Source organism: Prunus persica, chromosome G2 (assembly GCF_000346465.2).
Source record: "Prunus persica cultivar Lovell chromosome G2, Prunus_persica_NCBIv2, whole genome shotgun sequence".
Taxonomy (NCBI): Eukaryota; Viridiplantae; Streptophyta; class Magnoliopsida; order Rosales; family Rosaceae; genus Prunus; species Prunus persica.
In genome coordinates, this window is record NC_034010.1 from 1,098,805 (window position 1) to 1,170,893 (window position 72,089).

The following is a 72,089-nucleotide window of genomic DNA, read 5'->3' on the forward strand; positions in this document are numbered from 1 at the left end:
ACGAGGTAATTCCATTATAAATGAGAATGAACGTGAAAGAACAAACCCACAGTACGAACCCCAAATTTGGCAATACTGAAAGTTATACTTGGGTGTTCGGAATAAAAGGGAATATACCTACTTTGTATGACACAATATTTCTGGCAGAAACAAGGAATGTTGGGTTTTCTCCATATTTACAGATTCAATTGTGCCCCCCTTATTACACAATACGGAGACCAACATATTATCTTTAAGGGTTATTAAATGCACAGAGCATATCACCTGAAGTGATTCCCTAAAGATGTATAAATAGCTGGGTTAAAGCTATATAATGTGTCATAAAGTTTAATCCCTTTTAAACAAAATCCGTTGAGCAGATTGACATTGCATAAAGCAAGTCCCTAAAGGACATGTGCTTGAAGCACAAAATTTGTACTCAATATTAATATGCATAAATTACCTCAGTGAGTACATTGATGTGATTGCAACACATTAAAGATTCTGCAGAATTCAAGAAATATTTGTCTCGACTTAAGGATCGAGCATTATACCAACGAGATTATTGCTTATACTAAGAAAGTATTGAAGCATTTTTATGAGGATTATCCGTTGGACACTTTAATGATTTTCCGGAAGTATATTGGACCGGACATCATATTTTCCAGATAAGGCTCAACTCCATCACCATCATTTTGGGATGATGTGAGGTATATTTGATGCTATCTCCGCATAACACCATGTATGGGCATATTCTTCCATATGATCTTACAAATAGCCCAGGTTTTGTTGGAAACGCGGACTCTGAAAATTTCTATGATTTACATAGAGATAGCTCACTGGAAATATATTTACAATATGAATTGTTGGTGGCTACATCATTCACTCACTCCGAAAGATTCTCACTCCAAAGATAGTTATGAAGACATCAGGGGGAGATATTAATCAGGGGGAGCATCTAGAAGTATGCTATACAGATTGTTGTACTTTTTTTTTTTTTTTCTTCCTTCCATCAGTTTTCTACCTCACTAGGTTTTCTCCAAGCAAAGTCTGATGAAACAACTGACATATTATTTGTGGTCTCCAAGGGGGAGTGTTGTAAAGTATAAAGTAGTGGAGCCCACTTACTATTTGGTGCATGAAGTTATTGCACATTCACGGGCATCACATTTCCTTGCCTATAAATTGTGCCTTTGCACCTCTAATGGAGAGTAGATAGAAGAGAAAGAGAGAAACGGAAAGAAAGAAAGAGAAAGGAGGAAAGAGAAGAGGAAAAGGGAAAGGAGGAAAGAGAAGAAGAAAGGGAAAGGAGGAAAGAGAAGAGAAGAAAGAGAAAGGAGGAAAGAAAAGAGAAAAGAGAGTCAGGCAGAGAAGAGGAAGAGAAGGAAGAAATAGGGTGAGTGAGCAGAGAGAAAATTCAGTGAGCCTTACATATTGTAAACTCTAAAGTTGTAGCCCTATTATTTTACATAGTGGAAAAGTTACTACTGCTGCTCTCCGGGGACGTAGGCATAGCCGAACCTCGTTAAATACTGTGTCTCATCTACTTTACGTGCAGCTCAATATTCGCACATATTCCAGGTCATTTTATAACAAAAAGCCTTTTGTCCTTTTTTATCAGCCCCTGGATAGAAATAGGTTAAAGCCCAAGAAATGGCGGCCCATGTCTTTTTTTATTAAAATAAAAAATTCTAGTCTAAAATGGCATCATTTCAACCGAGATTAAAAAAAAACGAAGGCATGCACATACCTCATTTAGGCTTTTCGTCAAACACCTAGAGTGCATCTTAATGTCTATAATGATTTTTCCAGCAAGAGGAGGTGTAGCTCCTTGCGCGTTATTAGGTCAGTCAATAGTTGTTAAACCATTGTAGTGGTGTAGCTTCGCTTGGGTACTTTGACCCGTTGTAAGAGTATTCGGTAAATATTTGTTTGTTAAAAAAAGTTTAGATAATTTTTGTCAATAAAAGGTTATTTATTTATTTATATTTTTTATTATAGGGAAAGATGGAATTCCATTAATACCAAACGAGACAGTTTTAGTTTTGAAAAAAATATAACTAGTGTTTGTGAACCTTATTCCAAAGGTAAGGACGCTATTGTTTCACCTTAGCAGACACGTGTTGAGCTCCCGTACTAGTAGCATACAAAATCAGTACCACTTGTTAATATTCTCGCCTGGATGACTAATTACTATTCGTTACTTGTCCCAGCCTCTATTTTAGTTTTCATTTTCGAAGCTCTGTTTGGCTACGCAGAAAGTGCTGGACTGCGCGAGAGAGAAACAGACAGAAAATTAGGGTTTCTTGACAATGGCTTTTGCTAATCGAATCCGATCGAGCCTTCCTCTCGTAACCAAGATTCTCAAATCGGATTCGCTCTCCGCCGCCCACTGGTCCAGTGCCCAGCGGTCTGTACTTTGCCCTACTTTCGCCAATTCTGAGGTACAGAGATTCTCAAATCACAGAAATGCAAACAACAGATTTTTACGTGTATGATCTAGTTTCCTTACTTTCTTCATTAGAAATTTTAATAATTTTTTATAAAAAAATTTTCGTTTCTGTTTTTGTTTCTAGATGGCGAAAAATGTGCGTTAACTGAGCGAAACTGATAGATTAGAATCGGTGGAAATTTGAAAGGAAGAAGATTTATGATTCACATTATATGAACTTGCTTTTCTTATTCCTCAGTGTCTCTCTTTGTGTTGTGTGTTTTAATATAAGTTTTTAAAATAAAATTTAGGAGGTCTTTATGTCAACTACAGTTGAATTTTCGGAATGCGGATTCATTGTTTCACATTTGGTACTTGCAGTTGTCAAAGAATTTTTCTACGGCACCTGGGAAGAAGGAAGTGAAGGTTAAGGTAATGAAATTCTTTGGCTTAACATTTTCTGGGATTGTATGCCTTACAATTTTCATTTTGAAAGAAAATTAAATCCTTATCAAGTGCAGGAGTGATGTTTATTATTTATTGAGCAGGGCTTGAAGGTGTTATACATTTCTTGGATGTTGTATGATTTGTTATGTACACTTTTTAATACGAATTAGTGTGTCATTTGGTCGGTTTTAACGGTGTTTGGAAAAAGGAAAACAAATATCTAAATTTATGTTTCGAGGTACAGTAAGATTCAATAGAGTTATAATTAGATTTTGTGAAGTGTTAGTAATATAAAACAAGTGATGTATGTGCTTACTGTGTCAGAATTCAATCATATTATTTAGATTATATTGATTTGTTCTGCCATGAATGCCAGGTGCCTCTGGTGTTGTTTGGGGGTTCTGGGAACTATGCCTCTGCTTTGTACATTGCTGCAGTAAAAGCTAATGCCTTGGAGAAGGTTGAGTCTGAGATTCTTGACATTGTTGAGTCTACGAAGAGAAGTCCTACGTTTTCTCAGTTCACAAAGGATTTGTCAGTGCCAGCAGATACTAGAGTGAAGGCAATCAATGAAATTTCTGCTCAAGCTAAATTTTCAGATGTTACGAAGAACTTTTTGGGTATGATTAGTGACTCTTTCTAGTTTTAGATTTATTCTTATGTTTTTGTCATTTTTTTGTCCTGTATTTCTTTGTACTTTCAAGACTTAAGAGCATTGAATCAAGCAAAGGAAAGTCAGATGTGCTCCCTCCCAATAGAAAGTTAAACCAAAAAAATCATAATCCCAAATTAATTTCGTCTTTGGCAGCTCCAAACCCAAATCCTTGTCAGCTCTAAGCCTCAAAAACTCTAAATCGCCACACATTTTACTTTCTTTGTTCATTTGTCTGCAATTTTTTTTCCTATCTGAAAAATTTCAGTGAGGTTTACTAATAAACCAAGAGTAAGAAGGATTTGGTTGGATGCATGAGAAAGAAGCTGAAGGAGAAAAGTACAGATTTGCAGTCAACAATGCAGTGGGTATTTCTAAGTATAAACAGACATAATTGGGTCCTAAAGGGCTTACGCCTCACTTTGCGGGGATTAAAACCTCTTGTGTCACACCTTCATCTTTGAAACATTCATTATTATTTGTTTTGTTATTATTATAAAAGTAGTCACATATTTAACATGTTTGTATGTAATTGAACTTGGGTAAATATAATCTTCTGTATTATATGTGCCCTGTAAATTTGACAGCTATTTTAGCAAAATTGTGTCCTGGGTATGTGCAATGCACTGTTCACACCAAGGCTTTTTGTCTGCATTATATATGAACACTAATTTGAGAGCTATTATCAAGATTTTGACCTGGCTATGCGCTGTTAATATAATGGCTTTAATAACTGTCTTCGCTGAGTTGTTTTATCATGTTTGCAAGTATGTTCATTAAATTAGGTTTTCTTTTCCTTATTGATCTTTCACTCAACTTTGATCTTGCTTTTAATTCTAATTGATATCATGGTTGCTTAATTAAAACTCTCTCTCTCTCTCTCTCTCTCTCTCTCTCTCTCTCTCTCTCTCTCTCTCTCTCTTTCTCTCTCTCTCTATACATGTATATGTGTACATACACACATACTAACCCATATACATTTTTTTTTTGTAGTTCTCTTGTCTCAGAATGGGAGGCTAAAGAACCTTGAAACCATAGCAAAGAGATTTGTGGAGTTGACCATGGCACATAAGGGAGAAGTGAAAGCTATTGTTACATCTGTCATTGTAAGTTGTAGTGCTTTGATGGTAAATCTATTGTTACATCTGTCATTGTAAGTTGTAGTGCTTTGATGGTAAATTTATTTTTCGTAACAAGTTATATTGCTCGAGTTCGTCTGTAATTTCTAATGTGACTGGTCAATGGTCATTAATTTTACTATTGGTTGGAAATGATCAACATCTATATTATATACTGCCATTTAGTATGATATTTAAAAGAAGAAAGTATCACTGGAATAGTTTTGATTTGATGCAACTTTTTGGGCAAAAGTACAATATATGTAGAAGTTTTGTACTCACGAGAATAAAAAGATTGCTTGCAACTATGCTGGGTTTTTGTATTTGAAATGTTGGACTTGGCATAGTGGTTGCAATGCAAGAAGTACTCATACTTCATAGTATCTGTTTTACATAAACTTGTCGTAATGGTATTATGATTTGCTATGCTTTTTATCTACAGAAACGGAAATTGTTTCTGAGTTTTATTCCAAGGGACATAACTGACATTAGTCTTTTTAGTACTTTTAAGCTGTTCTCTTATTACACAATACTTTATTGTGTTTTCTTTGAAATGATTTTTGATTGTTGAAACGTGTAGCAGAATTTGGTATGAAACACTTGAACGAAATTAGCATGGTCATTAGTGTCCCTAATGACTTTGGGCTCTAGTCTATGGTTATTTTGTTCTAGTTTTTTCTAGTATAATGTGGGCTGCCTGTTTTGAAGCGATATGTGTAAACAAAATGATTAATACCCAGTTTGCTAAATAGGGTGCTCAACTCACCTTTATGCTGGCTTGTTCCTTGGACCTTTTGGGGCTCCATAGTTAGGTTTACTTGACTCTCTTTTGTTTTGGTTTTGTTTAGCTTCTCTTTGACTTTTAGGGGTTAGGTTCATGTTCGCTCCCCAGCTAGGGGTCTCCTTTTTTCATATAAAAAAATTCCCTTGTTCCGTGGAGGTTCCATTTCAGAAACTTATGCTGTTTTTGCTTGACTTACTTTTGTGCTGATTTTGTGCTTGTTTGGGAAACAAATAGTTGTAAATCTCGTGGAAAAACTTACTTTGTCATTAATTAGACTTCTTATTATTGGGGTGGTGTTATGAGACGTTTGAGTTTGTGTGCGTGTGTGTGTTTTTTTTAATTTTTAATTTTTTTTTTGAAAAAAAAACTGTGTTTTGAAGTATCTGAGGAATTGGTGTTGTATCTAATGCTGTCTTATTGTTGGGGTATCATGAGATGTTGTATGGGTTTGATTTGTGTTTTGTTTATGTACTGCGTTTTGAAGTATCATTTGTGATGACATTGATTATGCCCTGCTACAATTCAGTTGGAAATATAACTTGATACAAGATGGTAGAATTTTCATGGAAGACTTCATATAAGTTGTTCTTTTCCGTAAAATTTTCATCGAAAGGAAATTAAGTTGACTAACCAGTACCAAACTATGCATTGTATATTTTTTATGCCATATTCTGTCTAATTGTTATTCTATGACCAGCCCCTTCCCGCTGTGGAGGAGAAAGAATTGAAGGAGACACTGCAGGAGTTAATTGGACAGGGAAAGAAGGTCATACTTGAGCAGAAGGTATGTAGTGGTCTTTTCACTGCCCTTCAATGCACCAATTGTTTTATAATAGATGGAAATTTGATTCTGTTTTACATGCCAGATTGATCCTAGTATTCTGGGTGGGCTTGTGGTAGAGTTTGATAAGAAGGTGTTTGACATGTCCATTAAGACTAGGGCACGCCAGATGGAGAGGTATTTGCGGGAACCCGCAAACTTTGACAGCCTCTAAATGGTGTTCACGGACTGATACTGCGGTCTTCCCCATTTTTCATGTATCTGTTATTGTCAAAGTTCTAAGAAGGTAAAAAAAAGTTGTTTAATTTTGGTGCTTGAACCCTTTCTAAAAAGATGGAAAGCAACTTGATCTGGATGCCATCTATTTGCAAATAAAAGCTTGTTTTCCGCATTGTTCTGGGCAAGAGACTCGCTAGTTTCATGTTCTTTATCTTCCTGTTTTGTCGCGTTTTTGCCTTTGAAGTCGAAGCTTGTTAAGTTCTGTTATATTGCTGCAAAAATATTTATATATAGAGCTGTTCATTGGCTGTGTTTTGCAAACGTTCCTTAGTTAGTAATGGGGTGATTGGTGTCATCACACTCATTTCAATCGAGGATTATTGAAGTATGAATTGTCCAAAACTAAGATCGGTATGAATTAAGTATGGGTTAATTTGTATAATTGCTAACCAAAATCCCCACATCTTAACCTGTCACAATCATATTTGGAATCCCCTTCGACAATGTGAACTGATCCTCCAACTGTGGCGGAGCTTCAGCCTTCTTTTTGCCTCAAAATTTTCATGGGGAGCTTTTGGCTGGAAGATTGGATTGATGAAATGTCTATTCACTTCAATATGGCTAAATCAAGTGCATAAGCAGAATTTGAAGCCATGAGTCATGGTACGAGACATTATTTTCTCAAGGTTTTGTTCAAAGAATTGGGATCCAATGAACGTAACGCTTTACTTAGATAACACAGTTGCCATCAACATTTACTCACAATCAAGGTTCAGACATAATTCTCACGAAACAAAACATATTGAAGTGGGCAGACATTTCATTGATATGAGTTAATGTACTTCGTTTGACAAAGAGAGTGTCAAGCAAGAGTTTTAATTTAACTAAATTCGCCGTCAATTGTGTAATTATAAAATATAATTAAGTTTCGATTATGGAATTTGAGTAAATTATGTAATTAGTCAATGACTAATTAGATGCTTTTTCTTTTCCAGAGTGTAATCCAGTATTTTCTTGTGTAAATAGCTTTATGATTCATAATCCCAAAAAAAAAAAAAAAAAAAAAAAAAAAAGTTGCAATTCTTGCATTCTAACATGTGATGTGCCTTTTCCTTCTCTACTAGAATTTGGATGAACTTTTTGTCTCATTGGTTTTTGTTCTCATGCCTCCCTCCACTTTTCCCCCATAAAAAAAGTATAATGATAGAAACTCCACAATCTATGTGCAAGCAGAGGTATAAAGGGTCAAACCAGATCAATCTCTCCACCTTTTTCTTTGGTCATGAGTTTTCTGAGCATTGCTTTTTCACCCCATGGTTTGTTGAGGCAGTGTGAGGAAATTTGGTCTTCTTCTGCACCTAGCCAGATTTTAAGACACAGATTCTTTTAATGATACATTCACTTTTGTAAGGTTTGTAATACAAGGTGTGAGATTGAATGAATTCAGGTCATGGGTTGGTGTTTCTTGTCTTTGTAACCAAGCAGTCATGTTGCTTCGGACAGCCTCAAAAGCATGAGATATAGATTCTATCCTGGGACAGCTGTCCAAGGACACACGGCTTTTTACGAACACTTGAGTAGCTTGAGAGTTTTGCACTCACTTTTCCCCCAGAAAAAAATGTGAGTGTCGTTTTTGGTTAACAAACATAAGTAACTGAATATTTCATTGGAATTATCTGGAATAATTGAATGACTCCCTTGTAATCCTGATTTGCCATTTGGCTTTGAAAATGACTGGGAAGTCACAGCTCTTAGCATGCAGGGACAGGAAAATTAGGTGACACAACATACAGGATAGCGAAATTTCGGGTTTATCTAAACGCATGCATACTCCAAGTTAAAAAGAAATCGCAAATTTTCTTTTCTTTTCTTTTCCTTTTTTATGATTAATGCATAAAGATGGATTAGTGGAAGCCATTTTATATATGATTATGAGAAATCTGAAGTTTGGGTAAGTTTAGACTACACAATCATACAAAGAGTCGTCTTGATGGATAGTCTAGATTAGTAATGGTGAAACACTGATTATATCGAGACAGTCTGGTAAGAGAACATATACCTTATGCACCGGAAATACTCTCTTCTCAAACTTAAGTACAAACATGATTAAACATAAGATTGAGGAATAACTCAATTATGAAATGTTCTCAAAGCAAGTTAAGATATACTTGCTAGAACTGCTTGACAAGAGAACATGTAAATAAAAGAAAATGCTAGCGATATAATTACTAGGATAAATTTCTTTCCAATTAGTGAACAATATATATAATATATAAGATGCCTTTCTTTTATTTTGTTTCTGGTTATTCTTATTACCCTTTGATCTTCTTCCCTTATAATAATAGAAAATACTTGAAGCAATCAATTAACAATACTGATGGGATGTTCAGTCGAAATTCTTAACAGTGATGAAAAGAGAAATAAAGGAAGAGCAGTTATAACTTTTATCTGGTGAAACTATATCTAGTCTATATATCATGATGCCTATAATTGGTTGTTTCTTCTTTTAGTTAACAAATGAACAAGTCTTGCAAAAGCAAACTTTATTTGTATTTTATTTGTATTTTTATTTGGGTTCGTTTGAGTTGATTTGATCTGATGATTTCTTGTGATTGGCTTTTAAGCTGAGTACAGGGTTCTGTGCAGAGCAGGTAAGAAACTATTAATTCTCATTCACTTTGAGTCGGGCCATGGCAACGACTAAGGCATTTATTTTATTGCATGCCATGCCCATGCCAGTAGTGGGGAGTGGGAGGATATATGTTTAAGGAATATTGCTAGCTGCGCAATCTTAACTTCTAATATGAGATTGAGAATGCAATTTTGACCAAGGAGACCAACTGTAATTGATCCCAAAGTGAGAGAGTTTGCTTGAGAAGCATGCTTTTCATAATTGAGTTATCCCCAACAAGTTTCATGCAACCACTTAAACAATCCATAACACACAAAACAAACTAATTAAGTACAAACATGTGGCAAAAGTGCATGCCACACTTTGCCCAGAGTGTACAAAGAGTACTCTTGTACTCTCTCTCTTTCTCTAGCCATATACTTCAAATTCACGTGTATGTTGATAGGGGGGAGGGTTTGGTCTTCTTGTCTTTGACTCTTTCTTGTCTTTTTCGATGCATTTTTCTTCACTCACAAGGTAATTATATATCATCTTTTGTATATGAGACAGCTACATTTTTGCTTCCACTTCACATAATAATCTCTCTCTCTCTCTCTCTCTCTCTCTCTCTCTCTCTCTCTCTCTCTCTCTCTCTCTCTCTCTCTCTCATATGGGAATTAATGGAGCCATGGAGGTCCCCCTCCAATCCGTTTCCCACTCCACCCATCGACCAACAAACACAATCTCTCTCTCTCTCTCTAACTTTTATATTCATTCATATTTTAAGCAAACCCCACAACCATCACCATCATCATCACCATTACCACCCCATGAAGCCTTCTCATCATCTTATATAGCTTTCTTTTAGATCTCCATCCTTGAAATTAACCACTTAAATCAGAAACCCCTCAGAAACTGGTCTAGCAATTATAATGCGAAAGCCAGAGTCTATGGGAAAAGAGGAGGGAGCAAACAATATTAACAAGAAGAAGAAGATGATACTGAGCAAGCTTAGGAAGGGGTTGTGGTCGCCTGAGGAAGATGAGAAGCTGATGAGGTACATGTTGACTAATGGACAAGGCTGTTGGAGTGACATTGCTAGAAATGCTGGTCTCCAAAGGTGTGGAAAGAGTTGCCGTCTTCGATGGATTAACTACTTGAGGCCTGACCTCAAGCGTGGTGCATTTTCACCCCAAGAGGAAGAACTTATCGTCCATTTCCATTCAATTCTTGGCAACAGGTACCGTCTCTCTCTCTCTCATAATTTTTTAACGCATAAACATATATAGCACCATTTCGAAATGACCCTAGAATATTATTGAGTCCTGTTGCTTTTCTTCCCCTTAGTACTATTTTCTTTCCTATCCATTATCAGCCTAGTCATCATCATGATCAGGATCAATTTCTATGCTGTCATTTACAGAGATTATTCGAAGGAAATTTACATATGAACTATTTCCTAACATATATATGGCAATGCTAACTTAAAAGATAGTATGAGTGTATGGACGACTTGAAAAAAATCAACTTAACCAACGATAGGTTTACAGTTTGGCAAGCTTTTCCCAACATATATATTTATGTAATTTTTTTGGGGTGAGATTAAACAATTCCCCATATACATAAATACATTTCAAATATAAAATTATTTTACGCAATATATGATCCCCATATATGCAGATAGGTAGTTTGTCAGCAAGCTTTTCCACATGCATATGCGCTCCTCATTTGATGTGGGAAGTGAAGTTCAACAAAGTTGATGATGAAATTAACATTACCCCATTATATTGGATATAAATTAACTTATATGACATTGTGACATACTTGTCACTGACATACACAGACACATCCTAATTAACATCTACATATTGCCCCCATTGTTTATTATGAAACTGTTGAAGCCTGAAGTGCAAACTGAAAAACAAAAACTGCCATGGGGGTTCAAACACCTGGGCTTGAGTGTTCAAATCCTCAATGCTTCTTTTTTTGCCGGTTCGCACTATGCAGACCTAAATTTAAGGAAGTCTAGCATAAATGTTGATGGTATATCACATCTAAGAATGAAAGTCTAGCGCAAGAATTTATAAGATATTGGGCCTCTTCACCCATTGTCAATTGATTTTCGGTCGCATTCTAATATAATATCCAAAAACCTCTTGATCTTAAATTAATGCATGTTGAAACCTTGACATCAAACTTGAATTAGTGTTTTTAGTTTGTAGCTTGTTTGAGAGCTCAATTGACATTTACGCATTAGCATAATTTAAGCAACTAATTAAACATTGCCATGCATCTGTTTTACCAACTAATTATATACGTCTTAATGTTTTTTCTCATTATCAATTTAGGTGGTCACAGATTGCTGCACGTCTGCCAGGACGAACGGACAATGAAATAAAAAACTTTTGGAATTCTGCATTAAAGAAAAGGTTGAAAAAGAACAATATTTCGACGTCCTTATCATCACCAAACGATAGTGATTCATCAGAGCCTAGAGATGTCAACATTACTGGAGGGACGACGTTTATGCCCATGCATGACCATGACATGATGACCATGACCATGTACAACATGGATTCATCTTCCTCATCATCTGCATCCATGCAAGCCATGTTCGTCAACAGCAACACATTATTCGATCCCTTCTCCATGCTTGACCACCGCTATGACATGGCCCATGCAGATGCTACATTGAACGTTAATCCCACATGCTTAGCAAACTTACCAAATATTGGAGACCAGGGGTATTATGGGGATTGTGGAAACTTAGGGGCTGGCCATAAAATGGGGTTAGAAGGTGACCTTTGTGTTCCTGCACTTGAGAGTAGAAGCGTGGAGAGTAATGTGAATGGTCAAGTAGCTGAGAATATAAGCAAGACTATTAACAACCACTTCCATAATAATTGCTTCAATAACACGACGGAAATGATCGGGTTTAAAGTAGATGAGGACATGCTTGGGTTTGGAAATAATGGTCATGGAGAAAACTTGAGAATGGGAGAATGGGATTTTGAGGGTTTCATGCAAGATATATCCTCCTTTCTCTCTTAGTTCAAGCCATTTTGCAAAGCAAATTTTGGCATACACCATTTCCTTCTTTACCAAATTCAAACTACCCTCTTTTTGGTACATGCATGGAATAATATATCTCATCGTTCGTGTAGAGATCAGAAGTGTCAATAGTGATGTAGAAAATAGAATAAGACATGAGGAATATTTGTAATTTGTTAATTGTTTTGTACACAAAAGAATAAAAATGTGGTGGAAGTTGTTAGTGGAATATGTGAAGATGTAAACAGACGTTAATAACGAGCAAAGTAGATTCAATATATTCAATGTTCTCTCTCTCTCTCTCTCTCTCTCTCTCTCTCTCTCTCTCTCTCTCTCTCTCTCTCTCTCTCTCTCTCTCTCACATTCATATTTTTCTTTTGATGATATCTCTCACATGCACATTTATTTCATATAAGTTCACACTTACCTTCCCTTTGGATGGAGAAATGGGATTTTAAAGAGGCTAGCACCACCAGGCATTAGATTAAATCCGACGGATGTAACTCGACCTTACTAGTCCTCAAAATATTGTCCTCAAGTCAAGAGAGCAATATTGTTTGAATGAATACCTAAAAAATGTCAAATAAAGTAGGGCAAATATTCAGATATGCTTTTCAACGATCCAAACTGCTAATTTTCAATTCTTCATTGATCATCCTTACCAAAAAAAAATAAATCATGCAATTGAAAATCATTAAGGCATCTAATTGGGACCAACAAAATGTATGAACACGGTGCTTCAAGTAAAAACTATAATAACAACCATCTAATTGAGTGATTAAATGGTTTCATATTCAAGTGATTTTTTTGCAGAGATTATCTTATCTAAAAATTAGACTGTTCAGATTATTGTAATATAATGCGTAGTGATGCCTATAAGAGTGTTCCTTAAATAAGCTTATTTGAAGAATCCTTAAACTGAAACTCTATATATATGACACAATATTTTATGACACCATATTTATGGCACAAGTTATTACTCAACCTGTTAGATTAAAGTATAATAAATGGTTAAGATTAAACAAATTAAAATTTTATTATTTAAATAAGTATTTATTGAAAATAAATTTTAATTGAGTTTTATATTTCATTAATTTCTCCGCATTTAATTATATTTTCGTTTCAAACCCAACCTTGAAAACTTTTCATGTACATATACTTGAAGCCACGAAAAACATACAAATGGAACATTCTGTTACCCAAATGAAAAGAAATGTCAAGCAAAAAAGCTAAAAAACAGAACGTAAAAAGGTGAGAACGTCGCCTGAGAGATTCGAACTCTCGCGGGGAAACCCCATGTACTTAGCAGGCACACGCCTTAACCACTCGGCCAAAGCGACTACTTGTTCGTTATTGGCACTTTTTCTCTATTACTATGCATACCATTTATTTAAACCTGTCACAATGATCAACAAGAAGACAAAATAAATTCGAAACCAACACACACCCACCACCCAAAAAAAACTAATTGTTAATTTTTCTTTGTTAAAAAAAATCATTTGGAACAATTCCAGAAATTTTTTTTTTTTGGGAGCAAATGGCAGCATTGCTCTATGCTAAAACGATGCCGTTTTTAATTAAAGAACAATAAAACTCCCTATTCATTCTTGATTCCCTTTCACCAAGTGCAATGAGTTCTTCATAGGAACCCTAAAATTTAAATGCCTTCCTCCTCCCAGTAGAGAGACCTCTAATTGTTGGGCAAAGCCCTTGGATTTTTAATAAAAATTTCAACGCGCTTCTAATAAAAGTACTTTTAATAAAAGCGTTTTGACCAGAAATGTTTTCTATAGATGCTATTCCTAATATGCATATCTTCCAGTGCTACCTTCTTTTTTGAGAAAAGAGCTGTAGTATTATTGATGAAAGGAATAGGTAATAAGTACCAAAAAAATTAGGCTATGTCGTCAGAGATTAGGCGAGTTTCTCTACACATACGAACTCGGTCGTCGGACTAACTGAGTAGCCTTATCCTCTCAACCACAAAAACAGAGTCAAGACCTGTTAATGGATCATACCATCACTGTGAGCCGCCTATCACAGAATTCCACATGGCTATTTCATGGCTGGGTTACCCTTATGCCAACCCGATCAGATCTGATGCCTCAGGCGTCGATGATAAGCTTCCCAGCTAAAGTCAAACGAGACTAAGTGTGAATCAATGCTCGGGCCTTCGAACACCGATCTGACCATTATGGTGCCATGAATGACCAGAGGCACATTAATGATCAACAAGACTAATCAGACCCTTGTAAAGTCAAATCACTCCACCCATTTGATAGGCCAAGCATCTCCTTACCCTTTGATCCCCGAATGAGTAGGTTGGTGATGGAGAGGGATCATTTAATATACCTCCCATCCAAAACTAGATGTCGCTTTATTACACAACCCTTGCCAGATAAGTATGGTGATCAGAACATGTTATTTAATGTGATCCAGGCCCACCAGGGGAAAGGAAGATAAATATCTCCCCCTCTAGATATCTATCTCTCTTTCTCCCCTCTATAAATACCCTTCACCTACATCATGACAGAGGTAATAAATATTCTCACCTTGAAAACCCTACATCCATTCTCTCCACCTTACAACTATTTCTGACTTAACTATCGAAGGGAGTTCAACTGGAATCAACCCCAGTTCGCTCCTATTCTGATAGGTGTTCAAAGCGTGCAAGTCTTCTACAAAAAGCATTTCAACCCGAAAGGCTGGACCCAAGTGCAGACTATACAATACACGAGAAAGATACGCGGTTTACAAGAACCTTACCATAGATAGAGTAACCCCTCAACGCTTTGAGCAGAAATGTTTTCTATAGAAGCTGTTCCTAACGTGCGTATCTTCCAGTGCTACTTTAACACTGATATTGCTTATTATTGGAAAACAAGCCCAATAAGGAAACTGGCCATAAAGAAATTGTTTGCTAGACCTTAAGTTCAAGCCCATGAGGTGTTTAACTTGTCGGCTGAATCATGAGACTCAAGCCCACCGACTGTGCTTCCAAGTTTCCCACGAATGATAAATATGACCAATAATTTGATGTTCATATCTCTGAAAATAAAAATAAAAATCATAATGTTCTCAATAAGGAAAGAATGCAACGAATCTTAAAATTAACTGATTATATCCTACTACTCAACTATTTATTGAATTACTAATTTACTCAAATATAAAATGACCAAAAAAGATATATTAAATTGTGAAACAAATATAATTTTAATAAGTACTCACCATATTCAACTCTAATCAAATGTAGAGAAGTTTTCATAGCTTTGTGCCCACGGCGAACAACGCAACAAGCAAGATAAATGCCGAGCGAATTTCACGACGATTTGGTGTCAGCTCAGATGAACTTCCTGGTGGGTTATGTCCTTGCGGAAAGGGTGCATTTTGGTTTTTGAATTTCTTACTGTGAATAGCTTTGGTTCTTCGTTTTTCCATAACTAGAATAGACGGCTTTCATTTTCATATTAAATGCTTTATATTACTTAATATTTTCTCTTCTCGTCCATGTTATTTTTTGTTTGTTTTTGTTTTGTGTGTGTGTGTGGGTATTATTCATCTCTGAGTTGTGCGAACATCATCATTCTTGCTGTTATTGTGCCCCACATTTCGATGTAGACTGTAGTGTGTGGTAAATATTAACACTTAAATCTGCGTTTTGCAATTTTGATGAACTTTTCAAAGTGTTCAACGATACATTGTGTTGTTGAATTATTTGGTGAAATAAATCTATTCAGAGTCTGGTCAATCAAGGCTTCTCTGAATTAATTTTACCCAAAAAAAGGAAAAGAACCCATAAAACTTTCATAAGATAATAGAACATATTTGGAGGGCAGCAAGTTCTTTTGAAAATAAGAAATAAATAAAAAAAATCATAAGGATTTACAAGAATCAAGCTTTGAATTGAAGGAGTTGACAAATCTATTCCCACAACAACATATGAAGTTAAAGATTTTGATGCAAACCCAAAATATGTAAAGAGGGCACAAATTCATGTAAAAAGAAAACCTGGTTTAGGATTGGTATTAAGGTGTTGTGTGATTAGGGTGTACCATGTGTATTTTTGGTAGTTAAATAGGATGAACTTAGTTAATTTTACATTTTGATTTAAATATTAGGGTGTACTCAACTAATTTTAGGGTTCAGCAGCACTCTAAGGAAAACATGGTTTGTATGTGAAAACAATAACAAGGATACCAAACGTGTTGAGAATATTATCCTATATCGGAAATAAAAACCTTGACTTAGTAATGTAAATGATCTTAGGTCTCTCTACCCATTATCAATTGATTTCGAGTGGATGCTATGCTAGACGAGGTAAAACCCTAAAAACTTTGAATTTTAGTGCAAACGAAAGGCAAGACAGAGAGCATGGAATTGCATATATATATATATATATATATATATATATACAGTCCCCTTCTATTGAGGGATCCCTCAAATAATTTTATTTGAGGGACGCCCTTTAGGGTACCCTACAATTTTTTTCCCAATGATCCAAACCATCTATTTTTTAGGTTTTCATTCATAGATCATCCTTACAAAAAATTAGATAAATCGGAAACCGTTTCGACATCCAATTGTGTCTTACAAAATCAATGAACACGGTGCTTCAAGAAAATGCTAAAATTAGATATATATATATATATATATATATATATATATATATATATACACACACACGACAGAAACCATGGCTCTTCATGGCTCGGGTGTTACAATTAAGATCCTCACCACCCCAATATTGTTCAATAAATCTCAAATAGAGAACGATTAATTCTAAGATATTTGGCCTTCACATTGATCCTCCAATGATGCAAATGCTCTTCGGCCGCTTATATATGTTTTGAATTATATCACATTGAAGCTAGTCTGTTGACCAAACAACCTACTACTATTTTTCACTATATACTGATGATTTTTTCCCTTAAAAGATAACTGTGTACGCATAGCAACAGATAGATTGATGTATTACCTGCATTTCATGGATGATGGATGTAAAAGCTTTTCATCTTTATTGCTTATAATTATATTTGTATATATGTGAGATCTGGTTTGTGAGCAAATGATGATCATGATGGTAGCGAGGGAGTTGAATTCATAATGTCTTGGTCTGCAAAAGCAAAAGCAAAAGCTATTCCTCATATTGGATTAATATATGTCACCTCACTTTAATTCTATAATCATCACTACCATACATGGCCAACCTTCTATCTCAATCCATCTCGTCTATCTTTAAAAGAAAGCAATATGTCTATCCAATTTAATTAACTTGTATTTATTGTGCTCTCTCTCTCTCTCTCTCTCTCTCTCTCTCTCTCTCTCTCTCTCTTCCTTTTAAATTAATTTTTTAATTTGAAAATCATCATGCATGTGAATAATTTAAGTGATAAAAAAGGAAATCAGTAGAGGATCATATTTTGCATCAGATAATATTAAAATTTGTTGAACTCAGAATACATAAAACTTGGATTTTAAACTTCAATGCATTAATTAACCACCTTCAAATGTATAAACTGGTTCCTTTTTGCTTTTCTTTTCTTGATGGTCCGGGAGAGGTAAGAAAGTTAAAGATCTCTTATAGGATATAGAGAAGAGAAATACCACTAAACAAAAAGATAAATGATAATTAGATTAGTGGAAGGAGTGAAGGAAACAGACAGTCAAAAGTGCTGTAGAAGTTCTGACTGGGCTCTAACACTCGAGAGGAAACTATAGGCGCTCGAGCGGCAGAGTGGTACTTCTAGCCCAGACCTAGGCGCTCAAGTGACAAAACTTAAACTCGAGCGGACGCAGGCGTTCGAACGACATGAGCGGCATAGAGCAGGAGGAGCGAATCCAAAGCGTATCTGTGGCGAATCCGGACAAATTTTCCCTTAGTTTTGGGGTCCTTTAAGTTTTCTATTCCTTCTATAATTATACTAAAGCCTTATGACATATAAATAGGCACTTTAGCGCTAGGTTATTATAATGTGAGAAAGCTGAGGCATCAAATTGGAAAAAGAGAGCTATGGTTTTTGAGAGATCGAAGGGGGTTTTAGGGTTTAGGGTTTTTCATTGTAACCAAATGGGTTCTTTCATACTAGTGAATTTCTCAGGGGTCACTAAGAGGACATTGGCATAACATTGAACCTCTATAAATTCTTGAGTTCTTTGCGTGCGTGTTTACTTTTTGGTTTGTGTGTACTTTATCTTTGCGTGACTTGTGTGTGATAGTTGCGTAGTCGATCAACGACAAGGTCTTGGAGTGTTTTTACACAACACAAAGAAAAATGAAAACGAAAAGCACTCTCGAGATGTTTAAAAAAATAAAGGCAACTTTGAAAACTAGTTTTCAATTTTTATAAAATAAAAAACGAAATTTATTACCAAATAAGTTTTCATTTTTCAGTGTTTTTTTTTTCTTAAAAAAAAAGTAAAAATAAAATAGTTATGAAACGGGTTGTAAGGTATTTGATAATCAGCTGTTAGATTTGGATATATATATATATATATATATATATGTATATCTAGAAGGGAGTGAAGTAGCACTGGGTGCTGCCTTTAACATTAGCATAATATTTATTTATTGTCAGCCTTTTAGTGGAAAGGATATACAGGAAATGCTAAAGCGTGCTTACTTTGCTATAATTCCTGAGACGTAAAAGGAGAGACAATTCGGTGTAAAGCAAATACTAAAGGACCAGATCAAGAGACCCTCTCCCGTAATTCTCGGATTAAATTTCAAAGTGTATGGAATTTGGCTCCACTGAGCATCATGGCAGATTTATTAGCGTGGCTTAGACCTAATAATTATATGGCTTTTCATCATCCAGCAGATTTCTTACCTAGGGCATTGACTTTAAAAAAAAAAGCAAAAAAAAAAAAGAATCCCTTTTAAAGGTTATATTTTACATTCTGAAACATTTTAGAGGGTGGCCCACTTGCATAGGCTATTATCAAAAAATGTCGGGGTGTTATTAGTCATATAAGGCTAGAGGAATTTCAGTATAAAAGCCACAAGTTTAAACAAGTCAAATATAAATCGTAATGCTTAAAATTATTAATACAACTACAATTTTTAAACTCTCTCAAATAGAAACTACATGTAGAGAGTATACTATAAACAAATATTGAACTCACAAAGAGTTGAATATAACCTAAAGAAATTGTAAACACACACACACAAGTGAGTAAACGCCGCTGAACCACCTCATTTGTCTCCAAATCCACCAACGAAACCAATGCATTGCTAGTTCATTGTCACCAAAGATTCCAAGGACAACAAAACCACAAGAGCCGCCAATGAAATTATCTGCGCACCCAAGCGAAAAATCCAACAAAAAAACTAGTAAACAACCCCAAAAGAGAAGGGAGGACATGGAGGAGAGGGAAGGAGAGGAGGGGAGAAAGGGGATGGCCGGAGAGGGGCGAGGAAGGAGGCCACCAAGGCCCCGTGCTAGCAGGGGTGGGGGGGGCGCGGCGGCGGCCGGCGTGGTGGGGGCTGGAGCGAAGTTCTTGAGACTTATATATCATATTTTGTTTTGTTAAGTTTCGGATTTGATATTTTTACATTCGATCATTAGTGGCACACATGTACAACCAATTCCATATAGTTCATTCAAGTCAAGCACGTGAATATCATGTACTGGGTAGACACCCAATAGTGGTGGAACCCCTCACTTATATATCGTGTTTTATTTTTTCAAGTTTTTATTATTATATATTTTTACATTCTTAGAATTTTGGTACAAGAGATTAAGAGATATTGTCAAACTTATATGTGGAAATAAATCATTCAAATAGTTTTTTTTTCTTTTTTTTTTGCCAAAGTTAGGAAGGGTGAGGGGTGTTTTTTCATTTATACACTACTAATGTGTAATAGGGGTTAGAGACCACATGCCCGCAAGGCTCTTTTTCATTAAACTAGACCCACTACAAATCATTCAAATAGTTAAGTAGTGTAATTATGTGTGACAAACTGTATAGGAAAGCAAGGTTCAATAGCTAGAAAATCAAATGTGAATTATTTGATATAACTTTATACAAGTTTGTAATAAAACTTGTATGATTATTCTTTGTGATCAATGGTTTCAATCTTTCCTACTAAGCGAAGCATTCTTTGACTCATAGCCTCATATCATCACAACCTAAAGCCAACTATAGCCAAGCCAACCCCACAACACAACAGAAAACAAAAGCAACTTCTCTTTATCCAGTTTAAAACCCCTCCAAAAACCCCATTCCCATGTCAGAGTTACAATTCTGTCACTCACTCACTCACTCACTCTCTCACTCTCTCTCTCTCTCTCTCTCTCTCTCTCTCTCTCTCTCTCTCTCTCTCTCTCTCATGGAGCATGATCAAGACCAAGAAGCTCTATTTCATTCATACCCTTTTGCATATTACGTGCAAAGCCCATCAACTGTCTCCCATGCCAACAGTGCTGATATCCGGAACACCATCCCCGAATCTGAATTCCAATCCCCAACCCGAGCTGAACCAACAAACCCGACCCTTCACGAAGAGGCCTCCCGCTTCACTCTCTCACACTACTCCTCCTCCCGCGGATCCAGCCACTCATTCTTGCACCAGAAGAAGATCTCATACGACGCACGTAGCAACGGAACGGGCACCGAAAATGGAGTAAACCGTTTGATTATTGTGGACGGTGGTGGCAAGGGCGATGATGGTGGTGATGAAGATGATGATGAGGAATATTACTATGGTGTGAGAAAAACATCAAGGTGGTGGAAGACGTATTGTTCATATCGTAATTCAGATTCGTGTGTATGGATTTGTATGCAAATAAGTTGGAGGGCTATGTTGAGCTTGTGCGTTGCATTGCTTGTGTTTTACATTGCTACAAAGCCCCCTCCACCCAAAGTGTCAATTAAGGTACGTTCAAATATTGATCCATCTCTCCAAAAGTACTCTGTTTTATTTTTCAAATTTTGTATGTTGCATTTCACGCTTATAAGTGCTCGTTTGGGAGTGATTCTGAATATGTCAGAACCACTTGTGGGAAAAAGCACCTCTCACACCATAAAATCACTTAAAGTGATTATTTGGAGAAATAATTCTCCATAAAAGTGATATTTGCCTATCCAAAATCACTCATAAACGAGCTCTAACCATCATAAATTTTTTTTCCCTAGAAATTAGAATTTAGGAAGCATTAAACATATATATTCTAGCACTCTTATTTTGTTATTACAAAAGACTATGTCTAGTAGCATGTGACATACGATGAGTGAGGTGTGGCCCAAAAGAATATAATAATGGATTAAAGTAGTATGATAAACGACCCCAATAATATTCTAACAAATATGATTTTCTTTTTTGGGATTATGCCAATGACCATTTGAGTTGGTTGGAATTTGTCTCCATTTTATTGTAAGAGGTGTAATTTGTTTAATCAATGAGGGAATGAGATATTCGAATTCGGTATATGTTTCAACATTAGAAAAAGGAATACTATTAGACTAGTAACTAGTTAGTGTATTAGAAGAGTTTATAAGTTTAAATCTCATAAATAAATTTAGGGTTTTATACTTATTTTGTAAATCAATACCCTTGTGTTCGATAACTGAAAAGTTGTATCATTGGTTGGATTGAAAAAAAAAAAAGAAAAGGCCTGTAAAGTATTGGAAACAGGCCATAAGAAATTCATATATGCTTGACCTTGGGATTGAGTTGAGATGTGTTAACCCAATAAAGAAGAAGCAACTTAAAGTTCATGCGTCGAGTGACTCAAAGCACAAGACCAATATAAACTCATATCACCTAAAATGGCCCACAGACTGAGCTTCTAGTTGGCCCAAACTTCTCCCTTTAACATTGTTATGCCACCTAGTAATATAATGGAAGGAATCGTGAAAATTTTGTAATGCCTAAGCCGCAAGGACAAAAGCCCACAAAACAAAAAGAAAACCAACCAACAAAGTATAAAGTTTACACAATAATGTTTCTAACTTCAGTTTCTAGGTAGTTCCTACTCTACTATTGCGTGATATATGATGTTCAAAACTGCATGCAGATGGCAGGAATTGGCGAATTTGGACTAGGGGAAGGAGTGGATGGCTCGGGTGTCACCACTAAGATCCTCACCTGCAATTGTTCCATAAATCTAATAATAGACAACAAATCGAAGCTCTTTGGCCTTCACATTCATCCTCCAACAATCCAAATGCGCTTCGGCCGCTTACCTTTTGCTTTATCACATGTAAGGATCAATATGGATGAAGTCACTTCTTAATTTAGTGCCAAAGTTTTAGCTGAATTCCCTTTATTTTTATGTGCTAAGAGTAAATTAGCTATAGTCCTTGAATTATTACTTGATTTTTAGATTGTATAGTTCTCAAACATTTAATAATGGTGTGTCACTTTGGCTCTTCCGTCAATGTTTATTAGTTTTTCTGTCTTTTTTAGAGCAAAATGTCTACTCACACCGTACACCCTTCACTTCTCTTCTTATATTTCATCAAAAATTAAAGTTGCAACTTCAATTCAAGATGAAAAAGAGCATGGCAACTTGAACTTGAGATGAAATAGAAGAAGAAATGAAAGGTGAGCGGTTACGTGAGTAGACATTTTTACCTTTAATTTGACAGAAAAGGAAACGGATTAAATTTTAGAGAAAAACCAAAGTGATACACAATTAAAAGCTGGAGCACAGTTGAAGGATTGCAGCTACAATTTACTCAAGTCCATCGTCATTGATTAAATTTTGCAGGGACCAAAGCTATATGCTGCTGAGAGTGGGTCATCAAAATTCAAGTTATATGCTGGAACAAGGAATAAGCCAATGTATGGTGCCGGAAGAAGCATGGAGGACATGCTAGAGTCAGGGAAGGGTTTGCCATTGGTCCTTCGAGTGAGTTTGCACTCAAGTTTTCATGTCGTTTGGAACCTTATTAAGCCTAAATTCCACCACCAAGCTGAATGCTTGCTTGTCCTTCATAGGGCATATGATAAAAAGCATCGCACTCAGACATACAATAGCACCTGCATAATGACTTAGTCTATCAATTATGTACACCCCTCTCTACAAGAAAATCTGAGAATTAAATTTTTTTTTTCTGAAACCAAAAAGGAAAAAGAAAGAGAGAGAGACCGAAAAATCTCAGCCAGAAAAGGAAAAGGGACTCAGATGTTGTTGACAAGCCAGTCCTCTTGAAACTTTACATGTGATGTCGTAAGAAATCTACATATAAATGTATAATCTCAAAAGCTCTCAAAGTTATTTTCAGTGGATATGTTTTCTCTTTTACTCCGTCTGACATGTTATATTATTGTATAAATAATTAAAATCGATCACATAGAATTATGTTTTAATATGCGATTATGATGGACAGTATATATCATATTACTACTCAGCACAAAAACATTATACTATATTTTCAGTTATATATTTGTTGATTCCAAATTTGTATATATTTTTTGTCTTTCAAAACTATGAAACAAGAACTAAGAAAAGAGTGTTTGAACAATCGATCGGGGTAAGAGCAGTTCCAGCAATAGGGGCTGGGGGGTGTTTAGGCTCGAAAACCGTTTTCAGCAGCAAGGGTTCACTACTACAAAAAAGCAAAAAGACGACGGTAAATCACCGTCGTGTATTTGGTTTTTCAATGGTCGTGGAATCCACCGTCATCTTTTCCCTCATAAACCACGACGCTAAATAACCGTCGTTGTTAAACTATACAACGTCATCAAAAAATACAAAACGACGTCTTTGTACTGCAAAAAGATCTAAAAAAAGCAATCGAGGATGATAATAGACGACCAATTCTCTAAAAAGACCGTCGTTAAAAAGGGAAAATATGACACATATTAAGAGAACAAGGCCGCAAGATAGACATACAACGACGACAATAAAAATACGCCGACGTTAAATATAATTTTCACGACAATAAAAAATATGACGTCTTTAAATACATTAGAAGACGACGTTATTGATACCTACTACGTCGCACATATAAACACAACCGTCGTACAATTAATTTTCCACTTCGATTTTTCGATAAAAGATGACGTGGAAATAGTTGTCAGTGTCATTATTTACGACGTATGTGTTTCTATAGTAGACGTTGAAAAACTAAACAACGTCAGTTACAAATATATGAGAGTCGTATTAAAAAATTTATACGTCCTATTTTCAGAAACAAACAACGACGATAAATATTAGACGTTGTTAAATACAACAACGTCGGAAAACAATAAAAACAGACGTGTTTAGTCTGCTAAAGTTCTAGAAAATAGTCGAGGATGAGAATAGACGACCAACTCAAAAAAATCACCGTCGTTAAAAAAGAAAAATATGACACATATTAAAAGAACAAGGCCGCAAGATATACATACAACGACGACAACTAAAATACTACGCCGTTAAATACAATTTACACGACAAGAAAAAATATGACGTCTTTAAATACATGAGAAGACGACGTTATTGAAATCTACAACGTCTCTTATTTACAAAAAACCGTCGTGAAATAAATTTTCCACTTCGATTTTTCTAAAAAAGATGACGTGGAAATAGTTGTCAGTGTCATTATTTACGACGTATACATTTATATAGTCGACGTTGTATTTATATGTATTCATTACTCACGACGCACTTAATAATATAGACGACGTTGAACGTCTAAACAACGTCGGTTCCAAATAAATGAGAGCCGTATTACAGAACATATAGACGGCGTAGATTATGATGGGAGCCGTATTACAAATAACGTCGTTTAATTGTTATTAGACGGCGGTTATAATGAATTTCCGTCGGAATTAATTTCGTTCCTCTTCGTTTATAAAAGAACTTGCGACGTGGAAAATGTATGATGACGTCGTATTTTTTAACGTTCAGATTATATATCTCGTTTTTTAGACGTCGGTATTATGGGATTGGAGTCGTGTTATTTTGAATTACATGGCGGTTCTTTATCCTTCACCGACGTGATATCCTGAATAATTGCTTCACAATAGCGTCGTGGTTCTTCATTGTTACGTTGCTTTAAGACGTCGGTAAATATGCTGAATAACTGATTCACAATAACGTCGTGTTTTATTTGAACGTAGAAAGTGAAGAAATCACATTACAATATATTACAAAATTAATGTCATACACTGCCAATTACATAAGCATCATTCAATCCATATATCTTCACACCCATCTCGAATATTTTGACCGCCTAACTCACTTACCAGTTCATCAAATGTGTCAACATTTGGCATCCCTCTAGTAAATGGCTCACACTCAATTATCACATCACCTAATACTTCATCACCAATAACATCATTATATTCTCTACTAGGCATTGATAACACTACCGACCAACCACGATGCATCGGGTCGTCAACAAAAAATATTTGTTTGACTTGAGAAGCCAAAACAAATTGGTCATTCCTATGTCCAATTTTACTCAAATCTACAAGGGTAAATCCAAGTTCGTCGACTACAAGACCAGAACTATCTATCCAATCACACCTAAAGACTGGGATTGTAAACTTTTGGTAGTCAAGGTCCCAAATTTCTTGAATGACACCATAGAAACCCATATTTGAGAGAATTGGGTTTTTATCCTTGGCACTAGCAACTTGCATGGTATGTGCAAGTAAATAAACTCCACTATTTTGAGTTGTCCGCACATCATCTTGTGCCTTGATATTGAATTTAATACCTTTAATAAGATAGCTCCTATATAATGGCACTGACATGTTTGGACCAGCTGCTAGCCACCTTAAATTTTCTGATACGCCATGATTGTCTTCCTCAAGTTCACTTTGAACCTGCAAATTAATCATATCTTAATTCATCCTAACATATAAATAAGAAGAAAATTAAAAGAGAAATACGTTATTCAACAACATATACCTTGAAGCGTAGCCATTGAATGAAAGTGCTATTGTGCTTATCCTGCAGCCACTTTGTTCTCTTTCTAAATTTTGGATAAGCAGTCTTGATGTGGATCATATGTTGCCTACATGACACGAAAAATTCAAGCATTACGGTCCCAAATATATAAGATAAACATAAGAAATAATTTTAAATGGAAACTTAAAGAATAAAACTCATACGTACTCGATATAAGGTAGGACTTCCTCCGTATTCTCCAAGACATATAGATGTGCTTGATTCAACAGGTCCTGATCAACTACGCTCACTGTGCAACCTGATAATGGCTTTGAAACTCCCATCTTTTGGCTTGAAGGCACTCCAACTGTACTAACATCAGATAAATGCTGAGTACAAAACTCTACCGCTTCTTCAGCTATATACCGCTCAGCAATGCAACCTTCGGGACGAGTACGATTCTGAACATACCCCTTCAGCACTTTCATATATCTTTCAAACGGATACATCCACCTAAAATATACTGGCCCACATAGACGAACTTCTCTGACAAGATGTACTACTAGATGAACCATGATATCAAAGAATGAAGGGGGAAAGTACTTCTCAAGCAAACACAGAGTAACTACTACATCTTCTTCCAACTTATCTAGCTTGGAAACATCAACAGTCTTTGCACATATAGCATTGAAGAAGAAGCACAAACGAGTTATTGCATACCTTGCAGGCTTCTCCAAAACAGAACGAATTGCCACAGGGAGCAATTGTTGCATTAAGGTATGACAATCATGTGATTTAAGGCCAAGAAGTCTTGAATCTTGTACAGATACAAGATTTTTAATATTTGAAGAATAACCTTCAGGGACCTTCATACCATAGAAAGAATTGCAAACCTCTCTCTTCTCTGCTCTTGACAAATTCCAAGGCCCAGGAGGCAAACGAGTACGTCTTTCTCCATACTCGGGTTGCAAATCAGTTTTGACCCCCATGTTCAATAAATCTAATCGAGCACCAATCCCATCTTTATTTTTTCCAGGGATCTCCAGCAATGTACCAATGATACTATCGCAAACATTCTTCTCAATGTGCATAACATCTAGGGCATGCCTCACAAGAAGGTATTTCCAATACTCGAGATCAAAGAATATTGATTTCTTCTTCCAACAAACTCTGTCACCATTTTCAACCATATGCAGCACTTCTTCTCCGGTTAATGGCTCTGGAGGTATGCCATATTCAGGTTTCCCATTAAAAGCTGCACGTTGCCTCCTATATGGATGATTGATTGGTAACCATTTTCTATGCCCAATGTAACAAATTTTGTGGCCATTTTTCAACCTGTGACTAGGTGTATCATCGCCGCATATTGGACAAGCTTTATATCCTTTAACAACACAACCAGATAAGTTTCCATAGGCGGGGAAATCATTAATTGTCCACATTAATGCAGCTCTGAGTGTAAAGTATTCTCCATTATGTGCATCATACACTCCTCTAATCCCAACCCACAAGGATTTTAAATCATCAATCAAAGGCTCCAAGTAGACGTCTATATCATTTCCGGGTTGTTTAGGACCGGAAATCAATAAGGTTAACATCATGAACTTTCGTTTCATGCACAGCCATGGAGGGAGATTATATGTAACTAAGATAACCGGCCAACAACTATATCTGCTACTTAGAGAACTGTGGGGATTGAATCCATCAGATGAAAGAGCCAATCTCAAGTTTCTCGGCTCATTACCAAACTCAGGCCATTTATCATCAAGAAGTTTCCAAGACGGGGAATCCGCCGGATGAGACATCTGACCGTCAATTGATTTTCTAGCAACATGCCACCAAGTCAAACTCTTAGCTGTCTCATGTGATTGAAACATCCTTTTAAACCTTGGAATTGGGGGAAAATACCACACCACCTTCGCTGGCACACCCTCTTTCAAGATTGCATTTTTGCCTTCCTTCCACCTTGAGATACCACAAGTAGGACAATTAGTTGAATCCTCATACTCCTTGCTATACAAGATGCAATCATTGGGGCATGCGTGCATTTTCTCATAACTCAGCCCCAATGCACACAAAGTCTTTTTAGCCTCATACATGGAGGTTGGTATTGTATTTCCTTCTCGAAGCAAATCGCCTTGAAGTATCAATAATTCTGTAAAACAGACATCACTCATCCCATGTTTTGCCTTCAAATTATACAACTTCACTAATGCCGATAACTTCGTGTACTTTCTACAACCAGGGTACACTGGTTGATCTCCATCCCCAATCACATTGGCAAACTCATACGGATCCGAACCAAAATCACCAAAATCATTATCATCCATATCAATTTCTTCAGACACAAAACTGTACCTACTATGGCCATCATCTTCTTCAACATTTCTGCTAGCATTAGTAGTTGCTTCCCAAGGTTCTCCGTGAAATGTCCAATTCTTATAGCTTTGGTCAATTCCATTAAAGTATAAGTGATCCCTTATAATTCCAACCCCAAACAACTTCAAATTAACACATTTAACACATGGACAACGGATATGTGTTGTAGTTAGAAGATTTTCTACAGCAAAGTTCAAAAATGCTTCCACCCCAAACTCATATGCCTTCGATCTTCTATCCGAGTGCATCCATGACTTATCCATCTCCGACACTATAACCTATTATCTATAATAAAGTGAAAATACAGGCAATGACCATCACTATAGCAGATTATACAATGATCTAATCGCAAGTAATAAACAACAGAGACGACGGGTTTTAATCAAAAACAGACGTATTTGGCATATATAGACGATGGATTTTCAACAGACGTCGTCTATTATAAGTAATACAAACGACGGTTTATGAAAAAATCGTCGTGTATAAGTAATACAACGACGGTAGTTTAAAAACACCGTCGTGTAATCGTCGTCGTACGCCTTAAAATTCGTCGTGTCTCAGTTTATTTTCAAGAACACAAAACCCATTAAGAACACAACATATATATGAAACCAAGCAAGAAACCAACATATACATGAAACCAAGCATGAAAACAATAAATCCATTCCCAATTCAACATAACATAGGGTGATTAAAAGATACGACAAAATTAAATCCATTCCCAATTCAACATAACAGATAATGTAATCCATGAACCCATTAAACAGAAAATCCATGAACCCATACCTATAAGCATTGGTGCACTTTGCACCTTCTCCAGAGCGGAAAATGACAAGATCAAATAAAGGTGTCCTTTTGCTGGAAATCATTTGGAAGTTGGTGATGTGTCTTTTTGTGTTGATTTCCAGCAAAAGTACACATTTATTTGATCTTGTCATGAACCCATTAAACAGAAAATCCATGAACCCATACCTATAAGCACATTATTAACAGATCGCAAAGCATATACCTAAAACCCTTTAACAAAACAACCTAATATCATTCAATGAATTTACAAGGGGAAGATAGGGTTTGTACTTACAGGTTGGACGAGCTCACAGATTCGACGAGCCTGGAGAGTGCAACTTTTAATTAGAGCAGAAGTGAGAGAGCGAAATGTTATGTCGCGTGAAATCTGAAATTTTAGGTTTCAGGGATCGAAGTATAAGACTAAGAGCCAAATCTAAAAAAATTTAGGTCGCGCGAAAATTTTTAGAGCGCGCGCGTTATAAAACGTCGAAAGAAAAACCAAGGCGAAAGTTCTACAAGTACCGACGTAAATTTAATATTCCACGACGGAAACTTCATTTTTCGGATTAAGAACGTAAGGCCGTTCATTTTTCGGATTAATTTTAAATTTATTTTGAATTTTTTATATAACGACGACTGAAAAACCACGTCGGTGTTAAGAAATTAAAGACGTTGTAAATTATATAAACCGACTTACATATTAAAATAACGTCGTTTAAAGCGTAAACCATGTCGTATGTTTTACTGTACGACGTAAAATATGTATTCCACGACCCAACCACCGTCGTTAAAAATTAATACACTAAACCCATAAAATTAAATTATACAATTTAAAAAATTAAGTTTATAAAAGGTTTTATGGTTTTAAAGCCTAACATATAACATAGACTACCCAAAAATTATACTTTAAAAATAAACCCCAATAAATAACAACACTAATCTCTAAACCCTAGACTCTAAACCCTAAACCATAAAACTAGAAGTGATTTTATGACTCATCAAAACAATTTTGTTTTGGATGGTCATTTTAAATTTTTGTTATTCAAAATGAATTTTTTCAAGGTTTATGTGGAAGAAAATATATCAATGACTTCATAGGAGTTGACTTTTCAATTTTCTGATTTATTTTATATTTATTTTGAATATTTTGATATAAAAATAATAAAATATTCTTACCATACAACAAACCACGTCGGTGTTAAATAAATTGTAGACGTTGTAAATTGTAATAGACTACTAAGTCGTTAAAATGACGTCGTTAAAATGAGAAACCACGTCGGTGTTAAGAAATTAAAAACGTTGTAAATTATATAAACCGACTTACATATTAAAATGACGTCGTTTAAAGCGTAAACCATGTCGTATATTTTACTGTACGACGTAAAATATGTATTCCACGACCCAACCACCGTCGTTAAAAATTAATACCCTAAACCCATAAAATTAAATTATACAATTTAAAAAATTAAGTTTATAAAAGGTTTTATGGTTTTAAAGCCTAACATACACCCTAGACTACCCAAAAATTATACTTTAAAAATAAACCCCAATAAATAACAACCCTAATCTCTAAACCCTAGACTCTAAACCCTAAACCATAAAACTAGAAGTGATTTTATGACTCATCAAAACAATTTTGTTTTGGATGGTCATTTTAAATTTTTGTTATTCAAAATGAATTTTTTCAAGGTTTATGTGGAAGAAAATATATCAATGACTTCATAGGAGTTGACTTTTCAATTTTCTGATTTATTTTATATTTATTTTGAATATTTTGATATAAAAATAATAAAATATTCTTACCATACAACAAACCACGTCGGTGTTAAATAAATTGTAGACGTTGTAAATTGTAATAGACTACTAAGTCGTTAAAATGAGAAACCATGGCGGCTATTTAACTATACGACGTAAAATATATATTTTACGACTTAACCGCAGTCGTTACATAAACGTCGTCGATTATACCCTGAACCCTTAAGAAATTGAAGATATTGTAAACCATTAACGACTCAATTGTTCAAAGAACGTCGTCTAACTATTTTTTTACGTCGTATTTGTTTAAAACACGCAACAACAAAATACGACGGTTATTGACTTTATTAGGTCGTTGGAAAAGTATTACACGTCGGTTAAGCAATTTGTATGTTTGTTTTTTTTTTAATTTAAGAAAACCTCAACAAATTTTTACATTACATATTATAGAGAAAATTGGTACATTATACATAAATATCAAGTGTTCAATAATTGCCCTGTTTAATAATTTGGAAAACAAACTCTGCCCATTCATTCCGGACTTCATCAATGGCTTCTTGGGGGTATGAAGCTTCCTGGTTTCCCTTGGCATACTGCATAAACAATGACTATTAGGGTTTATAAATAAAAAGAAATTCAATCACAGACGACGATATTTTTCATAACCGACGTAGTATATCCATTCAACGACGTTAATTTTACACGACCGTCGTTGATAATACAAAAAACGACGTGAAATGTATGAAGGTAATTTCTTCTTACCTTATTCTCAAACCCCAAGGAAGGATCCATGATGATGTCCCTCATGAAGCGCATTACATAATACCCGCATTCGACATTGCTGGGTTGCTTTGGTGTGCCTGAGAGAGTTTTCCAAATTACATTTTTACGTCCTGCTCGGGCTATGTGGGTATTATATATTTTTAAAGCACTGTTCACGATGTTTTTGGCCTCTTCATCGACCACACGATTTCCTGGCAGAGGATCCAGAAAATAGACGGTTTCTCTCTTTGCTCTTACAATCAGCAAAATCCAATGACGGCTGCACAAAATTAATATAAAAACGACGGTTATTTACAAAAACGACGTATTATAGTATTTCACACGACGAAGTAAAGTAGCTAACGACGACATTATATATTTATCACGACGATAAATAAATACTGACGTGGTTAGTAGTTTCAAACGACTAAATAAAATAAAACACCGACGTGGTTAGTTTATAAGCTGTCATTTATTGAAAATCATAAAAACAAAATCCTAAGGAGACTAACCCTGGATTGTAAGGCATCATGAAAATCTGTTCACCGTCTGTCTTCTGAAGTCGAGCTGCTACCAGTCGTGATCTGGCAGTTATTGTGCCAGAGTTGGCACTAACTGTAGCAGGGTCGATAAAGCCAACCATACTGCACATATTGGCTTTTTTCAAAACATCGTGTAAGTACCTAAACAAATAAAATAATATAAACAAGTCAGCACACAAAACACGACGGTTATGTATAAAAACAACGACGTATTATAATATTTCAAACGACGTACTGAAATAGATGAGGACGTTATAATATATTTATCACGACGGTTGTTAGTTAAGACGACGTGGTTAGTTAGTTAAGACGACGCAATATATAAACCAACGAGTTATTATTTTAGAAGTACAAACCTCATATATACAGCCAATACAGTAGCTCCAATTTCTTCCATGCCTGCAAATTGTGTAATATCTTCAGGCAGGAGGAAGGTATCGCGCTCACCACCAAACACCTCCTTATCAATTGTAAATTGGACTGTCTTATCCTCAGGCAGGAGTGTCGTTTCCACAAAACGACAAAGGGTTTTTAAAGAAGATGGCGCCTCCATTTTTGAATAAGCACCAACTTCAATAACCTGTTTAAAGAAATAAAAAAAATGACGTGGTAATTCAATAAAGACGACGGTTTAAGGAATAAAACGTCGTTTTAAAAGTATTTAAACGACGGTGAAAAAATTGTCGTGGTAATTTAATAAAGACGACGGTTTTATGAATAAAGAGTCGTCTGAAACCATTTAAACGACGGTGAAAAAACCGTCGTTTAAATATTTTATTACGTCTTAAAAAAATTCCGCCGTCTAAGTTGTAAACAAACGACGGATTAAATAAAAATATCGACGTCTGAAATTTTGAAAAACAAATAAAAAAGTTATGTTAACATACCTTGTCGTCATGCTTTTCTTCATCTTCTTTCTCCTTTTCTTCTTCCTTCTCTTCATCTCTTTTTTCTTCTTCCTTCTCTTCATATCTTTTTTCTTCTTCCTTCTCTTCATCTCTCTTTTCTTCTTCCTTCTCTTCATCTGGCTGATGTTTCCCCATTTTGGCAGTATCATCCTCCAAATGTAGGGATCTCACATCACCTCCAGAGCAGCTAGCTTTGTCAGACATTGGATTTTTGGGGCTGTGGCTATATCTTGGTTTAAGCATGCTTGGATCAAAATTGGGAATTAATTGGGAAAGCTGACTCAGGAAATGCTCCCTCTCAGCCTCTACCAATTGTTTTGTCCTAGCCTCCATCCTTAAGGCCTCTTCCCTTGCCTTAGCCTCCATCTTTTTAGTCTCTTCTTGAAGGAGAACTCTTAAACTCTCCTTCAAACGGTCGTCAAAGCTCACCCTCTGTGGTTTGGGCAAATTGAAATATTGCCTTGGGGAAACACCAGCACCAACTCCCCTCACCCTGCCTGGATGCTCGGGGCCCAAAGCCATGGTCAGCACATCATTGCTGCCATCTACTCTGACTTTGCCTTCCGAGACTTGTTTCTGCAATTCATCCTAAAACAAAGATAAACAAAAAAACACACGACGGTTATTTATGTACAAACGACGTATTATATAATTTCACACGACGCAATAACATATAAAACGACGTTATTATAACTTATCACGACGGTAGTTATACCGACGTGGTTATTTATTTAAAACGACGAAATGAATAAACAACCGACGTCTTATGCTATAATTAAAGAAAACAGAGTAGTGATTCCTATTTAGACCGTTAACGACGTTTTTACAAAAGTTTCGACGTGGTAATATCATTCACACGACGCGAGAATGAACCACCGACGTCGTATGCTATAATAACAGAAAACAGAGTAGTGATTCCTATTTAGACCGTTAACGACGTTTTTAAAAACTTTTCGACGTGGTAATATCATTCACACGACGAAAAATATAACATACGACGTAATAAGAATAATTCACAGTTTAATAAAAATTTAAAACAGAGTGAGTAGGCTTACAATTAATTTTGCCTTCTCTGCCACCTTTGGATCAGGGATGTTACCATGTTTGTCCTGTCTAGCTCTCTTCCATAAGGTAGATCGATCAATTTCTACCCCAGGCATGGTTTCCTCCAATTGATCCTCCAATCCAGCATATCCTTTTCGAGACAATCGATGATTGTACTCGAGTTTCTCCCTAATCTGTGAATGTTGAGAATGCACAGACTGAAAATCTTTGGATAGCCTTGAAGCTACAAAGGCATCCCATTGTGCTTTCTCTATGAATTTATATGTTTCAGGGGGTTGGCTTAATTTCTCCCTGTCATTGGTGTATGGAAGGATATAATGCCTCGTTAGTGTAGACTTGAAATCCTTCCATTTTTTGGCAGCAGAAGATAAAACAGAGGTCTTGCCCCCTTGGCCTACGACAAAAGCCATGTCAACTGCTTCCCAAATCTGCTCCTTTATATCCTTTGGGATTTGGGACCATTTCTTGTCCACAAGTGGGATCCTGGAGCGTGCCAAGACACCAATATACGACTGCATCTCAATATGTGCTTGGCCAACACCTTTCCCCCTTTTATTGTACTCAACAATTGGCCTCAGTTTCTGAAGCTTTCTCTTCACAACACGAGGCATTGTGCTCATACCTCGACCAGTCTTTGAATCATCAGAGATTGTTGTCTGGCTGGTTGGTTCTGTCTCAGCAGATGATGAAGCAAACTTCATCTTCTTCGAAGACTTCATCTCCTTCGAAGACTTGTCTTGGGGAGCTACCACTCCAAGCTTCTTGGAGCCAGAATCCTTAGTTTGTTGTTGAGAAACCATTTTAACAGACAAAACTGCAAGTGAAAATATTTCAGGAAAACATTAAGAACACAAACGACGGTATTAAAAAAATACGACGTATGATATGATTTTAGACGACGCAATGAAATAATCTCAGACGTAATAAATGTTTAAAACCATTATTTATATAACGTCGTGGTAAATATGTTCACACGACGTCAATAGTAATACACCGTCGTGGTAAAACTATTATTTATATAACGTCGTGGTATTTATGTTCATACGACGTCAATAGTAATACACCGTCGTGGTATTAACATTCACACGACGTAAAACAATAAGATATTTTTCGTCTATATTAGATACCAACCCTAGTTTCTTTTTCTTTATATTTTATCAAATAAGGGAAAAACAAAAACCATTGTTCAGAGAAATCAAACCTGCAATTAAACAAGCATATAAAAAAAGACTATTATATTAAAAACAACTTTGTCAATTTTCAGACGACGCTAGAACAACTGACGAACCGTCGTGGTCTACCGTCGTCTTATTTAGTTGAGGTAGTTGTCTTCAAAGTTGGAAACTTTCCCTCTTTGTCTGTATATTTTATCAAACTTGGAAAGAAGTAAAATGATTTTGGCCAGAAAAAAGGTAAAAAGATTTTTCAAACAAAAAACGTATGAGCATGCAAAACAGTAACCAAAATAGTGAAAATGAAAGCTTACCTTTTGCGTGCAATGAAAGCAAGAGGAAGATGATCGATGTTTAAATTCAGAGACGACGAAGAAGACGAGAGGAAGACGATGAGAAACTCTGACAATGCTCTGACAAGGAAAAAAGACGAAAAGGTTTCTCTGGGAGATTGAGATTTTTAATCGGGTTTGGAAACAGTGCATGTGTAAGTCGAAAAGTTGCTTACATATAAAACCATTTCAAAAAAAAAATACGGCGGTGACATTTAACTACGTCGTTTTTAACTAACACGACGCAATATTTTTAGTTCGACGTGGACTCATTTCATTTAACGTCGTTATATTTAATATAACCGACGTGGATTTTAATTTTTAAATTATGAATAGAATTTTTTTTCCCTTGAACTTTCAGTTTATTTTTCAATTACAGTGCGTTATAAATAGAGTTTTTTTTCCGGAGGAAATTTAAAATGAAGGAAATTAATGTTCTGGAATTTAAATAAAATAAGAATATAAAAACAACGACTGTTTTTGTATTACTGTCGTCGTTTTTCGTCGTCTTAAGTAAGACTAAGACGACGTAATATATTTGTTTAGGGACGTTGATTTTTGTTTTAAACGTCGTTAGGTATAATATAACCGTCGTTGGAAATTGTTTCTCTGATTGCAAATTTGCAACGACGTTAGGTATAATATTTGTAGATAAACAAACGCACACACATCATCAACTTCCAAAAAATTGTCTCTCTGATTTCAAATCTGTGTCATCTGTTAAGATTATGATGTGGAACAGAGTTCCATCTGGTAAGATTTCGTAACCCTTGGGATCTCAGAAAAATCTGATTATGTCGGCGGTTTTTTATATAAACCGTCGTGGTTATTTCAATTCTTGTCATTAAGTATATCTACCGACGTAGGATAAGAAAATCAAAGAAAAAAATTGTTAACAAAAATTCTTATTAAGACGACGGTTTAAATTAAAGGTACGACGTATAAAATGCATAAATACGACGTTAGATTTTATAGTACGATTTAAAGAGAACGTCGTAGAACTATACAATAATGACGTCGATATATTTATATTTGTCGTCGTTGTAAATTAATTTAATACGGCGATATTTTGTATTTTACAGCCGTGGATTTGTTTGTAATTAGACAGCGTCTTATACGAAAACCTCGTCGTGTTATTTTATAAGTAAAAACGGCGGCTTTTATTGAAATCGTCGTCTTTACTTTCTACGTCGGTCGATTCATAACTTCTGCCGTTCTTTGTTCGCTTTGATTTTACACTGCGGAAATCTGTTTCAAATAGACGTCGGTTGTTTAATTAAGTACGTCGTTGTTTTTGAACAGCCATTTGAATCTCCCTTGTTAGTTGTCTAAGGTGGTATTAAACGACGGTGTTTTTAGAACCGTCGTCGTTTTAAAAACCACGACGGTTTTCACTGAGACCGTCGTTGTTTTCTGGTCGTCTTTTTCACTTTTTGTAGTAGTGGTTGGTCCGGGAAGGAGGTAGGGCCCACGAAACCAGGCCAGTCCTTAGGCAAGATGAGCCCGAGTTCAAGCCCGGTTGGCTGACGTCAGCAACAACCAAAATTTTTAAAAAATCTACAAAAAATTTCAGATTTAAAAAAAATAAATACTTAGTCATAGTTTTCACTTCCCACACCAAATTCTATACAAATTTCTCTTCTCATATCTCATGTGAATAGTTGTTGCTATAGCAATAGGTGAAAATACCACAATCTTTTGCAAAGACAACTACTATTTACTTGAATAGTAGCTGCCCTAACTTTTATCATAGCAAAGTACAAACTGGTGGAAGTGCTCTAAAGAAGAATTGGTGGCAGAGATCATTGGAATGCGACTATATTCAGCAAATGTGGCATGTATAGATCATAAAGCCTGTTTTAGTGTACGATCCGACAGCCATGCACTAAAGTCATTCGGAGTTAGAGCATGATGATGTAACGGAAGTGCATGCCTTGTTTTCAACATGTGACATGTGACATTTAATTTTCCATTTGCAATGACTGACAGCCACAACATCCCACCTTTCAATTACATAATGAAATATATATTTAATGTTAATATAATCAGCATTAATATTATAATGCCTAAATGGAGGCTGGAGTAGGTGATTAGTCAATTAGTTTGGTCAATCACATGAATAAAAAAAGTGGTGAAATAATATTTGGTTATATTTGTGGTTGTGATAAAAGGCATTAGTCATCTTTTTTTACTTTTTTGGTGATTAAAAAGGCTTTTAGTTGCATTTTTTGCCTTTTTTTTAGTGACTAAAGCCTTTAGTAAACCTCACAACAGTCACCTAATATCACCAAATAATAATAATTGTTGCCACTTTTTTTTTTGTAATGTCAACACATTAATTAGGTTTTGTGTTGATAATTAGCCCGTGTTCTAATGGGTGCATACGATGCCACATACCTTTGAGTTTACTCTTTTTAAGGACAATTACCTTCTCTTTTTTAATCAAATAACAACTTCATCAGATAACTTTTATTGATACAACTATATATCAACAAGACGTCCAAATCACTAACCTGCGAGGGCAACAAAACTAACACAAGTAAATTATGTAAGGACAATTACTTGATTAGCAACTCTTGGTTTAATTAATTATCTATTTGAAGTTGTTTCAATCTCCAATAACTTATATATATAATAACATATTGTAATCATAGCTTGTTAATCAGTTGTAAAATTACAAGTGTCCCTCCCTATTAGTGTTTGATAAATCGGAGCCATGTTCGCTAATTGGGTTGTCCCACCCTATAGTGGCCATCCCTACAACGATAATTAAATTGATAAGTTGTATTGGTTATAATAATTAATATGATGTTTTATACAAAAAGTCCTCTGATATAAAAATTATCATATAATTGGATGGTGACATCTTCATGGGGGTTTTTTTTTTTTTTTCTCTAATGTTTTGGGTAACATTTTTACCCAATTATAATTTCGAAAGTGGACCATACGTATAGTACATTTGTTTTTTGTGGTAGTTAGGTATTTAGTAAGTTTGTCACAAACCTATAGATAAAACAGAACAATTAATACGATTCCCATCCATAACACTAGCTAGTGTGCTTTTAGGTGCAACGCAGAAGTAATGGGCAGGTTCTTATTATATAAGCAAACCAATTTAGAGAATATTATGTTACTCTAATAATGTGTCGACACTCCATTCTCATTGATTTGGAGTCTAATTGCGCTTCTATAATTTATTATGTTACCCTACAAGATCAACTAACTCATGATGGCATGTTTGAATATTGGAGAAAATAAAATTGAAATTTCTCATGTTACGATAATAAATTTGTTAGGTTTTGTTTAGCTAATATTTTTAGCTTTTTATGATAAACATGTAATTTCATATGTATGATTAAGTTTAAAGAATTTAGACTAGTTCAAGTTAGTGCAAAGTTGACTACTGTGGCTGAGATCAACTTCATAATTGGCCAATGCAATTAAATTGAGCTTCGTGAAGATAACATATTTATGTATGCAATGCATGCATTATAGTGTTCTCCTGTATGCATCATTAGTTGTCATGTATGTAATTCCTCTTAGTTTATCTTTTGAAATCAAGACTTGGGTATTTGCTAGAAAGTTGAAGTACATTGAAGAGTTTATGAGGCTACAAAACCAAGATAATTTGTGCATTCATTTATAATGGACACCATTAGGAAATCAGCATCTGCATCATAATATTTTTCTAGATGACCAGTCACATAGGCCAAATATTTCCAACACGAGATTTTTAATCAAGGCGAGTGATTTTGGTTATTATAAGTCCAATCATTGGCTACCAAGTGTCCCTTTGACCTGCCAAAAAGGCTGGGGTTGGTCTAGATTCACCAACTCACTACATTTTTCACATGGGTTTTTAGATAGTGTTTCCTTCTTTTTGGCCGAGACAGCTGATGAAAGGAACTTTTGGTCATTCTTCTTTTTTGAGTGGGGGGCGTGCCACCACCAAGTAACGAATTTGGCTTGGATGGAATGTGAGTGTATGTTGTGTCCGAGATCTAAATTTAATCAAACGATTGTTCGGCTGAGCAAGGAACCTCGTCACGGCCTAGGTTCTTTCACTACCTTGGGGTCAAGGCTTTATGTGAGCAACCAAATGATGTGGAGTGGGTGGAGATGAAGATTGAAGGTGAAACATAACAAAACGAAGTACAAGTGCGTAAAGTAAAGGTGCTTAAACTTAAATATAATTTAAAGATAAATGCGTACAGTAAAGCGCATAAAATAAATAACATAAAGATGAGAATTAAAGTACGATAAAATAGATTAAAGCGATAATAAACAAGAACGAAATAAGAACAATAAGAACAGTAAACTAAATTAAACTTGAATTTAAACTTAATGAAAATTGAATAATAATGAAAAACAAAGCGTTTGAAATAAACTTGAATTTAAATGACAAGGTAATGTAAATTGCAAGAATTTAAACTTACACTAAGGAAAGGAAGAACTTGCTACACTAGGTGCTTGACAAGTAAAATCCTAAGTCTAAGAAAAGAAAAGTGCAAGACGAAAAATAGGTTGTGTGACTGATGATGTGTGTCTTCTGCCTTTGTTTGGTGAAGTTTATACAGGGCGTCCGTTGGCCCATGGATTGGCCATTTAATGGCCAAATGTCAACTCTTTTAAAATTCTTTTCTTTCGAGGCCCCCTAAAATCCGTGGATCACGTCGACAGAGATATTATGGTTGCTTGATTTTCTCTCGTTTTGGAAAATTCTAAATCGTCATTAACCTTCTTGATTTCTTTCCTTGTGAGGCCTTCGTCACGTGCACACTAACCTTTGAAAATCTTGGGCTCGAATCCGTGGCTTGGACTTGGACCTCCGAGATTTCATCTTGACATCTGGTGGAACCTCATGCCCTTTGAGTTTTAAGAATTCTAGAGCTGGCTGACCATCAGCCAAGGTGAATGGTATGGGAACTCCAAATATTTGGATGTTGCGCTTGGCCCTACATTGGACTATCTTTGAGTTCTCAAATATTCGAATATTGGGAACTCGGCGGACATACCTCCTGCCGAACTTCAACTCCCTCAGCGAAAATACCTCCCGCTGAACTTCAACTCCCTCTACCCAACTTTGCTTGCCCAAGTGTTGCGAGGAGGGCGCCAAGTGCGCAAAGAGAAAATCCGCCTCGACCCAGCTTTTTGCAAGAGGAGTGCCGACCAAGGTATTTAAGGAGTACTCTACCCAACTTTTTGAGAAGTGCCCGGCCACTTTTGCAAAATGAAGCGCTTGACCAATTTTGTAAGGATAAGCCCGACCACTTTTGCAAGGATACGCTGGGCCACTTTTGCAAGGATACGCTGGGCCACTTTTGCAAGAGGAAGCACCCGGCTATATTTTTGAAAAGGCACCAAGGCCTTTGAAGAAAACACCCCGGCCGCATTTTTGAGAAGGCACCATGGCCTTTAAAGAAAACACATCGGCCACCTTTTTGAGAAAGCACCTTGGCTGCTAGGAATTCTCGGATAAGAATTTCGCCGCTAGAAATTCTTCGGCCGCTAGGAATTCTCTACCACTAGGAATTGTGCCACTAGGAATTCTCGACTACTAGGAATTCCCCCTTGGTGGATTGGGTGAATTTTGACCACCCCCAAACAGAGGGGGGGGGGAGAGAGAGAGAGAGAGAGAGAGAGAGAGAGAGAGAGAGAGAGAGAGAGAGAGAGAGAGAGAGAGAGAGAGAATTCTAGTGAGAGATTGTGCATAAATTAGTTTTTGCTTTTTGGGAGAAGATCGTTCATGGGTTCTTGAATTCATTTTGGGGCTTTTGTTGAAAGTTCATTTCTCAAATTTTTGTTTAGTGATATGAAGTTTTTATCTTTCATAACTTTCATTGCACCATTTTGGAAACTTGGTTTTCTCTTTGGTTTATCTGAGAGTATTCATGGCATGGAAATGAGTTTTCAAGATTTCACTTTTGAAAGCTACTTCTTTTTTAGAAAATCCCACCATAGCTTTGCACATCAAAGTTTTAATCTCTCATCTCTTTCATTTGCACCATTTTGAAAAATTTGGTTTCCTCTTTGGTTTGTGTAAGAGTGTTATAGCTTCTAGAAATGTGGTTTTCAAATAACTTTTGAAATCTGCTTCTATTTTTGAAATCTACTTCTCCCATTGAAATTTTTTTAGAGTAAGTTTAGTATGCATTCTCTACTTGGTGAAGTCTAGGTTTTTCATTGTGAGATTTTAAAAGTTGTAGTCTCTACTTGTCGGTGTTAAAAGTTGTAGTTTTGTGCATTGAGGTTTCTTGATTTTTTCTGGCTTGTGGCTTTATGTTGAAATTTATTTGGCCATGTGTGACAATGAGTGGAGGTACACCTTGTACACTTGATGTTGCCAGTGGAGTCCTCCGTGTTTGGATTATCCCCTTGTGGTTACATGTGCTTTCGCATTTGTATTAACCCTATGTGGTTATTTGTATTTGTATATTGGTTTTTGTGGTTGACGGCCTTTAGGCCCAAATAGTGAATACAATCTACCGCCTTTCTCTAAATTAAAAATTTTAAAAAATTTTAAAAAAACTTTGAAGGCTAGGCAATAGTCATTTTTTCCATTAAAAAAATTAATCACTTTAAGTTAATAACTTTAAATTTCGAAATCATCATGACTATTGACCACATTACCACAATTAAGCATAAATTTCAACAATACAATCAAAGACACCAACATGACATCTAAGGTACCAATCCCAAGAGGGCAAAAACTTAACAACCCTAACAAAAAAAATAATTAGGTGATTTGCAACAAATTCTGTCAAATACGATGTAGAACTAAATTTAGAGAATAAGAGCAGTGTTAGATAGCTGGTTTTAGGAGAATGATTTGATTGAGAACATAGCCCAAAAGATATGATGGGAAACTTCAGTTTTAGCATAGCTCAAAAGAAATCACCATAAGAGGCTTCTTATTCAAAATGCCCTAGTGGACTTATGTTAGTTCGAAAATTGTATTGGCATTTTTTAGACTCTAGCATAGGTTGGGAATTAGTGTGTGACAGTGTTTACTGGAAGTTTTGGCAAAGCACATTCAATCCTGGTTTTTCGAAGCATGACTTGATCGATATGAGAAACTTGATTTCAGGTAAATCATGACATAATCATGCATTCACAATAGGATTCCTAGTTGAAGTTATTTTCAATGTCATTGTGATTTAAGTTAAAATATTAGCGTTTCCTGTAGTGATGCACACAATGCTCATCTCCTAATTAACTTTTTTTAAGAGATATTGTTTCTCCACAAAAGAGTGGCTGTTTGGTGTCATCACTTAGAGTCCATATTGAATCAAAACTAATAGTCATAATTGAATAATATCTGTGGTCCTGTTTTGACGTCTTTAACTTGAGCCCATATTGGATTAAAACTAGAGAGTCATAATTGAAGAGAGTTTGTGGACTCTTATGTCACTGTCGGACTAGGGAGAATTAGTTTGGAACAAAAAGAAGTGTGCCTCTCTTTTTGACAAATAGAGCTTTCGTCATATTGGTTTTTGAGCATATTGAATTTTCAAGAAAAAGCTGATGTGCATATTGTTCAGATAAGTCATCAAGTGTTCGTTGTTTTACTTGGTGATTTATCAAATCCTTTCATCATTCATATTGCATTCATATGAATGTCGGTGAATCATACGGTTGAGGGCACCAAGACCGTTGTAGCGTTTATCCTCCGGTGATCTTGAAGCAATCGCGACTAGTATTGCGTTCAACATAAGGAGTGTCGAAGATCATCCCATGATAGAAGTTAAGTTACAAAGAAGTTAGTAAACTTTATCTAGATTGCGTCTAGGAGAAGTGTATGAGTACTTCTTGTAATCTTCATTCTATAGTGGATTTGTTTTGGATTGAGAAGTCCCGTGAATTTTCCCCAGAGGTGGAGTTTTACTGCGTAAAATAAATATCTGCATGTTCCATTACTTTAAGCTCTGCACATTTCAGGATTGATAAGCCATATCAATCCTGCTTCGAAAGTCTATTTTTATTTATTGTTAATAATCTCGAACTAGTGTATTCATCCCCCTCTAGACATTTTTAGTCATTCTACAGCTAATTTCAACTTATTCACTAACCAATTTTAAATAATAATATAAAAAAAAGGCCAGAAGAGAGGAGGAGAAGGAGGGGAGGTGATGTTTCTTCCTTCTCCCCCGCTATGGAGTTTTTCTTTGGAATTCACAAAGGGAAGAGGCCTTTATTTTTCATTTCAAATATCTTTTGATTACATTCAAACAAATCAAACTCTTAACCTATTCAATCCAATATTGAATCATGATCAGTTTGGATAACTTTAGTGTATTGGATTGAATCTCTAAATTCAACAAACGACAAAGTTGGATTAGATTTCTAAATTTTAAAACCGACATGATTAAATTGGATATTTAAATTCAAATTCAAATCCCACCTAATCTAGTTTGTTTTAGTTTCATGCTCTTCTATTTTTTATTTTTTATATTTGTTTATTTTTGTTTTTTGAGGACCTTTCCTATTGAGAGGGGCGATAGCATACTAAATTCACACACACTACACGGATGCTAGAATTCGAACCCATGACCTTATCTGAGAGAGTAAATACTCCATACCACTACACTAGTGGGTCCTTTGCATGCTCTTCTATTCTTAAAGGCATTAGAAAGTGCATAAATTATGAATAACTTAAGCCATTTGACATAATTATGCTTAGTATGTTCTAGAAACAAATTTTTTAGCATTTAATTTTTATTTTATATTTTCATCAATTAGAATGTGTAATTGGACTAGATTTGAAGCGTTTCATTTTCATTTCAATGATTGAAAAATTGATCATCCAATGAACTGGATCAAAATTGTTCTTAAAAATGGACAATTCAACTCAAAATCTTTTTAAACACTATTACAAAACTTCCATCTTCCAATATAATGAGAAGCCGCCCATGCTGACCTCCGGCGGTGGTTAGCATCAATGGACAAAGGGGTTTTGCTTTTCCAAAATCTTGTCCTTTACCTGGAAGCTATATATATGTATATGCGGGAACATAAATCGTGCTAAAACATGTAGTAGGAAGTTAGATAATGTGAGTGAGTGGGTTTAATCTTTTCAATGTACTGGAAATGGCAACATTGTGTCTTCCACGCGAAAGTTGAATGCACTCTTGTTAGTTTAATCAAGTCTAGTGTGGTGGTATCGTGGCTTCCACACGAAAGTGGACTGCTTTTCTAAATTTTATGATTACATTGTGGCTCACTTTCGTGCCAATATGTTTCTGGCTTAGGTCTAAAAGTATGGAAAACCCCGTTTTTGTCTAAATACACTTGGAAATTAATAAGTTATTATTTATTTTTGAAATATATATTTTTTAATATAAATGATAGTTTAAACTAAAAGCACTTCTGAGATGTTTTACAATTTCTGAATGAACCTTTAACCCACTGAAGAGAACAAAAAATACAAATTTAATTCACACGCACACAGAAGAGAGCAGCTAGAAAAAATATGTGGACATGTGGCAATGTTTATATAATAACTTATCTTTGCAGTTGCATGCAAAACATATATGTGTTGGGTCCCTCCATTAATTTCACTCCAATCTTAGTTGGTGGTCCTAGAAATAAAGTATTTTGTCACTATGTAAAGTAGCTAGAAAGCAGGCTTCTGAGATAAAATTAACAAACACATCATGGGATGGGATGTCTCTGTCTGTCTGTCTCTCTCTCTCTCTCTCTCTCCCTCCCCCTCCCTCCCTGTGTAAACAAGTCGAGTACTAATTCTCTGTGAACACCACTTCTGGTCATTTTGGTGAGTTTTATAAATGTTAAGACGAATGATGACGACCATCAAGCAGTCTTTCAAATATATATATATATATATATATATATATATATATGTAGTCATAGGTTATTAGGTTTAACAAATTGGTCTACGCACATTGTTTCCCTAAGACAGTATACTTAATGGAAATTGTTTGTTTTTGTTGTGAAGATATCTGGTACGTCATTGGCTATTACATAAATAATTAAAATCAATTAAACTGCAGATGTAATTAAACAAGTTATAGTGTGGGCAGTGAGCCCGCCGTCTTTGTATTTAACAAATAGCCGATACAGGATCTGCTAGTACAATGATTTGGAGTAATTGCTCCCTCAGGAATGGTCATGAGTTCGAACCCTCACATCTGTGTAATTAGTGGTGAAGCTAGGATTGTTACTCTATGAGGTCATAGTGTTAAAGTTCCGATTTTCTTTTTAAGATGAAACAATGCAAAAAAAAATAAATTAAAAATTAAAAATTAAAAACACACCAAACTTATTCCAATTAACAAAAACATCATTCAATAAATCAAGTTCATATATGTATTATGTAAATCATAAATTTCATCAAAATAATAACACCAACCCAAATAATAGATAAACTCACCCAAAAATAACCCAAATAATAAATTACCTTGAATATTACAAAAAGAAAGGAGTACAACGAGTGTTAAATCATCGACCTTAAGGTCCTTTTCAATTCAAAGACCACTATGAGGAGTGATATCTTTATGCTATTGATGTATACTTTCAGTATTTATAGGTATACACAACAGAATTAAAAAAAATATTTAAAAAATCCTAACAAATATCTTCCTTTTTTTAAATTTGTGTCGGTGCTTCTTTCTTCTCCCTCTCAGTCTTCTTCTTCTTCCTCCCTCTCTTTCTTTTCTCCTCCCTCTCAACCACTACTTCTTCTTCTTTCCCCTCTCTCTTCTCTTTCTTCTTCCTCCCCCTTTTTCTCTCTCTTTCTTCTTCCTCCCTATTTATTCTCCATAGCAGCTTGCATCTTCTTCTCCATGGGGTCGTCTCTCATAGCTGGCAAAAAAACCAAGGACCTCCAAGCCATTTCTAGGACTGCCATGGCGTCCACCACTGCGTGTAGTGTGTGTGAATTTAGTATATTATTGCTCATTTCAATAGGAAATGTCCTTTAAAAAAAAAAAAAAAAAACCTAATCAATATATTTCTAAATGCCATTTATTGGGTAAATATGAATTTTTCATTTGTAATGTTAACAACCTATACACCAGATTCAAGTGTCGTGTCGGGGTCTACCTAAAAAAAGTTTACAATGTTGACAAGTCAGCTCATTTTTCGAATTGGATAGTTGAACTTTTCTAAATGCCCATATTACCTCTAATAATGTTGCGTATATACGGATATATGACACGGGATACGTGGATACGGAAAATATCGAAAAATAAAACACGAACATGGCATTAAAAGTAATATTTATGTTCATACTTCAATTTCATAAAATCATGTGTAGTGAAATTTAAGCTTTCCAAGCCTTTCAAATGTAGCTTATTAATTTATATAAATTATTGTTAATTTATAGCACGTTAATTACATATATAATTTTAAATAATTTAAATAGCAAATAGATTGTTGGGTTTAGGGGTGGGCTTGGTCTGGGTTGGTTTGGTTTTGGGCTCAACCCGAACACTAAACCATAAGTCTCAGTTTGGCTATTTTAAAAACCGAAACCAAACCATAATTGATGAAAACCGACCACTTCGGTTAACCGGACTTGGTGGGTTGGTTTGGTTAGGTTTGGGTTTTTTTAGCTTTCTGAGAGAGAGAGAGAGAGAGAGAGAGAGAGAGAGAGAGAGAGAGAGAGAGAGAGAGAGAGAGATAAAAGCGATGGAGAGAGGGAGAGATGGAGAGGAGAAGAAGAAGAAGAAGAAGAAGAAGAAGAAGAAGAAGAAGAAGAAGAAGAAGAAGAAGAAGAAGAAGAAGAAGAAGAAGAGAAAAAGGGGAGAGAGAGAGAAGAACAAGAAGAAGAAGGAAAAACAAAAGGAGGGAGATGGGGAGAGGGAGTGAAGACAGAAGTAAGAAGAAGGAGAAAAAAAAATAGAGAGAGAGGGACTAATGGAGACAAGACAAATGGAGAGATGGAGAGAGAAGAAAAAGAAAAGATTGAAACTATGTACTATATATATCTTTAAAAAATATTATATATAATATTTTTTTAATACCATTGGTTTTGGTTTGGTTAAACCGTGGTTTTGAATATTGCAAACTGTACACCGAACTATATATTTCGGTTTAGTTTGGGTTCAAACTGATGACCAAAAAAAACATTAAAAAAAAAACCGAACCAACCGAAACCATCGATTTAATTTGGGCTGTTTGACCGAATTACCCGTTTGAATGCCTAGCCCTAATTGGGTTCAGGTACACAGGCCCAAGTGAGATTTTTTTCCCATCCAATTAGTAAAACTCACCGTTCCACTAAAAGGATGGATATCATCTTTGCTAGGGCATCATCTGCACATCATCTTCCTTTGCAACTCCAACACCGCATCATTTGGGTATAAGATAATAGAGTTCTAAAATATTTTAAAACATGCTTAGATTTCAAAACATAACGATTAGTGCCTCCTGCCGTGTTTGGACTATAAGATGTTAGTGTCTTGACCGTGTCCAATGTGTGTCCAAGACATGTTAGTGTCGTGTCGTGTTGGAGTGTGCGAGTGTCCAACACTCCAACACTTGAGATTGGTGTCGTGTCTGTGCTACATAGCCAATAATATTCCTTGGTAAATTCCTTAAGTTTATTAATAGTAATAATTTAAATCAATATATTTAATGGATAGACTAATAAACATATTTCTAAATGCCAATTTTTTTGTATGTATTGATTTTTTTCTTCTTTTTAGGATACATTTGTTTCATGGAAAAGAGGTGATTTCCCATGGTACGTGTTTACCTATTATAAAAGTACAGTCCTGATCTCTTGGACCCCTGTAGTCCAAGAGATTTATGGTCACCCACCGTTGGATGTAAATTCAACGGTTGACTTGAATCGGGTAATAATCATTTATGTCATATTGCATTTATATATATCATTTTGAACCATTGGATTAATATCCAACGGTGGGTGACCACAATCTCTTGGACTCCTGTGGTCCAAGAGATCGGGACTGTATAAAAGTAAACATTCTTTTTAATGAATTTTTTCTTGTTGTAGGTGGGTTATGAAAACAATACAAAGTTCAAAGTTCATAATTCAAATTTTGAATAGTAAAAGATGCAATAATTTAGGATTTTCATTTTTTTGCCACATATATTTCAAGGGGCAAAACGGGCAATAAAAAAATAAGGTACAAATGCTAATGGGTCTAGATCAACAAAAGAAAAGATCTGGGTTAAACCTAATAAAAACCAAATTTGTTGGACTTGGATCTAAAAAGAAAAAAAAAGTACATTGATTAACCTAGTTGATGAATTAGCCAATCATATATGCATGGCTCATAATGTGTAGCCGGTTTTAAAAAGTAGGTCACGACTCAGGAGGAAATGAAATCCAGGCATGGGGGATATTGGGAATCCTACGTAGCCCCCATTTGGGAAAAAAAAGGTTTTATTGTTACCAGCACTTCATTTTGCATCACAAAGTTGGACAAATCATATATAGAAAAATCCATAAATACTTTATAACTTACGTTCCATGGTGGACTGTCCACCTTTCAGAATATTCGTGAGCCCCCCTCTAAATTTATGCAAATCCTTGGCCAAATTCTAAAGCTGTCATTCAAGTCAATATTCAATCTAAAGCTTTTTCCTTGTTTGTCGCTCTCTCTCTCTCTCTCACTCTCTGAGTCTGTGAGTCTGCGTGTGTGCGTGTGTGGGTTAAGCAATATACCCATTTTTTTATTAATTTGGGAGAGATAAGAGAAGTGAGGGAAGAGTACTTATAAAGCGTAGGCAGGGCTCTGTGTACAAGTGTGCAAAAGGAAGTTGGTGAAAAGAGCTTGATTTGCAATTGCTATCTCTCTCTCTCTCTCTCAATCTCTCAGAGCACAAAGAACAATAAGCGCAAAGGTATGCAAGTTTCTTGCCTTTCAGTCTACTATACTCTTACTTTATTTGGTATATTTCTTGCTTTCAACATCTTCTTCTTCTGTGCATGCATGCTTCTCATACCTGTTTTTTTTTAATATATACATTACATGAAAATCCATCGATATCGTAACTTTTTTTTCTCCGTAATTCTTAAGTACATATTGAATGCATTGCGTCAAACTTTAACAAAAAATAAAATTGATACACTGTTATTACTTGATGATTCAAATGCATTTCGTCAAATATGTGTAATAAATCTTTTTTTTTTTTTTTGACGAAACTTATACAAAAGCCGCGCAACAATTTAACCCAAAGTTTTATTGAAGTGGATTTGGATGCTCCTCGTGCTCTCCCATAGTGGGCCTTCCACAATGGGCTTCCTGCGTGTCGATTTTTTGTGGGCCACTAATACACAAGTGCTCCCCACACTATTGGAACCTACGAATCCCGTACTGGACGGTCAAGTACGGAATTATTTGGTTCATGTCACTGTCGTCAATGGTAATTAAAAATGTTTGTAGGCCCTCTCTCCAGTCTCCTCAGGGTGACAGAGTTGTCAATTAGTTCTCGTGACCTCTAAGGATGAGCCACGTGTCTCCAACTAAATCCCCAATCACAATGCTGCGTGCTATTTTTATTCTATTTTTTCTTGCTTATGCAGATCCCACTACTCGCATGCGAGACCAAATCCACCATTCTATATACAGTATTTTTTCTTGAAAGAATATGTATGGTATACTATTGTGATAATTTGCTTAAATGACAATTCTGAAAATTTTAAATAAATATGTATAAATACTTCTTTATTAGTCTCTCCTCACGAACTTCTACGCTTGTTAGAGGCTTTTTTTAAAAATTTAACTGCCTTTTATATGCATTTTGCTTTAATCAACTTTTAATTGGTACCTTATGCATTATATTTCCTTTCAGCTGGTGTCTAATTGGTAAAAGTTTAGATAAGTGTGATGCAATTGGGAATAAAAATTACTAAAAGCTTTGGGTTTAAAGGATAATGATGACTGATAAAAATATGTTACTACACTTATAAAGCTAAGTGCGATTCTCGAAAAAAATAAAACTAAGGATAAAAGGTTTGTAGTTCAGATGATTAAGATTATTTATCTTTGCATCTTAAGTCTTAGGTTCGATTCTCCCCTCTTTCAATATTGCTTATATTTTTTTAAAAAGTACTTATGAGCTAACCAATAGATTCAATGAATGGTCATATGAACTAGTTAATGAAGTTTGGGGTTTACAACTCTGGTGGTAGAGCTATGAAGGATGCAAGTTTTGTGGGTAACTGTAACCCTCTTCTAATGATCATGTGATCATTTTGAATCCTGTTTTTTCATGTCTTCCCAAAGATCCATCTAAACCTCTCCTTAATTCGTTTCACTCCTTTTTATGAACATGGTTTTTTTTTTTTGCCTTTCTATTTTGTCGATGTATTGGTTATTATATAAAGTTAGTTCTTCTATTCTCGAGACATTTGATGATTGTAAGACACGTACACTGAATGCACTGTCTAATTCACCTAAACTTTGTTTGATTCTGACTTGTATTAAGAGTACCTCACTTGGACTGACGGAATTTTAATACTAGATATAATATCAACTAGTATTTGGTTTAATGGTAGTTTTTTTTCTTAGTTTGAGGAGATTTTAGATTCGATTAACATAAATTAATGAGGAAATATACGAGAAAGAAATGAAAACTCATAAAATGGGAGTGTCCTAAAATATAAGATAATTGTTCATCCACTTGTTCATCCACTTCTTAATAGGTTTTTTTTAGTCCTTTTAATACAAGCAAATTAAAGAAGGAGAGATTAACCATTAAGTGACAGTCTCTCGCATATCTTAAAAGTTCAAGCTTTTAGAAATAGGACAAAAATCAAACCCACCACCTAGTCCATAGCCCTCCATTAAGAATTAAACCAGTCCCATTTAAAAGACAGGTCGAATCTTCTTTTTCAAGCAAGCTTCGCACAGACATGGACATAAGGATCACACTCTCTCTCTCTCTCTCTCTCTCTCTCTCTCTCTCTCTCTCTCTCTCTCTCTCTCTCTCTAATCTTTTTGTGTGATTTATTTTGACTGATAAATAAGAATTAAGTTTTGTTTGCACTCGATATTAGAAGACACCTGCCGTAATGGTCGTGGTGCTATCAGGGGATTGAAAACCCAAGGGAGGTATATATGCAGTATCCAAGTTTGGTCACACCTACCTTGTCCCTTCCCTCTTCTACATTGTGTTTAGCCATTGTACTCCTTCCTTAGCTTACAGGTTTATTTATACTAATTTTTGTCCTTGCCTAATACCATTTAGCCAAATGGCAAATGGAAACACTTTTAGTCCAAAGCTTCACCCATTTATATGTTGATTACATGCCAATTTTTTATTATATATATACACACATATAATGCTTTGATGTAGGTAGGAAAATATCAGGACCTATATTATGCTGCGGTTATTGCAGTCCTAAGGAGAATATAAAATCGCATATTAGGCTTTTTAAGCATTCCAAGACATTTGGAATGTTACTTGCCAACTTATCAATTTTTGTCTAGATTGGAAGGTTTAAATTCACAGTCTGGTAAAATTACATACTAAATTTAAGTTGTCAATTTGATTTAAATTATAGAACATACTAAACTGTTTGATAAGAGAAAATTTTCTTTTTAATACGAGTTTGAAAAAATTCTTATTTAATGGAAATTTGGTACAAGCATACACAAATGGGAAAAAAAAAATCCATTTAAAAAAATAAAATAAAATATAACAATGGTCCTTAAATTAAAATCCGATTTTACTTTCCGTTCCTCACATAGCAATGGTCTAACATAGTTAGTTAGTAAGAGAGCACACAATTCATACAACGTGTCTTGCCCACGCATTCCAAGCAAAGTTTAGCAGGTCATTTGCACCAACTTTGAATTTCTCACAAAAAATTTTGTACTTTTTTTTAAAGCAAAAAACAAATCATGTTAAAGGCTTGTATTGATTGATGAGTCTACAAAACATCATAACTGAGGAAGGTTCTATTATCACCGACCCCAAGTCATGCAACTATAAATCTCCCTTCAACTTGTAGTGTCTTTGTGTCACCCTCCTGGCGTTAATTCTCAGGCGCTAGCATTTTAGCTTCTTCAACATCTGAGCGACTCCTGAGGTATCGCCATTGTTATAACTTGAACTCAAATTTATTTGACAGTTCATTTTACATCGAAGGGTATATTCTTCTCCCCCACTCCTTTTTTTTTCTCCTGTGTTGAACTGAGCACTTCATTTGGTATATGAGTTAAATTGAGCTTAGTTTGTGAGAGCTGCATTTTTAAAGTGACATCAAAAGCTCAGTTGAATTGACCACATCAGAAACATTTTGAACTTGCAGTATCAACACAAAAGCATGGCTGAGGAGCAAGATTTGCATGAATCAGTGAGCAAGTGGAAGTTACCTGTTGGTGTTTTCTTCAAAGATGCAAGGTACAGTTTCAAGTCTACAATGTTTAATTAGTGCTTTGCTCTCTCTCTAATTTACTGCTCTGTGGGCAGCCTTCGCTGTCTCAAATTAAGGTTGATAGGGCCTTCCCTTCTCATTGCTTATTAGCATATGGTTTCTTTGAATTAATTCATTGCAGGCGGGTTTTCAAGTGGGATATTCTTGGTAAGGAGATACTAGAGATTGCATTCCCTGCTGCTCTGGCTGTAGCTGCTGATCCTGTCGCTTCTTTGATTGACACGGCATTCATAGGTCACATAGGTACATACGCTTCCTTTTGCTTTCTTGATGTTTTGAAGCACTTAAATTTGGAGGATTCAATTTTTAGGACAGTTTTGTTCATATTTATGTCTGCATGTTCACAATAAGTTACAATTGTATGGTGTTTGGAAATATTCACTAGATAGTGTGACATCGAAATATACGGTTATGAACTCACATTAGGAGTGATATTTGTTTCAAGTGGAGTGACTTAAAAACATGAATTTGGGGTTGTATAGGTCCTGTGGAACTTGCAGCAGCAGGAGTATCTATTGCCCTGTTCAATCAAGCTTCAAGAATTACTATATTCCCTTTGGTCAGTATTACAACTTCCTTTGTTGCTGAGGAAGATACTGTTGCAAAAATGAACATCAAATCAGAAAAAGGTAAGCAATTGCAAAAGGCAGACATGCTTGATGACTTGGAAAAAGGGGCTGCTAAACCAAATGGTACAGCTAAAGAAAATGGTAAGCATCTGGAAAAGTTTTCAACTGAAAACAGTAAGATGGAAGAGGCTTCTGCTGAGGATGATGAGCATGTGGCGGTGGGAAAAGGTGCACTTGAAGCGAAAGGTGAGAGCTCAGACAACGGATTACCTGAAAGCAGTGAAGCAAACAAAGCCTTAGCGGAAAATGTTAAGCTTGAGAAGGCAGAGAAGGGTGCTGCTAAAAACAGTGATCCACTAGAAAATGGTACTCTTTCCTCACTCATTCTCTAGCTCTCTGACAGATAAGCAAATTGAAACACAGAGATCTAAACATCTTGAATAATATTATCATTGTGATATTTAGTAATTGTGATTTTTTGATTAGGTTCGAGAACAACGGTTGACAAGCACCCTTCTGATCTTATGAGCACCAATAAGAAGGCAAAAATCAAGAAACAGAAGCGACATATTGCTTCAGCATCGACAGCACTCATCTTTGGAGCAATACTTGGCCTTTTGCAAGCCATATTTCTCATGTTTACAGCCAAAGTTCTCCTGGGCGTCATGGGTGTGAAATCAGTAAGTGATTTATATTTCTTTTATTAAGTGCTTTAATAATAAACAAATGAAGATGTATACAATTTGAAGATATGGAAACAAATCAATGAGAAAGAAAACTAAAGAATTAAAACATTTACCTTAACCCAAAAGGCAGGCTTAATCAACTGACCTTAATAACATTTTTTTTACTTCAAAGATCATTATGGAATGAGGGAAATAATTACAGCTCTTCTCATGGAGCAGGATTCCCCTATGCTAGCCCCAGCACATAAGTACTTGAGAATAAGATCAATTGGTGCACCTGCAGTTCTTCTCACATTGGCCATGCAAGGGATCTTCCGAGGTTTTAAGGATACCAAAACTCCTTTATATGTCATTGGTAGGCCAAAAAACATACTGTATATAAGTAAAAACCTGTAGTAATTGCCAATTCTTCTTACTACTTAATCGGGTTTATTTGTTTCATTTTTTCGTATCCAGTTGCGGGATATGCAGTTAACATTGCCTTGGATCCACTTCTCATCTTTGTCTGTGGCTTGGGCATCAGAGGTGCAGCTATTGCACATGTTCTTTCACAGTGAGTAGTGTGACCCTTGTCATGGTATTATTTTTATTGTTTCATATTTACGGCCGCTATTGAAGTACTGTTTGTACTTTAATATCTTATTTGATGCATCTTTGCTAAGATTAAATTTTTTTATTCGTTTTAGGTACTTGATGGCACTGGTACTCTTCATAATCTTAACAACAAAAATTGATCTCTTACCTCCAAGTATTAAAGATTTGCAGTTTGGTCGGTTTCTGAGGAATGGTAATGAGCTCAATTCTTATATCACTATTGTTCTTACATACATACATATATAATTCTTACTTGGTTGGCTTCTGTTTAATTTTTATTTTTTTATGCTTGGTTACAGGTACTCTGTTGTTGGCTAGGGTGGTTGCCGTGACATTCTGTGTGACCTTGGCAGCATCGCTGGCAGCACGGGAAGGTCCAACTCCTATGGCTGCATTTCAGACTTGCCTGCAGGTTTGGTTGACATCATCTCTTCTTGCTGATGGCTTGGCTGTTGCAGGGCAGGTATTTCTTTTTTCTTTTTCCCTATTTAAACATTTATCATCTCGAGTGACTTACAGCTATTTTAGTAGCAAGTAAGTAAGCTTCGTACTCAAACAATCTTTGTGTCATTGTCCCCTGCTCTTTAGGCTATTCTAGCATGTGCATTTGCTGAGAAAGACTACAAGAAGGCCACAGCTACCGCAACCAGGGTATTACAGGTACTTCAGTTTGTACACATAGCAGCAGAGGCTATTTATCTATAAACCATTCAGGACTTGAAGTTTATAACTAACCTACTATTTCTTTTTAACAATTTCGTTGCGTTCTACTTTTGCGAAACAATCAGCATTTTAATTTGTGGAAGAATATTTGTGCAGATGAGCTTTGTCCTAGGTGTGGGGCTTGCATTTATTGTCGGAATTGGTTTGTACTTTGGAGCTGGAATCTTTTCTAGAGATGTTAATGTTTTGCACCTTATAAGGATTGGCCTCCCGGTATATAATTTTAGCTCATCTAAAAGCTCTCTCTTTCTCAATAATTTTTTGAATGATGAAAGAATCTTCAAACTAAATTGTTTTCTATCCATCAGTTTGTAGCAGCCACACAACCGATCAATTCACTGTCTTTTGTCTTTGATGGTGTGAACTTTGGAGCATCTGACTTTGCTTATTCTGCATACTCCTTGGCAAGTCTCTTGTAAACCATTTACCACACTATAAAAAATACTACAAGTTTTACAGTTGATGTTTCTGAATTCCCTTTTCACAAATTCTGTTACTAATTCTTCAAACCAAATTCTTTGTTCCTTCTCACAGGTTCTGGTGGCCATAGCAAGCATTGTATCCTTGTTCCTTCTCTCCAAATCCCATGGTTTCGTTGGAATTTGGATTGCTTTAACCATTTATATGGCGCTGCGTGCATTTGCTGGTGTATGGAGGTAATTATTTTTTATGTACTTACTTTTCTTTTATCAATGGAAGAGAGATTCGAATTTGAAACCTCTTCCAACACCCGGTTCATAATTAGTATCATCACTAATTGATTTTGGACTCTACACTTGCAGGATGGGGACTGGAACAGGGCCTTGGCGCTTCCTCAAGGGTCGATCACCACCATAGGAATGTTTAAGACTCTGTGCTCCCATGATTAATTTTTTGCCTTATCATCTTTTCCTTACTGTTATTAGTAAACAGGCATAAAAACTCAACTTTCAGTCTGCAATTTTTCCTTCTTTTTGTATCATTGTGGTGACCTGTCCAGGATGTTTGGTGATTACATATTGTTGTACTATATAGTCTATAATTTCACAGTCATTGTATTTGCTGCCCCTCCTCTTCCTTTTGGGTAGATGGATTGATTGGAATGAAATGACAACCCCCAGTTTTTACTCTAATGCTTTACCAATGAAAAAAAAGGAAGCAAATATATGGTTCCTACCTTCCTCCATCTCTCTATATCATTTATATCATCACTAACTAAAAAAAAAATTTCTCCCTTGGAGATGCACTAATGGAACTTTTGGCATTAATTCCAACCAGATTCAGTTCTAAAATGAAGTTCAAGCTATTATTACCCATAAAAACTTATTAAAATGAGATTTGACTCCTCACTCTGGTTGCTGTAAAAAATAATGTCAAAGTGCCAGCCTTCAAATCCTTGTCAGCATTAACTCTTCAATTGGAACATTATATGATGTCAAATTTTCCCATTAAAACTCCATCTGGCGTTTTAACATCTCGGTTGGAGATGCTTTTATTCAGTTCGTTCACCTATTACTTCTACACACTTATATTCCTGACTTTCCCACCTATATCCCTAACCCTAATCGGGATTTTTTCTTCTTCTTCATTTCTTTGGATAGTTAGAGATGATAATGGCTATGCCTGCCACCTGCCGGCATCACCTGTCTCAAGTTTAGGTCTTACCTCCTTCATACACTACTAAAGAACAATAATAATAATAATAATAATAATAGAGTTGAGGTGATCGAGTCTCCCTCATCACGTGATAAATTTTACTTCCTTGATTACTTTGACCAACTGATCTCTTGGGAGATTGAATCATATCTACGAGGAAGGATCCTAGCTACAAATCATATTGAAAGAAGGACCATTAATTCTTTCTTTATGACTTTAGCTGAGACTTGAGAAGACATATGCTCCTGCGCTTATATTAGATGATCAAGACACTACCAGGGCATTGTAGAACCAAGGGAGGTTCATGCAGCTGGTTTCACAGGGGACCACAATTCTGGCTACAAAAGTACAACAGATTATGTAATCAAAAGTCTTGCAAGTACAATCAAATAATATATCGGAGTTGAAAACAACAGTTTCTTCTTCTATATGTACTTTGTTATGACTCGTTTACGGTAGCTGGTTCAACTTTGAATTCCTCGAATGGGTGGCTTTCTATATTGTTTATCTGGAACAACATAACTGAGGAAGGTTCTGTATATAATATTATCATCGACTTTGTTTAACAAAATGACGTGATGCTATTTTGTATCAGTGTCTGACACGTAAATTTCTTGTGTCATGTTGACCACCTAAACTATTTTTTAATTAGTACCAACATTGTCTCACAGCACGACGGCGCTTCCCATCCCATCCCGCCGTAGGTGTGGGTTGTTAAAATTCGAGTTATATATAACAGGCCAATTATTTTTCTGTTTAATTCTTACCCACCTTTTTTTTAATTATTTATAAATATATATAATATACAATGTAATTAATACAAGATAAATTTGGTGGTATAATTTGATAACCCGATTATGTTCCGAATCCGTTAATTCATTAAGTTTACGGAACAAATCTGGATCTCACCTAATCTGATCCTATCTTATTTGATATAATATATATTTTATTTTTACTTACTTAATATATATATGCATGAACGTTTTGTAAATAAATAAAAAATGTTTTTCAACAAATCAGATGTGGATCTAGTTGTGAGTGATCCGTCGAATTTTCGGATCGGATTGGGTTGAATTTTTTTTGAAATCGAGTCGGATTTCAAGTGCTTCGTTCCAACTTTGATCTGTTTACAGATTATCTACTTCAACTAGAAGCCCTTTACTAATTCTTACCTGCATAATGAAGTGACACACCAACAAATATTTTAATTAATTTAATTGAAAAGCAACTTATAAGAGTGATTACATTCTCATTTACTCAAACATTCAAATATTTTTATAGAAGAGTAATGCTATTTAGACATACAAGATTGACAACATTAGCTGACCACCTTATGTGGCAGCTAATGTGTATATGCCACCTCACTTAAATGTGGCCAACTATATTTTTCTTTTTTCCTTTTTAAATTAAGTAATTTATATTTTCAACTTTTCTTCTTCTTCGTTGTATCCCTTTGGCTGCCCTTCTCCTTCCCTTTTGGCCTTTGCTCATCCTCTTGGGATCTCTATGACAACTCTGCCTCCAAAAAGTGATGTGGCACAAACAACTTAATTATATCAATGGCAGCTGAGTATTTGCGATCTCTATGACCACCTTATATCAATGGCAACTTTACCAAGGTGGTCATATGGGGAAATTCTTAAATGGGTCGGCCTTGTTGATTGTATACCTCTAATCCAAATTACCATTTTATTCATGGAGTCGTTCTATGGTGAGGATGTTCTAGATGAATCATAGATGTGGACCTTCATATTAGCTACATAATTAATCTAAATACTAACTTCACTTAAGTTTAATGAAATGATCATGTGTCTAATATAAAGGTCCACATGAGCGATCCATATATGACACTCTCAGTACATAATTTTAATTTTTATTCAAGTTTTGTCTCATACGATTGGGTCCTAAACAGCCCATCTTCTTGTTGTTTGGGTTGATTTAAGCTCAAAGCCTTAATCACATGGGGTTTCATATTTGGTTTTTTCCTATCTTTTTTCCCCTTATTTGTTTTTTTTTCTTAATACTCACTGCACTTATATTTGGTTCTTTCCTCTCTTCATGGGCAATAGCTCTTCGACTTCAAAAGTTCTATATCTTACTTCATGAGTGCGACTTGTGCTTTGACCTGCCCAAGCCCAATTACATAAATAAGTACTGTTTACCCGTTTTGATGTAGTTCCTGGGGTGGTGGGGTAAAATTCCCCATTGACTTGAAAAACATTGGTGGTCAATGAGTAAACTTTCTTTTGTGTGCGAGTGTGCCACTGTTAGCGGCTAAAACCCTAATAGACTTATAAAAATTTAATAACTTGCGCCCCAAGCTATTGACTTTGATCAAGTGATTGTGAATTTGGATAAGGAATATCTCCTTAAGTTCTTTTCTTGCCTAAGACCGGTAAGGACTTTATAATTTCCCACAGTAAAACTAGTAAGTCTAGCCAAAAATGAATATTGAAAATAAATCAAACTATTTCAAATAAAACTGCCTATTACACAATTTAAACAAAAAAGAACTGCCAAGTCCGGAAGGAGATCAAAACATTGGGCTTCGATTTCTGCTTAGATTGTTGTCTATGACTTAGGCTGGATTGGATGTATCTGTGCTGAAATTGCACGTCAGCACCTTCAACTGATAGGGCTCAGCTGAAAATCGATACCAATGTTGAGATTAGCAGAGCTTTAGTCAAATTTAGCCGTGGATAGGCTTTTAGAATGGGCATAACTGAGATCTCTTCAATCTAGACTGGACTGGAAGTGGCTGGATTGACGATTACGGGCATGGAACTGTACTTCAGTACCTATTCTACTTGACTGTGAATCACATGAGAGCTATTCTGGCAATTCTGAGACGTCAAGGTATCTCTGGGAATTTGTTAAGGTTTTCATATTATGAAAAACTCGAACTTCACTTGATTCATCTGCTCTAAACCAAGGTTGTAACGAGAGAAGTCTCGTTTCTCTTGTGGACTGCTTCTTTGAATAAGCAGTAGTTAGAAGTCTGAGTTCTGCTGGTTTTGTCAGAGGTTGGATGGCTTTCACAAACCAAAGAGCTCGGTTGTTTCTGAGTCTAAAAGCTTTGGGATCGTATGATCTTGCTTGATTTTGTCAATGTGGCTGAGAGTTTTTGTTTTGATTGGATTTTTTTGTTGTCCTCTATCTTCTTCACATCCTTCTATATTTATAGGAAATCTACATGAGTGATTATTACTTAATATCTGGAGGACACATTGTTGAGAGGTTTCTCTGCTCTAGTGTAAAAAAAAGGTAGTAGTTAATTTGATAAGAAAGACTCCCATAATGAGTCAGTTTTCATGATGATCATTTCTAACTTTTTGACAACCAACTCTCTTATTTCTCGTTCGTCTCTTGTAAACTAAGCTTGTACTGACGAGACTCTCATTAGTATGGGAAGGAAACTTGGCCCTCTTTTCTGGCATTTAATGGTTATGGGGAGTGATTTTTGATTTCACCTTTCTACCAACTCCCTTGCGTGTCCTCTGCTCTTTTCTTCTGTTGATGTCTTGTCATTGGAATCACGTTGTCATTGGAATCCAACACAATTCCGTTTGGGGTGATTATGACGATGTCTGCTCCAACTCCCTTGTAATTTGACACTCCGTCTAGGCGTAATTGCCACATATCCTTGGGTAGGTCAGGTTCGGCATAGGAGATCTCGTCTACTCTCGAACTTTCCTTGTTTATGTTGACCAGCTTCCCTTCTTCGACTAATGATTGAGTGAATTATGCAATGAAATATACTAAAGCTTGAGCTTTTATAGCAATCTTCAGCCAGTAAAATAGGTCATACTGACTTAATTCGATAGCCCATTTCCTGAATCGCTGAGAAGTGTCGAGACTATGGAGAATCAATCATAAAGGAAATTCTGTCATAACGATGATCCGTGAGCTTAGTAGTAGGGTTTTAACTTTCTTGTGGATTCTAGAAGGGCCAAAATGAGCTTCTCCATCTTCGAATAGCTAGTCTCTACATGAAGCACATCTTTTGAAGTGTAGAATGCCAAATGTTGTGCCCCCAGTTCTTCTCGAATGAGAGCTGAGTTGACCGCTGAGTCAGACATAGCTAGGTAGGCGAACATGTCATCGCTTGACAGTGGCTTTAATAGTATAGAAGGTGAAGTGAGGTATGCCTTCAAGTATTGGAAGGTACACTACAAGGAAAATCCCTTTTAGCGATGAAACAAGATGGGCGCTATAACATCAAATTTAGTCGCCAAAGATAAATAGCGACGAATATTTTTGGTCGCCAAGGTTGTCGTTCAAAGCTCGTGGCTAAAAGTACCGTGCAACAAAACAAAATTTCGTCGCTGAAATATTTTAGCGACCAAACTTGTCGTCGCTAAACAGCTCCCGGTTGGTCACCTATAGAGAAGGAGTTGCCACCAAAGTACCAAAAATTCCCGCGAACATGGAATTATTTGGTGACGAAATAAATGTTTGGTCACCTAAACATTTCAGCGACGAATGTTTTGGTCGTGAAAGATGTACTTTATTTGTCGCATATGTTAGTTGGTTTGGTTATTTTTAGAATGGGCAACGAAATAGATTAGTCGCCAAAACTGTAGATATTAGTATTGTCAATTGAGAGATGAAAACTAATTCGTCGCAAAAAAGTGTATTATTTTTTTTAAAAAATAATTATTTACATTTTAAGCTTTGTAACAGAATATTATTTACTCCACAAAGTTTTTGAATAACAGTAAATAGATGAAATTAATAGAAATAGCATAATTACTATTCAAAAGATACTAGCTGTTTAAGCACATGTCAATGTATGCTAGGTACAAAAACCATCAAGTGGCTAGATACAAAAGCCCCTAGAACCCCCAAGGTAGGCTACATACAAAAACCATCCAGTATGTAGATGTACACACAAATTAATGACTATTTCCAATATCATCAAGATCCTCATAAACATTACGTGAACCACCATCATTACCTTGATCATCATCACAAGGAGAATCACCAACATGCTGGGACAGAACACCTAAATTGAGGGTAAAGGACCATCATGGGGTCGCATCCACTCAATGACATCCAAAAGTTTACCTACTATGCCCTGAAGCTCACTTACTGTGCCTTTCAACTCACCAACTGTGCCTTCAAGTTCCTCAACCTTTTGCTCTGTAGCAAAAGAGGAGGCAACTCCACCACTATGCGAACTCTCCATTCGAAGACTAGAACCCAAGCCTCGAATCCTCTAGCCCTTTGCAACCCTAAGTTCTACAATCATGATCTCTAATTGTTGTGGGATAAGGAGTGTGACTTGATCTAGTGGAGTTCCTGAACTCTCTGCCACTTGTTGCTTGGCCTTCTCATACTCATCATTCATCTTCTTCTACAAAAAGAAGCAAAATAAAGATAAGTCAATATATATATAAATGCAAAAAAAGAATGAAGTAAATGGGACGCAAGTACGACCAATTTTGTTCATAAACTAGCAATGCCAATTATCCTAATCAAACAGTCACAAAGGGAAAAAAAAAAACAACTTGAAGCAAATAATAAAAGGAAAAGGCACATAAAAATGGAATAGATCTCTTTGGATATGCAGATTGCAGAAAGTTTGAAAATACTCACAGATCTTATAAAGATCTTTTTCTGCATCTCCTGAAAGCAACAACAATACAAACAAGAAACTTCCAAAAAAGGGATTATAAATATTTGCCTAGCAACATGGCCCCCTTATAATTGGGCCTAAATTTTAACTTCTAAGTGCACAACGGGTTATTAGAACTGAATTTGTTTAATAGGTGTTTGGAATTGGGCCTCCAAAGAGGAAGAGAAGTACAACTACAGCAACTCTGTTTCAAAACAATCTTAGCATGCACTTTTTTTGGTCATCAATATATAAAATCATGGAAAATTTAGAAAACTCAAGACACATATCTTCATTGTGTTTCTAATTAATTAGTTCTATTTGCAATGGATAAAGCCTTTATATGATACTAAAACCAAAGTACACAATTAGCATCTAAAATAATGGGTCATCAAAAGCTTGCATGACCAGTCAGTTAATTTTTTGGCTTGCAGATTATGCAAGTCAATAGTTAATTTTCAGTAGGGTTTTGTATTCCTTACCCATTTAATTTCAACAGCCTCATTGATCCACATGCTCTTACCCTTAAGAATATGCATGTTGTTCCAATTGCTAATGTATGTAGGATTTTCACCCTTCTACATTTTCCCAACAAAAAGAAAATGAGAAATACTTGAAATTATTGCAATATAATAAAGAAAGAAAGATTTAAAGTGACCAGAAATTATAAACCTCTCTAGCAGCTTCCATATGTTTTAGGAAAGGACGTGACCCCCCTGTATGATCAAACTCTTTCTTTTTTCTGTTCTAGGCATTGGTCTTGCATCGTTTCTGTTTTGATTAAATACATGAATTGTTATTTCTTTTTTTCTATTTGATACTTAGAATAAGTTCCCAACCAAAAAATGAAAACTGCAGCTGTTATGATACATTAGATACCTGATATTGCTCATTTGTGTGTAACGTATCGACCAAATAATGCCACTCTTCTACCAAATAATGCCACTCTTCTAGAGTCCTTCGAGTACCAAAGATCTTTTCAGGGGTAGGTGTTTCTCGTGCAAGATCAGGGTCAGAAGCATATTGCTTATAGTGTCTATGGAGCTTTGCTTTCCATTCTTTATAAGTTGAGTGCATATGGTCAGTAATAAATTTCCATATATCCGGATTTGTTAAGTCCACATCAAACATAAACTAATATCAATTAACCATAAACAAAACAAGTATTAGTTATAATTTTCAATGCAAATAGAAACATTGAAGGACAAATTTTTCAGTTCCCACTAGAATACAATGAAGAATTGAAATAAAAAGAGGGCTAAATGAATAAAATTAAATTATAATCAAAGAAGAATATAAGATTACCTACAATCCCAATGCCATATATTTCTTCGTCTTGAATCTCACTTTTTTCATACCTAAAACATTCAATGGAGCTTTATTGCAAGTGATTAACCCAATCTCAGAGACGAACAGTTTCTAAGCTTCAATAGTCGCCATCAATTTCTGGGATGGATCCATCCGTTTTGGAATCAAACTCTTCCTCTTTTTCACAACATCACAAGTGCCAGCCCCACAGTTCAGCCACGAGTGTTCTTCATCTGTGAAGAAGTTTGAGTATGCATTCCCTTATCTAGACGACAAAAATTCAAAAAATCAGTAACTAGAGTGCACAAAATAAAGGTATAAAAATTAAGGGCACAAAATATGGTATCAGTTACCCTGTTGGTGGGAACCCCCTCCTCAGGCTGATGAAGTACCTTCTTGTGGCTGAGTTGATTGTTGTTGTGGCAGCCGACATGGTTGCTCAAGTGGCTGTGGTGGTAGTAGAGTTAAAGTTTTCTTCTTCTTATTGTTATTGTTGCTTAAGGTAGCAACTCTCGTAAGTGTCATTCTACACTTACAAACACATAAACAAAGAGAGAATACAACAATATACTACTAGATCATTCCTTGAAAAAATAAAAATAGATGATTGAACATCATACTTCAGCTATAATGACATCGATTCTCATCACAAATGTACTTGAGATAAATGAATTATTCATAAAAAAATGATTGAACATCATGCTTTATCAATAGGGAAGGAAAATAACACGCACATGCATTTCATTTACATGGGGAGGACATATGCAAACCTTAACTCGAAGATATTTCTTCAATATACAGACCTTACAGACCTTACCCCTTAAAACACATTAAGGAAAACATATAGTAACTTGAAGATAATTAAGAAACATTTAGTGGCTAAACAAAAGACAACCTAACACTTCAATCCAAATCACTATAATCGTCACTGTGCACCAAATATCCAAGATAAAAGTCTCAACATAAAACCAAATGGTTCAAAGTAATATTGTAATCAACACATCCACCTTATACAGTTATAACATGTACAATGAATAAAGTCAGGCATAAGGTCACATGTCTCTCATGTAGTATATGAATTATCTGAAATTAGTAATTAGGCTCTTCATCTCAATTCCATAACAAATTATTATTCTTTACAGTTCTTAATTATATATACCCTAAATAATTATAAAAACCATTTCAAATTAACAAACCTTTGAAGCTAATTGAATGACCTTGTTTAAAATTCAAGATACCAGTGATCATCACATAAAGTTAAAATGGTTTGTTAAAAATTAAAAAAATTAAAAATAAAAAAAAAGTGGCTGGAAGAGCTTGAAAAGGATTTCCAAAACAATCAAACCAACATTGAAGGATGATACTCCATCAGTTAAATTCTATTGTCCAATTCAGTGGTACTACACTTAGACACCGATACTAAGGGATAGAAAAATAATTGCTAAACTGACGAGTTAATCTATGGGACGATGACCCTGCAGCTAGCTTATATATAAAATATAGAGACAACTCTGCAGCTAGCTTATATCTAAACTATAAAGAGAACTCAATAAGCTATATTGGCAAAAAAAAAAAATCAATAATAATAACAACAAAGACAAATGCTCACAGACAAAGGCAAAGGAACCTTGAAACGAATACACACCCACATGACCAACTTCCAACTTCCAACTTTTTACTTCAATTATATAAATGAATTGTTATATTCTTTCTTCCAACAGATAGTAAACAAATTCGGATTTAATCCAGAAGTATCAAGCAAACATTCAAGACTTGGAAAATAATTAATCAGACTCAAAGCATTAAAACATAAAAAATGAATTAACTGGGTACGTGTGCAAGTGAAACATCTCAAATTTGACACAAAACCCACATCAAATGCAAAACAGGGCATTCATATCAGGCACAAAACCATACTCAAATTTGACATAAAACCCACAATAACCACTTGAAAAAGAAAGTCATTGTATTCAGAAAACTTGGACTGTTGAATGTTCGAGCATTTATTTAAGGACCCGCCCCGAATTTTCTCAAAACCCGAGACGAACCCTTTGGAATTCCTGACATCCCTCCGATGTCAGACCCAATCACTAAAGACCGAGACTTCCTGCCGAAATTTCGGCAGAGTCTCCCCTATAAGTTGGACATTTCCCAAAATTTCAACCTGCATAAAAACGCATTTAATATCCACAACTGGCAGCATGCACAATATAATTTCATGCAAATTCTCATAAATGGCCTTCGGCCTTCCAATAATTTCTCAAACAACTACCAAACAATTCAAATACAAATTATGACTAAAATACCCTTAAATAATTAAATAAGGGTAAAATTTGGGGAAATTTAGGGTCGGGGTGTTACAATTTAAGATATCAAAAAGGAAAAATCAAGCACTGAAATTCAGTTTCGATTTAAATTCCTGGGTATCTATTTCCGAGTTTCCTTGATTATTTTCTCAGCAACCAAATGGAATCTATAACTGAAAATCAGCGCTCAAAAGAAAATGAAGGTAAGCGAGACAAGGTAGACTCACTAGAAGCTTTCCGTTGAAACACGCATTGAGGAGGACTTCGGAGGTGGAGTTTTCAGATGGCCGTCGATTCCTGACTGTGGTAGGGAAAGTCGTGCGAGATGGAGGATTGCTCTGCCGACGTCAGTGGAGGATTGCTTCACCAATGTGATAGCAGCGGAGAGTGGGTCTGAGAGGAAATAATGAGTTGGGAACTTTTTATTTTTATTTTTGTATTTATACTCTCTAGATTAGCCCCAAAAACTATTTGGTCGCCAAATTGCTAACATACATAAAACAACATCGTTTTATGGTCGCCGAGCCCACGAAATTTTTAAGCGCCAATTCTAACTTAGAGACAACACATTAAAACTCAGCGACCCAATATTTTCGTCGCCACAAATTTTAGAGTTTCGCCCTCACCCAATTCAGTCAATCACGACCAAATATATGTTTGGTCGCCAAGTACTTGCCTAACCACCAAAAACTTTCGTCGCCCTTAGTTGATAAATTAGTCGCTATTTAGTTGACTCAAGTCAAGACGAATGTCTAAAAATCACAACTTTTTGGCGACTAACTGGGAAAATTTCGTCGCTGATACGCTTTTTGGAGCCAAAAATATTGTACGTCGCTAAAAATTTCGTCACAAAAGAGGTTTTTCCTTGTAGTGTTACTTCACACTCTTCATATTGCATCCCTTTTTTTTTTCTTTTTTATTTTTGTCATTTGTGGTCCTCAAAGTTAGTATGTGTGCTCACAAATAATCTCTGCCGTCAGGTTTTGTCAAAAACTCTATTAGTTTTGCTGACGTGACATATATATCACAAAATATCCTTAAGGTTCACCCACCTAGTGGTTGGTTAGGTTTGGGTTGGAAACCATAACCAACAACCAACCGCTTCGGTTAATCGGACTTAGCGGGTTGGTTGGCTTCGGTTTGGGATTTTTGGCTTTCTGAGAGAGAGAGAGAGAGAGAGAGAGAGAGAGAAGAGATAAAAGCAATGGAGAGAGGGAGAGATGGAGAGGAGAAGAAGGAAAAAAAAGAGGGAGAGATGGAGAAGAAGAAAAAGGGGAAAAAAAAAAGAGGGAGACGAGGAGAGGGAGTGAAGACAGACGTAAGAAGAAGGAGGAAAAAAAAAATATAGAGAGAGGGACTGATGGAGACAAGACAGACAAAGAGATGGAGAGAGAAGAAAATAAAATAAAATAAAAAAGAGAGAAGACAAAATGCATGCGTGTGTTGGTTTGGTTAAACCGTGATTTTGGATATTGCAAACCGTACATCAAACCATATATTTCAGTTTGGTTTGGGTTCAAACCGATGACCAAAAAAAATTTGAAAAAAAACAAACAAACCAACCCAAACCATCTGTTTGGTTTGGGTGATTTGACCAGGTTATTGGTCCCAGCCTTGCACCCATTTATCAAAAATGGTCCCTGCGTAAAATTTTAATTTTTTCGTTTAAAATTCATAAAATTTTGATTTTCTTTTTAAAAATGAAAAACCCTTGGTGCAAAAATTTTGGTTTTTCATTTCTAAATTTAAAAAACTCACTTAATTTGCTCATGTGGCATATATGTGGAGCCCACATCTCCAATAATATAGTGGCACGTGTATTTAAAATATAATATATATATTTTAACTAATTTAAAAATCATAAAATGTTGATTTTTTTCATTTTTGAAATTTTATGAATTTTATATTATTTTTTAAAAATTTCATTAGTTTGTTGATGTGGCATATATGTGTGGAGCTCCCATCTCCAATAATATAGTATCACGTGTCTTTAAAATACAATTAATTAAAATATATATGTTTTTAATTAATTTAAAATTCATAAAATTTTAAAAAGAAAACCCAAAGTTTTATGAATTTTTAATGAAAAAATAAAAAAATTTCGCAGGGACCATTTGTGATAGATATGTGAACTTCAAGGATGTTTTGTGATATATATATATGTCACATCAGTAAACTAACAGAGTTTTTGACGAAACCTAACGGCATGGACCATTTGTGAGTACACATACTAACCTTGAGGACCATGAATGATAGAAAAATAATAGGGATACAATTTGATAGTTTCGTGAACCTTAGGGACGTTTTGTAATATTAAGCCATATATATAAGACCAACTAGTATTTGGTTTATTGATAGTTTTTTTCTTAGTTGGAAGAAGTTTGAAGTTCGATTAACATAAATATGAGGAAATATAAGAGAAGGTATTGAAAACTGATAAAATGGGAGTTGTTCATCCACTTCTTAATAGTTTTTTTTTCCTTTTAATGCAAGCATATTAAAGGAGGGGAGAATCAAACTTAACCATCAATGACATGTTTACGCTTCATGAATGAGTATTGAAATGATTCCAATTCCTCTTTTTCTTGTGTTAACTCACACAAAAGAGTATTGGAATTATTCAAATTCCTGATTTCCCTAAGATTTAACACATAACATATGAAAAATTATGTGGATTCTACCTTAAAATCCATAATCGAATTAATATCCTCAAAATCAAAAATGAGATTATCTAAGAGGAGTAATTGATATGATTCCAATGCATTGATTCCCTATCTAAATTCTCTGATTCATACATAGTAATAGGACAAAAATATATCGACCACATATCCATAGCCCTCCATTAATTAAACCCATTCTCATTTATAAGACAGGTCGACTCTTCAAGCAAGGTTCACGCACCCTGTGGCTGTGAGATGATAAATAAGAATTAAGTTTTGTTGGTACGTATTGCTTGTGGTGCCATCAGGGGATTGTAAGCCCAAGGGAACATGCAGCATCCAAGCTGCTTTCGTCGGGAGTCTCTTCCAATTATATAAAAAATTAAAAAATTAAAAAAAAATATTTGGTCACCTATCTTGTCCTGTCTCTCTTCTACATTGTGTTTAGCCATTGTTGTACGAGTTCCCTAGCTTACAGGTTTATTTATACTAATTTTTATTCCTTGCCTAACCGGTACTAGATTCAACTTTTAAGTCTTGCAACTACAAATTTGTTTCACCCATTTATTATATGTGGATTACGTGCCACTTTTAATATATAATTAGCAAGGAATCTTTGCTATATCAAGAACCTTTGTTTGTTCCTCCAATAGGACCTAAACTATGCTGCGGTTATTGTATATCAGGAACCTTTGTTTCGTCTTTTTTTCAAATTTTTTTTAGTATTTAAATTGGTCGCTGATGTCAACTTGTCCAAACAAGTCTTGTCTTCATGCTTGCTCAGTTTCATGGTCCACTTCTTTCCAAACCTCCTTATTTCATTTCTCCTTTTTATGAACATGGTCTTTTTTTCCTTTTTATTTTGTCGATATATTGGTTATTAGTTTTATATAAAGTTAGTTCTTCAATTCTCGAGACATTTAATTATCACAAGACACGTATCCTGTATGCACTCTCTAATTCACCTAAACTTTGTTTGATTCTGACTTGTTAAAAGTATCCCACCTGAAATGACGAAATCTAATTATATATATAAACTATGCTGCGGTTATTGTATAGTAGTGAATATAAAATCACAGATTAGGCATTTTAAGCATTGGATGTTTTCCTTTTCCAAGACATTTGGAATGTTACTTGCCTTGCCAGCTTCTCAATTTTTGTCTAGATTGGAAGGTTCAGATTTACAGTCTGCAAAATTACATACCAAACTTAATTTTTGTCTAGATTGTAAGGGGCCACTTGAGGACGCCCCCCTTCTCCCTCTCACTTTTCTTCATTCCCGGCACAACTTGAGAACGGGGCTGGTGTAAATTATAGCTTCTGCAGTATCATTATATATGTCTCTTTATTTTTTTCTTTGTAACTTTGGTTTTCAATATATGTATGCGTCTCGAAAGTTGGGTGAGAAAAAGAAACATTCATTTTGCTTTTTTCTTTTCTTAATCTCGTTAATTGATAGTATAAACAATTACCAATGGAATGAAGCTTCAAATATGTGAAATCGTTACAACTATATTTGTCTCTACTAAAAGTGTCTTGACGGTATCAAGTCAAGGAAATAGAGGATTTTTGTTGTTGTCACGAAGTGAAGGCAATAGATGATATTAATGCATTAATGCACACAAATGGGGTTGAAGGCTTGAAGCATGCTTTGAATGAAATGCAAGAGGCATGCTGGATATTATGCATTAATGCATACTGAAGCGGTGTGTCTTCGGGAATTTTTTTTTTTTTTTTTTTCTGGAATTGGGATTGAAGAAGAAAAATAGAAAGAAGTTGTTGATTTTTGAATTTTGATTGAATTAATAATTAAAGGGTATTTTAGGAATAATGGTCCTAAATAGTGCATGCCATAGCAAATTTTTTGTTGGTTTTCCACCCATTGTCATGGCAACACAAGGGCAACTACTATTCACATGAAATATAAGGAGAGGAATTTGTATAGAGTTTTGGTGTGGGAAGTGAAGAATATGGCTAGGTATTAAAAATTCTGAATTTTTTTTAATTTTTTATATATTTAAATTGGTTGCTGACATCAACATTAGGTCAGCTTGCCCAAGCAGCATCCCAGCAAGCCTTTGCCGGGGTTGGTGGAGCCCAGCTGTTGCCCTGGGAAGACTTAGGCGCTGGAAACCAGATTGGGGGCCTATTGGACCTCTTGCCCCGACTAGGACCTCCCGGTGAAACTGCTCTTAGTTGAGCTCTTCCACCTCCACTCATGTGGATGTGGCTAGAGGTTCGAAACGCCCAAATACCTAATGAGTATTTGTATAAACTCCCCTCCCGCAATTGATTGTACTTTTTATAATAATTAAAATAAAAAATAAAATAAAAAAGCATGTTAGAGGCTTGTATTTATTAATGAGTCTACAAAACATCATAACTCAGGAAGGTATCACCGACCCCAACTCATGCAACTATAAATACCCCTTCAAGTTGTAGTGTCTTTGTGTCACCTTCTAGGCGTTAGTTCTCAGGCGCTCACATTTTAGCTTCTTCAACATTTGAGCACTTCATTTGGTATATGAGCTAAATTGAGCTTAGTTTGTGATAAAATCATCACACACCACTAGCAACACCAATATTGTCCTCAACTGAACTATCTATAAAGCCTAATAGGTTTCGATTTTTATCACAAAAGGGCATCGGTGATACTAGTAGTGGAACCATTCATTATATGTTGTATTTTATTTAGTCAATTTTCCGATGCGGGACTTATATTCTTCAACATCATAAACATTTTGAACTTGCAGTATCAACTTAAACATGGCTGAGGAGCAAGATTTGCATGCACCAGTGAGCAAGTGGAAGATGCCTGTTGGCGTTTTCTTCAAAGATGCAAGGTCCAGTTTCAATTTTACAATGTTTAATTAGTGCTTTGCTCTCTCTCTCTCTCTCTCTCTCTCTCTCTCTCTCTCTCTCTCTCTTTCTCTCTGGACCCTTTGCTGTATGAAATTAAGGTTGATATGGCCTTCCCTTCTCATTGATTATTAATATTAGTATATTGTTTCTTT

The 72,089-nt window shown here is 35.5% G+C and overlaps 5 protein-coding genes and 1 non-coding gene across 10 annotated transcripts in view; 5 read left to right on the forward strand and 1 right to left on the reverse strand.

Moving 5' to 3' along the window:
• LOC18785740 (ATP synthase subunit O, mitochondrial) lies at window positions 2,193-6,728 on the forward strand. 3 transcript variants are annotated; one of them, XR_002270281.1, is made up of 6 exons: window positions 2,193-2,471; window positions 2,792-2,842; window positions 3,234-3,477; window positions 4,503-4,662; window positions 6,109-6,195; window positions 6,278-6,394. XR_002270281.1 is itself a non-coding variant. In XM_007218753.2 (6 exons), exons 1-6 carry the CDS (start codon window positions 2,292-2,294, stop codon window positions 6,404-6,406), a joined length of 804 nt encoding a protein of 267 aa, XP_007218815.1. In that variant the 5' UTR covers window positions 2,198-2,291; the 3' UTR covers window positions 6,407-6,728. The 3 variants fall into 3 exon arrangements, 2 of the variants coding, with proteins under 2 accessions (XP_007218815.1, XP_007218814.1); XM_007218753.2 differs by having other exon boundaries at window positions 2,198-2,471; window positions 4,503-4,615; window positions 6,278-6,728; XM_007218752.2 differs by having other exon boundaries at window positions 2,199-2,423; window positions 4,503-4,615; window positions 6,278-6,728.
• On the forward strand, window positions 9,470-12,363 carry LOC18787630 (transcription factor MYB6). The gene is made up of 2 exons (XM_007219129.2): window positions 9,470-10,262; window positions 11,371-12,363. The coding sequence occupies exons 1-2, from the start codon at window positions 9,955-9,957 to the stop codon at window positions 12,071-12,073; spliced, it is 1,011 nt and encodes a 336-aa protein (XP_007219191.2). The 5' UTR covers window positions 9,470-9,954; the 3' UTR covers window positions 12,074-12,363.
• TRNAS-GCU lies at window positions 13,332-13,413 on the reverse strand. The gene has a single exon. It is a non-coding gene; the product is annotated as a tRNA-Ser (tRNA).
• Window positions 19,443-23,323, forward strand: LOC18785934. The gene is made up of 3 exons (XM_007221033.2): window positions 19,443-20,948; window positions 22,090-22,275; window positions 22,786-23,323. The coding sequence occupies exons 1-3, from the start codon at window positions 20,301-20,303 to the stop codon at window positions 23,071-23,073; spliced, it is 1,122 nt and encodes a 373-aa protein (XP_007221095.2). The 5' UTR covers window positions 19,443-20,300; the 3' UTR covers window positions 23,074-23,323.
• LOC18786991 (protein DETOXIFICATION 43) lies at window positions 49,197-56,661 on the forward strand. 3 transcript variants are annotated; one of them, XM_020558527.1, is made up of 14 exons: window positions 49,197-49,436; window positions 52,852-52,943; window positions 53,099-53,220; window positions 53,460-53,912; window positions 54,033-54,226; window positions 54,452-54,587; window positions 54,689-54,785; window positions 54,919-55,019; window positions 55,126-55,289; window positions 55,415-55,486; window positions 55,646-55,762; window positions 55,858-55,953; window positions 56,084-56,205; window positions 56,332-56,661. In XM_020558527.1, exons 2-14 carry the CDS (start codon window positions 52,867-52,869, stop codon window positions 56,384-56,386), a joined length of 1,806 nt encoding a protein of 601 aa, XP_020414116.1. In that variant the 5' UTR covers window positions 49,197-49,436; window positions 52,852-52,866; the 3' UTR covers window positions 56,387-56,661. The 3 variants fall into 3 exon arrangements, with proteins under 3 accessions (XP_020414116.1, XP_020414118.1, XP_020414117.1); XM_020558529.1 differs by lacking the exon at window positions 49,197-49,436 and adding an exon at window positions 52,587-52,629; XM_020558528.1 differs by lacking the exon at window positions 49,197-49,436 and adding an exon at window positions 52,616-52,689.
• The window catches only part of LOC18786629 (protein DETOXIFICATION 43), a 4,319-nt gene continuing 3,762 nt past the window's right edge, over window positions 71,533-72,089 (forward strand). Inside the window, exons 1-2 of the mRNA XM_020558530.1 lie at window positions 71,533-71,595; window positions 71,829-71,918. Of these exons, the coding sequence (XP_020414119.1) occupies window positions 71,842-71,918 (77 nt within the window). The 5' untranslated portion in view covers window positions 71,533-71,595; window positions 71,829-71,841. The remainder of the gene's footprint in view (window positions 71,596-71,828; window positions 71,919-72,089) is intronic.

Bases quoted from the DNA above. Each gene is read 5' to 3' on its own strand.
- LOC18785740 (XM_007218753.2), top strand. From the start codon at position 2,292: ATGGCTTTTGCTAATCGAATCCGATCGAGCCTTCCTCTCGTAACCAAG. The intron at 2,843-3,233 runs GTAATGAAATTC...CATGAATGCCAG, and splicing joins AGAAGGAAGTGAAGGTTAAG to GTGCCTCTGGTGTTGTTTGG. The intron at 4,616-6,108 runs GTAAGTTGTAGT...TTCTATGACCAG, and splicing joins CTATTGTTACATCTGTCATT to CCCCTTCCCGCTGTGGAGGA.
- LOC18787630 (XM_007219129.2), top strand. From the start codon at position 9,955: ATGCGAAAGCCAGAGTCTATGGGAAAAGAGGAGGGAGCAAACAATATT. The intron at 10,263-11,370 runs GTACCGTCTCTC...TTATCAATTTAG, and splicing joins CATTCAATTCTTGGCAACAG to GTGGTCACAGATTGCTGCAC.
- LOC18785934 (XM_007221033.2), top strand. From the start codon at position 20,301: ATGTCAGAGTTACAATTCTGTCACTCACTCACTCACTCACTCTCTCAC. The intron at 20,949-22,089 runs GTACGTTCAAAT...AACTGCATGCAG, and splicing joins CACCCAAAGTGTCAATTAAG to ATGGCAGGAATTGGCGAATT. The intron at 22,276-22,785 runs GTAAGGATCAAT...TAAATTTTGCAG, and splicing joins TACCTTTTGCTTTATCACAT to GGACCAAAGCTATATGCTGC.
- LOC18786991 (XM_020558527.1), top strand. From the start codon at position 52,867: ATGGCTGAGGAGCAAGATTTGCATGAATCAGTGAGCAAGTGGAAGTTA. The intron at 52,944-53,098 runs GTACAGTTTCAA...AATTCATTGCAG, and splicing joins GTTTTCTTCAAAGATGCAAG to GCGGGTTTTCAAGTGGGATA. The intron at 53,221-53,459 runs GTACATACGCTT...GGGGTTGTATAG, and splicing joins GGCATTCATAGGTCACATAG to GTCCTGTGGAACTTGCAGCA.